This window comes from Colletotrichum graminicola (assembly GCF_000149035.1).
Source record: "Colletotrichum graminicola M1.001 genomic scaffold supercont1.5, whole genome shotgun sequence".
Classification (NCBI taxonomy): Eukaryota; Fungi; Ascomycota; class Sordariomycetes; order Glomerellales; family Glomerellaceae; genus Colletotrichum; species Colletotrichum graminicola.
Genome location: NW_007361009.1, coordinates 592773 through 647718, shown reverse-complemented (window position 1 = coordinate 647718; position 54946 = coordinate 592773). Strand labels below are relative to the sequence as shown.

The window sequence follows — 54946 nt, the reverse complement described above, 5'->3', positions numbered from 1 at the left end:
AGCGAAGCCCCGAACGCCCGACTGCGCATACCTCCATTTTCTGCCCATTTCCCAGCTGCGATTCAGAGTCCAGCCGCACGCTGGTTGTCTGCGGGCGCCCCTTTACCACGCATCATATCTATACACATGTAGAAGTCGGGAGGCCAAGCGACCGAACCCCCCCAGACTGGAGAATGAAGCTAGCGGACTGCTGGCAATAGTTGGTCTCAGCAGGCCTGGCGTAGCCGTTAAGGCAGGTGCTTGGAGAGAAACTCCACAGGGGACACCCTGCCGAGGTTGACAACGTCGGTGTGATCCTTGCTTGATCTGAGTAGTTCGCTCTAGCATAGATTGTCTTCTATATGTTGCAGTAGAACACGGACAACTCTGTGGGCAGAGGCGATCCCTGATATGGCCGACAAGCTTAAGCGGGAAGCATGTCAAGACTGTCAAGAGGTGCCTGAGTGGGCGACTATATGCGCGGGCTGTAGATTTGTTTCATGGTGCCATTTCCATGCGGCTAGGACGGGCTTGATGGAGGAGGTGTGGGATTTGGACGGGTTTATCTTCCCGTGGGTCTCTAACAGTGTCCCTCTCAGCCTCATGTTTGCTGCCCAAGGCCGGGTCGTGTGGGTGTGTTTGTATGAGTTTTTTTTTTCCCTTCCTTTTCTTTTCCTTCGTTCGCCATGCCATTGATACCGATACGCTGCCTCGCGTAGATTCGATGGCCGTCTCCTGCCGAGTAAGTCGAGGCTGTTCACGAGGCAGTGTTTCTCTGGATGCTCAAGTCGAGCACTTGACATGACAGACGAAGAAAGCTTGGCTCAGGTGATGACCACTAACACGCCTGCTTGAACGCGCATCTCAATCCCGCATGCCAAACAGACCCTAGTGCCACAGGCGCAAAGATTCGCGATCCGCCCGAGCGCCCGTGGGTACGATGCAACCCTGAGACCCATCATCACTGGGGCCCTGGCCGATGGAGCGTGGTCGCTTGCTATTTGAGGCGCGAGAGAGATGGAAAATGGACCATACTGGATCCAGTCAGCCCGGCTTTGGCCAGCGGTGGCTCGTAATGAGGCGTCGGGTTTCATGCTCCGCCGGTCATCAAAAGACAAGACTTGGAGGCCGGGGGTCCTATTGCGCGCCTTCCTCTGGCTGGCACATTCTTGGCCAATTTCTCTTCTGGGGCAGCCAAGTCACGCAAGTCTAATTTCTGGCAAGAAGCGACAGCCCACGCCTGGAACGGACCCCCTTTTGGCGATGATTGCGTCCCATGATGAACGCGCACAAGTGCTCAGCCTCAGAAGTAGCCGTTAGTGACAGGGTAACACAATACAGGTACCGTAAACTGGTTCGGTTGATCCTAGACCGCTGGCTCGCCGTGGCCCATATTTACCAGTGGCCGTCTGGTTGCCGCCTCGCGGTTGGGATTTGCCTTGTTGCGACGAGGAATGATAATTGGAGCTCGTCCGAAGGAACCAGTCAGAAGTACTGCCAGCACATAACGTCGGTGGCAGGTTGGTTGGGTTGGGCGCAGCATTGGTTGGTACCAGTAAGCAGCGGTTGGGCTGTGCAAATCATGCCTTCCTTTTTAGCCTCGTCCAGATTTGCACGGGGCAAGAGCGCAAACGGCGGAAGGAAAGGAAGAGGCTTGCAAAACGGGAAACAAAATGCCGTGCAGCGCAGACATGGAAGCCGGCGCATAGGGAGCACTAAGCGGTGCGCACGCAGACGGATTTGGATGCAGAATTTGAGGGTGGGGTTGGGTTGCTTAGTGAAGGTGAAGGGGTATGAATGATAAGTGTTTGAAGATGAAGTGAACTTGGGCTGGGTCGGATACGGATCGATTGGACCGGCGATCATCACATCGCATACCAGCCTGCCACTTCGGGGGGGGAGGAGTTTCCTCCCCTCACTTCTTCTTCACACCGAATCCTTGCCAACTTGCTGGGAGACCTGCCTTTCCTTGGAGGCACAAATAAGCGTGAAATGCTTGAGAATTTGCTGACGAAGCAAGCAGCCCGGAGTCATTCGGGGAATAGGAATAGGGGAGGTAAAGGGAGCCCTGTATTACACGAGTAGGGACAGTGCAGTGTGTGGCTGGCGGAAGGCACCTGAGTGGAATGCAACGGGAGCGGAGATAAATTGCGTACCCGGAGTTTATCACAGAAACCACCTACCGAGGGGCTTACATACCTGGGTAGGTAGTAGTAAGGTACACTACTAGGAATGCCTGCGTCTGCTTACACATAGCACACCGCGGAATACCCGGCAGAGTCACTCCAAGTTCGCGCCTCGAAGGTTGGGATTGGTTCGTGACGAGGCGGGCTTGGGCTCACTGGCGCTGGTTTGACAGTAAGACGTTGGTTGCATTGCGAGGTCTAGGGACACGGCCACGGTCCGTTCATTGCTCGTTTGGCCTGGTCTTCTCCCTGTTTGTGCTTGGTCCTGATGAACCGCGGCCGCCATCAAGTAGTTTACGGGTTGGGGTGTTGGAGCCAAATGGCAACAAAGGCAAGGGCATTGTGAGATGAAGATGACAGAGGTACTCACACCTCAACTGACTGGCCGTCGGAGTTTGGACGAGGGCCCTCTCCCTCATGCACACCTCATACTATGTACGTAGTACCTGTGTGTACGGATATACTCGTCTCCTATGTACTGTGTCAATCAACATGCAGAACTTTGGGGGAGGACAGAGCCGTTATTAATCACAACCTTGTCGCAAGCAAGGGAAATGGGAATCTCTATGGGGCCGATGCTAGTGGAAGGAGAAAACACGGGCAGAGTGCCATTGCCAAGGTCGGGGCTCCATGCTTGCTGCCCTCGAATCTCCTGTCGCTGTGGTAGCGAAAAGTGTGGGACGTGGCTTGGTGTACCTCTGTGTACAAATCGCGGGCGGGCGCGACATTGTACATCGTACACTAGGTAATCGGACAATCGGGTTGATTACCAATTGCTCGCATCCATTAGAATGACTTATCCACCAAGTGGGCCAGTACGCAATATAACTAGCCAGTAACCCTGTAGTAATGTACAGACGGGGTCGGTAGTGCTTATAAGGTCAACTACCTAGAACCACAGTAATGGTACTATAGTGGTGGGAAGCCTCCGCCTCCGAGCCCGCAGTTGACTGGTAAGGGGTTGCTAGTTGTTAACGGTTCGAAAGTTGGGATTCTACCGGCAAGTGGCTGCGTGACGGCATGGTTCACCACACCGGGCACTAAGCGGAAGGCGCTTTTCTGCTCTGGAGAACGTACTATGGAGGTATACGATGTGCTGTCCGCTACACGTACCAACATCGAAAAGGCATGTTAGCCTAGTTCAATGCACTGCAGATGATGGATATGGCAGAAGCGGACGGTAGAGTCATGTTAGCCGTCCCCGGGCCATCCGGACGGGTTTCCTTCCACCTAGTCGTACCCCCCTTGTACCTGCGGCGCATCGACTTGCGGAGTGGATGGTGTACATCGGTGACGCGAGTGACCACGCAATAGCAGAAGAGAGACCTTGACGTTTGCCGTCTGGACCGGAGCATGTGTGGAGATCCCAGCGACCGCCTTCTGTTTCGTGGTTGGTATTGGAGGTGAGCCTTGCGTGGTCTATTACATACAGCACTCCATCTGCAGGGAAAGAGAAAAAGAAGAAGAAGGGTGTGTACACTAAGAGAGGTGGAACTAGCCCGGCCGACACGGCACCACGGGCTCGCGCTTCGGTTGCATCGCAGGAGCTCCCTGCTCCTCCCTCCTCCCCTCCTTCCCTCCCTCTCTCTCGCTTGCTTTCTTCTTTATCCATCCTGCTTACCCGTCCTCGGTCCTCGTCCTTGGCCGGCGTCCGTGTTTCTTTCTCCCTCTTCTCCCGCCTTTTCTCCTCCCACTCTCCCACTTAACCCTCTGCGTCCCTGTGCTCCGTAGATTCCGCTGAGACGCAGGGCCTTGACACAAATTTGAGAGACCCTAAGCCCATATCTCCGGACCTGGTCCTTAGACTGAGTCCCCATAGATCAGACGCCGCGCAGAGAAAAAAGCATGATACAAGGGCAATCAGAGACAGTACATGAGCTGCCGCGCTCGAAATCCGTACCCGCCCATGCTATTTTTGCTATAGTTCCCTAATCTAACGGTAGGGCCAGGTACTTCCACCGCCACCCTCCCTATAGGTACCTCCAGTACGTACCGCCCAGGCTTACATTTCTTCCCCCTGCGCCATTGCACAGAGGGCGAGATGCATGCGGTACTTTATCCAACCTTGGATAACTTGTCTCTGATCCCTCAAAGGATGAAAGCACACACTCTCACTGCACCCACGACATGTCCCCATAGTATCCGTACAGTGTACTGCTGAAGGGTGACTTGAGATACCGATACTTTGCCTTCCCACCCCCAGGCAGTTCCAAGCCCCCCATCTGGTTCCTAGCACCCAGAACCCAGCGACAGGTACTCCCACCCCCTCCCAGCGGGTTTTTGGGTAACGCTGTCATCAAACACCGCGACAGCACCTCCCGGCCCCTTTAGCCAAAATAATTCTTGTCCCCTTCCGACCACTCCCTTCCAATTCTATTACTCCCTCGCACGAACCACACTCTCCCAACCAAACACCACAGCACAAACCTCAGACGGCCCTCGACGGCGACGACGACAACGAAGACAACGACAACGACAACGACGACGACGACGACGACGACGACGACGTTACGCTGAACACCCACGGTCGCTCGTTTCATCTCTACGCACCGCTCGACGATCATCCGCTTTAATTCGACTTTTTACGTTCGAGGTTGCCGACACTGGATCGCTCGACAAGCAGCGCGTCGTCCCTCTCCCATCCGGGACCACTGTTGCGGCCGGACGAGGCCATCCTGGAGGACCACTCGGGTTGATCGGGCTGCTCGCCCGCACACCAGGAGATCACGATGGCGCCCACGATCGAACAAGGGCCCAACGCCGTTCTCGATCCTGCTAATGGCCCTGCCAACGACCCTGCCAACGACCCGGAGAATCCTACCCTGCGGACAAGATGGGCCACCCGCAAAATGACGATAAAGAGCAGCAATAAGAAAAGGCTTTCTCTAATGCATCGCAACACACACAAGAAGAACAACAGCGAAAAGAGCCGTAGCTCCGGCGGCACCGAATCCCTGCAGACTGAAAACAACACCGTACAATCTGACTCTGAAGAAGGCAATGGCGGCAGGAAAGTCTTCTTCAACCTCCCTTTGCCCCCGGAACTCCTGGATGAGGAGGGCCACCCGAGCCAGCACTTTCCAAGGAACAAGATTCGGACGGCCAAGTACACACCCCTTAGCTTTGTACCCAAGAACCTGTGGTTTCAGTTCCAAAATATCGCCAACATCTTTTTCCTTTTCCTTGTTATCCTTGTGGTAAGTCGGACTCGAGGCGTGCCCCCGCCCCCCTGACCTCCTTGAACATGTTTCCAACTCTCTACAGTTCTTCCCCATCTTTGGTGGCACGAATCCAGGCCTCAATTCCGTGCCCCTGATTTTTATCGTTGTCGTCACAGCAATTAAGGACGCCGTCGAAGACTATCGCCGTACTATTCTCGATATTGAGTTGAACAATGCCCCCGTTCATCGCCTGGGAAACTGGAATAATGTCAATGTCGAGGAGGACAACGTCTCGCTCTGGAGACGCGTCAAGAAGGCTCACAGTCGCTTCTTCGGCCTCATCTGGCACGCAATCGAGAGCGTCTGGTCGAAGAAGGCGAGGCGAGAGCTTGCCATGCGCAGGAACCCCCAATCCGCAGACGCGCCGCGGCCTTCAATCGAAACCCACGCCGGCCCCCGAGACTCCTTGGCTTCGCCGCATTCTGGTCGCGACTCTTTCGTCTCCGCACGTGAAGATATCCAAATGACACCAGTCCCATCTCCATTGCCGCGCCAGAATCTGGAGGTGCCTCAGCCAGACGACCACAAGCGAGCAAGAGAGTTGATGCAGCGCAAGGGAGATGTGCTTAACCGAAACTTGCCGAGCAAGGGCGAGGCCCGGTTCCACAAAGATCACTGGAAAGACCTTAAAGTCGGTGACTTTGTGCGCATTTACAACGATGATGAGCTCCCAGCTGACATCATTGTCCTGTCCACATCCGACCCAGACGGAGCATGCTACGTCGAGACGAAGAATTTGGACGGTGAGACGAACTTGAAAGTGCGACAGGCCCTCAGGTGCGGCAGGTCTTTGAAGCACGCGAGAGATTGCGAACGAGCGCAATTCTGGATCGAAAGTGAAGCCCCCCAGCCCAACCTTTACAAATATAACGGTGCTATCAGATGGTACCAATCCTTCGACGACGAGGCGGAACCCGAACTGATGACCGAGCCTATTTCGATTGACAATATGCTCCTCCGTGGATGCAATCTTAGGAACACAGAGTGGGCCCTCGGAGTGGTCGCTTTTACCGGACACGACACCAAGATCATGATTAACTCTGGTATCACTCCCAGTAAGCGCGCTCGAATTGCTCGGGAGATGAACTGGAACGTCATCTGCAACTTTGGCTTTCTGTTCATCCTGTGTATTTTGTCGGCCATTATCAACGGTGTTGCGTGGGCGAAGACAGATGCTTCGTTGCACTTCTTCGACTTCGGGTCGATAGGAGACTCGGCACCCATGTCCGGCTTTATCACCTTTTGGGCGGCCATCATCGTCTTCCAGAACTTGATCCCAATTGCGCTTTACATCACCCTTGAAATCGTCCGACTACTTCAAGCAATCTTCATCTACAGCGATGTCGAGATGTACTACGAGCCGCTCGACCAACCTTGTATTCCGAAATCCTGGAACATCTCCGACGATCTGGGCCAGATTGAATACATCTTCTCGGACAAGACTGGCACATTGACGCAGAATGTCATGGAGTTCAAGAAAGCCACCATCAACGGGCAGCCCTACGGCGAGGCTTACACGGAGGCACAGGCTGGCATGCAAAAGCGACTGGGCGTCGATGTTGAGAAGGAGGCTGCTGAAGCTCGAGCCGAGATTGCGGATGCTAAAGTCCGTGCGGTCGATGGCCTACGAGACCTGCACAATAACCCTTATCTCCACGACGAGGATCTTACCTTCATCGCCCCTGACTTTGTTGCCGATCTGGCGGGCGACTCCGGCAAAGAGCAACAGATAGCAAACGAGCATTTCATGCTTTGTCTCGCCCTGTGCCATACAGTTATTGCAGAGAAGGTACCTGGCTCGCCGCCGAAGATGAACTTCAAGGCGCAGTCCCCTGATGAGGCGGCGCTAGTTGCGACGGCCCGTGACATGGGTTTCACGGTGCTTGGTAGCTCTCAGGAGGGTATCAACCTGAACGTCATGGGCGAGGATCGCTTTTACCCCATACTGAACACCATCGAGTTCAACTCGAGCAGAAAGCGAATGAGCGCGATTGTGCGGATGCCCGACAACCGAATCCTCCTTATCTGTAAGGGAGCAGACAGTATCATCTATTCGCGTCTCAAGCGGGGCGAGCAGCAAGAGCTCCGCAAGGCCACCGCTGAGCACCTTGAGATGTTCGCCCGTGAAGGCTTGAGAACGCTTTGCATAGCGCAACGCGAGCTTACCGAGCAGCAATACCAGGCTTGGCGCAAAGAATACGATATCGCTGCCTCAGCCTTGGAACATCGAGAGGAGAGGATGGAGGAGGTTGCCGACCATCTCGAACGCGAGCTGACTCTGCTCGGAGGTACCGCCATTGAAGACAGGCTGCAAGATGGCGTGCCGGACACCATCGCCCTCCTTGGCGACGCCGGTATCAAGCTCTGGGTTCTCACTGGCGACAAAGTTGAAACGGCTATCAACATCGGCTTTTCTTGTAACCTTTTGAACAACGATATGGAACTCATTCACCTGAAAGTTGACGAAGATGAGACCGGCGAAACTCCCGACGACCATTTCCTCAGCATTCTGGAACAGGAACTCGACAAGTACCTCCAGGAATTCGGCATGACGGGCGACGACGATGATTTGGCGAAGGCTAAGAAGAACCACGAGCCTCCCGCCCCAACACACGGCCTCGTCATCGATGGCTTCTCTCTCAAGTGGGTTCTTCACGACGCCCTAAAGCAAAAGTTTCTGCTTCTTTGCAAGCAGTGCAAGTCGGTCCTCTGCTGCCGTGTCAGCCCTGCTCAAAAGGCGGCTGTGGTGTCCATGGTGAAGAACGGCCTCGATGTCATGACCCTGTCCATTGGAGACGGTGCTAATGACGTCGCCATGATTCAAGAGGCGGATGTCGGTGTCGGCATTGCCGGCGAGGAAGGTCGACAGGCCGTCATGTCATCGGACTATGCGATCGCCCAATTCCGATTCCTCTCGCGGCTGGTCCTTGTTCATGGTCGATGGTCATACCGCCGGCTCGGGGAGACCGTCGCCAACTTCTTCTACAAAAACGTGGTCTGGGTATTTGGTATCTTCTGGTATCAAATCTACTGTGACTTTGACGTCACATATATCTACGAGTACACCTACATTCTGCTTTTCAACCTGCTCTTCACCTCGGTCCCGGTCGTAGTCATGGGGGTTTTGGATCAAGACGTTTCGGACAAGGTCTCGCTCGCAGTACCCCAGCTGTATCGCCGGGGCATCGAACGAGCGGAGTGGACGCAGACCAAGTTCTGGTAAGTTTAGTCACAGCTGTGGCCGTGGATGCGCTGCTAATTTGCCTATAGGCTATATATGATTGACGGCGTCTACCAATCCGTCATGGTTTTCTACATTCCGTACCTAACTGTGGTTAGCACGAGTTTCGTCACCAAGAACGGCTTGAACATCGAAGACAGGACGCGACTCGGCGCCTACATTGCGCACCCTGCCGTTTTCGTTATCAACGCCTACATTCTCATCAACACATACCGTTGGGACTGGATCATGATAACGATTGTCGTCCTGAGTGACGTCATGATCTTTATCGTCACCGGCATCTACACGGCTACCGAGGCATCCATGTTCTTTTACCAGGCCGCCCCGCAGGTATACGCCCAGGCATCGTTTTGGGCAGTCTTCTTCATTGTACCCGTTATTAGCCTCTTCCCCCGGTTTGCGATCAAGGCGATTCAAAAGGTGTACTTTCCTTACGACGTCGACATCATCCGCGAGCAAGAACGTCAAGGCAAATTCTCTCGTCTCGCCCAGGGCGACGAAGCGACGACGGTCGTTGGGGAGCAGGAGGCGAGCAAGACACCGTCAAACTCGTCTGACAGCTCACGCAAGGGTAAGCATATGCACTATGCCAGTGTGGATGAGGACAGAAGGCCAATCTATCCACCTTCAGTTGCTACACACACGACGCACAACCCGCGGAGCCAAAACGGCAGCGATGGCACCAATTACACAGGTCATCGCCAATCGATGGACATGGCGCAAACGCAGTCCCTCGACATGACCCCTCCAATGCGAGCCTCCTTCGAACGATCTCGCCCCTCGTACGATCGAGCCAGACCGTCTTACGACCGAATCCGCGCCTCGATGGACCGCACACGAGCCAGTTTCGAGGCCAGTAACGACTTTACGTCTGCCGCCCGACTTTCCCGTATAGAGTCGAGCCAATCCTATAGCGACCGGTTCCATCCTCGAAGACTACGAGGTCTGTCATTGACGAAGAGTGCCAACATGTAGCGCCCGCTCTGCCCCACGACCGACTCGAATTATCCTTGTATTATACCTCGCCTCGCCCTCGAGGCAGGGCATTGTTTCTTTTTGCTGTTTTGTTGATATCCCCCGATGCATCACGATCTGCATGAGCGATCTACGACATTCTCACCCTCGCGTACCAGCGACACCCGATGCCTTGTCACCCTCAACCTCCCGTCTGCTTCTCTTTCGGTTTTGCAGGTTTATTATTCACTTTTTGGTCTTTTGTTTTGATATTATCGTATAGGGGATTCCTATTGCGACGGCGTTCACGGAAGCAAAGGAATGCAAGACTCGGACGGCATTTTCCGTGCAAGTTTTGGTGTGCATCCTAGAATCGAGTGAAGAGGGGGCGCTAGGAAACAGTCCATGCTGCAGATGCTGGAACCTCTACTTGGGGGCCTCAGGGGCGTTGTGGCTTGGTGGGCTGACCAAAGTGATGGCACACGTCGTGCCGGCACTGCCTTCTTTGCACATAGGCGCGAACAGTAGCAGGAGAAATACGCGAAAGCCGAAACACATAATAACAGAGGAGCTTGGAGACGAGCAAAAGGAGATAGAAGTTAACTTTTACGTAAACTGTTAACACAGGATATTGATTCTGGTCCATGGTGACTGAATGCAAATGTATCTCTGTGTCGTTCCATTAAATCTCATCAACAAGGTCAATTCTACCGCCTATCAGTCATATGTAACACAGCCGTCGGGGTCCGTCATGATGCTGGGGTTCCCCGTCTAACACGCAGGTACCATCAACGGTGTCGCGGCCCCTGTATCAACGCTTGACCCCTACCAAAGGCTAAAGTCACAATAGGCAGTAGCCACTAGCGAAGGTAGAAGGCGGGACTCGACCGGGGCAAGCTCACCCGAGCTCCTGCTGATTTCATGCCAAGAGCAACTGAGCGACTTCAGGGATCTTCTTGGAGAGACTCTCTCCCACCCTCTCTCACTCTCCCTATCCGCAGGAACAAAATCACAATTGCGACCTCAGAGGACGACGGCCTTGCAACAACAAGCCGCCGCAACACCCGGCTCAGGTCGACTCCAAGATGGACACACAATTTTTGGACGAGGTCGCCGAGCGGATCAACTCGTACATTGAAGCCATCCCGTATGCCACTGCCTGCTGAATGGCGCCACTTCTGGCTCTCGGAAAACTAAAGCTAACTCGACGTATTGGTGGCAGACCCGGCGTTCCCCAGTACCTCTTCGCTGCGGTCGCAATTGCCTTCAGTATCTGGCTCCTACACTTGGCGCAGGCTTGGAACGAAGACAAAGCCATCACCTACACCGTCCCTCCGCCCAAGATTCCTGACGAGCATTCGATCGTTGAGGAGACCAACGTCAAGGTACGACATATCACAATACCAAGCATACGGAGTGCCCCATATGGCTGACGCAAACTCTACCCACCCAGATCTCCGGCACGACCGCAGTTCAGTGCTACGCCCCGGCTACCGGCCAGTTTCTTGGCTTCATCAACCCCTCTACCCCGGCGTCCATCGACCGTGCTGTTGATGCAGCCCACGCAGCGCAGACGAAATGGAAGAAGACGACCTTCCGCGAGCGCCGTCGCGTGCTCCGTACGATGCTACAACACGTCCTTGACAACCAGGAAGCCATCTGCCGCGCCGCTTGCCTCGACTCCGGCAAAACCATGGTCGACGCCCAGTTAGGCGAGATCCTCGTCACCGTCGAGAAGCTCACCTGGACGTTGAATCATGGCGAGAAAGCCCTCCGCCCGAGCCCGCGACCCACGAACCTCCTCATGGCATACAAGCAGAACGAGGTGCGGTATGAACCGCTTGGCGTGGTTGGAGCGCTCGTGAGCTGGAACTACCCGTTCCACAACCTCATTGGGCCCATCATTTCGAGCATATTTTCTGGGAACGGTGTTCTGGTCAAGGTCTCTGAACAGACGGCATGGAGCTCGCAGTACTTCACCAGTATCGCGAGGGGTGCCCTCATCGCCCACGGATATGACCCTGCCTTGATCCAGACGGTGGTGTGCTGGCCCCAGACAGCTAACCACATAACCTCCCACCCCAAGATATCTCACTTGACCTTTATTGGTTCCCGCTCTGTGTGCTTGAAGGTTGCCGCGTCGGCTGCCAAGTCGCTTACGCCTCTCATCGCTGAGCTTGGTGGCAAGGATCCTTCCATTGTTCTCGACTCTGCCGCCAAGGATTTGAACCGTGTTATTGATATTCTCATGCGCGGAACTTTCCAGGCTTCCGGTCAGAACTGCATCGGCATTGAGCGAATCATTGCTACGCCAAAGCTTTACGAACAGCTGGTTTCCACGCTTGCACCGAAAGTTCAGGCCCTCCGCCTGGGCCCCACTGCAGATGTGGGAGCCATGATCTCCGATGCTAACTTTGATCGGCTGGAGGCCCTCATCGAAAAGGCTCTTAAACAAGGTGCTCGTCTCCTTGCCGGTGGCAAGCGCCACATCCATCCCGAATATCCCAAGGGCCACTACTTCACCCCAACACTTCTCGTTGATGTTACTCCAGACATGGATATTGCCAACGAGGAATGCTTCGGTCCCGTCATGACCGTCATGCGCGCTCCAGGCCCGGATGCCGAGTCCGTGCTATCCGTGGCCAACGCGCCAGACTTTGGTCTTGGCGCTTCCATATTTGGCAGCGACAACGACCCCGTACTCGGCGTCGTCGTTGATGGCCTCAATACTGGAATGGTAGCCATCAATGACTTTGGCGCAACCTATGCTGTACAGCTTCCATTCGGTGGCGTCGGAGGCTCTGGCTACGGACGCTTCGCTGGCGAGGAGGGGCTTAGGGGCCTCTGCAACATCAAGAGCATTTGTGTCGACCGCTTCGGCTGGCTGGGCGTTCGCACCTCCATCCCGCCACCTGTCAGGTATCCTGTGCCGGATCAGGAGCGCAGTTGGCGGTTCACGAGAGGGGTTGTAAACGTGGGATATGCACAGGGCCTTGTAGGACAGCTCAAGGGACTTTTCGACATTACGAAGAACATTTGATTCAATGGCTGAGGAGAACGCGGGAGCTACATAATGACATGTATGAAGTATTAGAGGTGGCGGACCAGAAGCACATGTATATAGGTTAATTCACAGCATCCCGCATTGCTTCGAAGCTTTCTGAATTGCCTTCATCTAACCTGGCCGATCCATTTCCTAGATATTTGTCTCCCCACCCGAACTTTGTTTTTAGTCCGCAAATTCTCATTCTGGGTGAAGTAGGTTATAACGACAGTCTACATATTTTCTCGTCTCTCTTGTGCAACAACGCTCTCGGACGCGCCCGTCTCCACGCACACGGAGGCTGTGGACGATGTATAGCGCCGCCGGTATCGAGGCAAACGTTAACGCGCCACAGGAGCGCCCTTTACATACACAAGAGCCTGCCGAGACCAATACGTGACAGGCGTAACTCGCGCCACCTCGAAGGAAGGTGAGTGAACCTGAGAGACGACGGCGTTGTTACAGGGAGGAGTTGGTCACATTATATCTGTGGACAAGCAAGTAAATAAATCATCGGCTCACAGTTGATTATTGCGAAACGTGGCCACTCTTCCGGTTCCTCCGACAGTAACGCCCTATTCAGGCAGGCTCTCCAGGCGCCGTGCTGCAACCTCAGAGATAACACGACCTGTTCTAACACAGGGAGATAAGGGTGTAGGTTGACATACATGACAACATCAAACCCTGGGCAAGGAATTAACGGCATTGTATCAAGCAAGATGGATATGAATCATTAGCTGCAGCCCTATTCCATTTTGGCAACCTCATCAAAGCATTCTGAATAGACCGCCCCAATAATTTTCGTCACATCTGTCCCCGTATGATCGTCACCCTTCGACGTAACCCAAGGCTCGCTGGAAAATGCAGTTATATCTAATCACCAAGCATTACCGCCAGAAGAAGCGCCCCAGGCAGAAGCGGCCTCGGGCTCCTCCTTCTTGGTCTCGTTGCTGGCATCATCGCCACCGCCGTTACCACCACCACCCCACGCACCATCAGCAACATCAGCATCGTCACCGCCATAGTCCTCGTTGGACCAGCCTCCATCACCACCAGAGACGCCAAGGTGGGCAACACCAGCCTCCTCGGGGTCAAAGTCGCTCTCGGTCTCAAACTTGAGATGCTCCAGGCCCTTTCCGGTAGGCTTGTAAGGTTCGAGGAAAGGGGGGATCTCTTGTTTCGTCTCCAAGAGGGTGCGAACGAGAACACTGGTAATGGGCTCGTCACGCTCGGTGTAAAAAGAGGTAGCTATACCCCGCTGGCCCATGCGACCTGTGCGACCTTTTCTGGTTGTTAGCGCTGTGTAATAAAGACAATAAGGCTAACAGCCAGAGCGCCTTACCAATTCGGTGGGTGTACTCCTCGATGCCACCATGGTCCATGCTGGGAAGATCATAGTTGATGACATGGTTCACATTCTTCACGTCGATGCCGCGAGCGCTGATTCCAGTGGCAATCAGAATGGGGGACTTTCCGGCACGGAAAGCGCGCATGGAAGCCTCACGCTCAAGTTGAGTGCGGTCGCTGTGCATCGATGTGCAAGGAAATCCTATGTTGTACAAAAAGTCGTCGAGATCATCAGCCGTACGCTTGCTGTTGACGAAGATGATCGTGCGGCAAGCAGGCAGCGAATTGATGTGCTCCTTGAGAGCTGTCTTCTTGTCGAAGGGAGCTACCTCGAAGACTCTCTGCATAATGTTGGCATGGGTGCTGCCAATGCGGCCAATGTTGATGCGAACACTGGAAGAAGAGAGATGCTCCTTGGCAAGATCGCGAAGAGGCTTAGGGAAGGTGGCTGAGAAGAGCATGTACTTGATGTTGCCCTCCTGCTGCTCTGTAAAGAAAGTAAGGATCGGCAGCCCATGGTATAAGCGGCAAAGGGAGGAAAATGGCACTTACCACCACCAGTCATGATGACATCGAACTCCTCGCGCCAGTCATCGTGAAGCATCTCATCAGCCTCGTCGAAGACCATGTATCGCAGTCGGCGAAGCGAAAGAACATCCGGGCGCTGAATGAAGTCGCATAGGCGACCAGGGGATGCAATGAGGACATCACATCCCTTGCCGAGCTGCTGGATTTGATCGCGGATCGGACCACCGCCGTAGGCGACACAAGGACGAAGCATGGTGCGATAGCAGAACTTACGGGCTTCATTGAAGATCTGGATGGCGAGCTCGCGGGTGGGGCAAACAATGACCACCAGAGGCTCCGCGCGAACCCACAACTGACCAAGCTCGACCTCAGCAGGGTTGGGTCGAGGAGCAGCCAGTTTCTTAGCCTTGCCCATGAGTTTGTTGAGTACCGGAATGAGGTAGGCGGCGGTCTTGCCGGAACCTATTTTGCATGTTAGCCATAACGGTCAAATAATCTAAGCACAGTGTCGAGATGACTTGCCAGTCTGAGCGACGGCAACTACATCGAGGCCCTTATGGATGGCTGGCAGGGTGTACTTCTGGATGGGAGTAGGAGCGTCATATCCGGCAAGCTCCACGTTTTCCATCATGACGGGATGTAGGCCGGCATCCTTGTAGGACTGAACAGGGTGGACCCGGATGGTACCCTCCTGTGTGACTTCGATGGTGGAGATGCTAGAATTTGTGAGTCGCGTTCAGAACTTGGGGTTGGAATACTTACGCCGAGAAGTCGATGCCGGTGTGGTCGCGGCGGGTATCAGGGTCACCGAAAAGGGCCAGCTCAAGTTCCGGGAACTTAGGACCAACATCGCCGAACTCATCGTTCCACTCGTAGACGGCACCGTTGCCCTCCCAATCAGCGGTCTCAACGGGGCCCTGTTTGGAAAACTCCTCGTAATCGTAAGGAAGAGGCGTAGTCCACGCCTTGCCCTCACTGTCAAGGGCAGCGGCAGGCGCCTTCTTATCCAAACCATCGGATGGGAGAGCAGACTGCATATCGGTGGTGTCGAAGGCGGACATATCTAACCGAGGAAAGTCTGTTTGGCTCGCAACGATTAGATCATACCGAATCGCCAAATGTGATGTTTCATGCCCACTTACCAGGATCGTTTGTCCAATGCGGCATGCGATTTTGCTGATTGAAGGAAGGGCTGGACGAGGCGAAAACCTTTGGTTGGCTGTGTACTCCAGTTAGTCAAGTTGGGAAGAAAAGGAAGCAATGCTTGCAAGAGAAGAGTGGTATTGTGCGGTGGAAGCGATGTAGGAGAAGCTACGGGCAATACGAACTGCCTTTGAATTGAGGGAAGGAAGGAGTGAGTACGGTTAGAAGGCAAGAAGTGGAAGGAGAAGGGAATATCAAAGTTGGGAGAGATGTGTACCTCAGTGTCTGTGGAAAAGAAAGTGTGAAGACGAAAACTGCTGTCGATGGGGTTTGCAAGTGAAAGCTTTCCCACTACAGAGCGTCTCGGTATATGGTTATAAAGACGCGCAGGCCGAGGCGACAAAAAGTTGAAAAAACAACAATCGTAGTGATGATGGAGGTGAGAATAGGAGATGGCTTTGCGGAAGGGAAAAAACTGAAGTCTCTTACCTCTCAAAGCAGGGTTCAGAATGTCAAAGTGTGGCCTCCTGACGAGATCCTTTTCGTCAGACTGCGTTGGGGTGGAGAAAAGAAGAGGTGGGAAGAAGCAAGCAAGGTATAAATACGAATGAGGGCGGCCAGTTGACTGGAGGAAGGTGGGAAGGCAGTTCGGAATCTCCTTCTTGAGAGGAGGAGGAAGGCACAATGGACCCTTCTGCCTTGAGGTAGGAGAGTCTGGCCCGGCTGGAGATGATTGACCATCGTGATGTACCGGACCAAAGTAAACACTAAGCATAAGCTGGTACCACGCAGATATGAATATCATGTGCTCTTCGTCTATCGAGAGTTGTACATCAATCGCCCTTTGGACTAATGCAGTATTGACCAGGGCTTTGACAAGAACCCAAAGAGGCGAGGTTTTCTTTGTAGATGATTGGTTTGGAGGGTCCGGGAAACATCCTGCTCGCCATCGCTTTGATTACATGAGTGAAACCACAACGACCCTCCTTGGCATATAAGACAGTCGGATGCCGGAGGCAGACAGAACTTTCGCCGTGTCTATTCTGAGGAACTACTTCAACAATCAACAACTTGAAGCAAAGGTAAACTTTGGAGAATAAGGGTCCCACCAAAGTGAGACGGGTATCATTGTATCCATCCAACGAATGCTGTACTAGCCAATAGCCCGGAATTTCCGTGGACACCTTGCATGATGCTAGTATCGTATTCCTCGCCAGTCATTTCCCTCGTGTATATGGTATCTCTTTGATGAAGAGTGGATAAGCATGGCAATATCGAAGCCACCTCTTCTGCCCTACCAGCCGTTGTGGCGCTCAGACGGACGGCCGCTGCTGACGTCTATATGTGGCGCCGAACTCCCACTGTATGTGAGATGTTGGACCACCTGAATCATGTAGGGGAATACGCTCGGTTAACGAAGGTCACGATCGTCCATAGACAATGACATCGCCTTGCAGGGTTTCACGGCCCCGAATTTACGGATAGTTAATGAACCAGTGCGGGCTCAATGCCTCACCACAAGTCAAGGAGGTCTTGAGGCTCAACAGCGGACGTTGCCTCATATCCCCCCATGCCCTCGGTCAGGGCTAGGTCCATCTGGACCGCTGATCTTCCGATGGCACCGCCCTCCTTTTTGGCCTGCTCTACGCCACGGTTGAAGGAGTCCAAGAACCTCCTGTGGAAAACACGCTGCCGGGATTCACGGTCGTTGTACATCTCGGCTTCCTCGTCTCGGCGGGATCCGAAGAGGTTGAGATACGCAAATGGATTCGGTGTCCGAGGGACGCGGTACATGTTGTCGGCGCGAGCATAGGGATTGCTCGGCGCGGCGATCTCAGGCTTGAGCCCGGCCTGGAGGAACCTGGCCAGGACGGCGATCTGCCTTGCATGAGACTGCGCGTCCTTGGTCCGCAGACCCGTCTTGGGTGCGGTTGACCACCCGGTGCTGGTCTTGACGGTCCAGCCCATCAGCGCACAGAAGCTGTTCAGTGTCTTGACCCAGCCGCCGGGGCAGCTGACGATTTCGTTTTCGGCGACATCCAATAGCCACTCGAGGACGGATAGGGAGTCATTGCTGATGTCGGCGGAGAGGTGGGTCATGCCAGCGCGAGTGTACATGATGCACCTCTCGGCGTGATGCTTGACTTCTGCGTCGGGTAGGGCTTTGAAAAGCTTCAGCAACTGGGTGCGTACCGGCCCCGAAGCGTCGGAGACCAAGGGCAGAAGCTTGCCCAACACTGTTGCGGTTCCGACGGGGTTGTTGCCAGCCAACACTTGACTAGTCAGATGTGCCAACGACTCCTTACGCTGCTTGTCTGCTCGTGATGTCGAGGCCAAAGAGAGATTGTGCTTGAACTGGGTTGCGTTGTCAGGGGCTTCAGTCGAAAGCTTCTGATGGCCCATGGCAATGGACTTTGCTTTGAAGCTAGTGTCTGTGAAGTTGGCAGGCTTGACCTTTGTCTTTCCGACCTTGAACTTTGGTTTCTGTGGGAGAGTGTCAGATACACCGACATCAGAGGGAGCTCTTCGATGCGATTCAGCCACATCTCACTGAGATCATCTTACTGCAAAGTCCTTGGCCTTTTCCTTCTTTTTTCTCGTGCTGGAACCCATGATGGCTGTTGTTCAAATGCCTTTGATTCGAAAGGCTTTGGGAATAACACAAAATATCCGCACGCTTTGATTGTCTTAGCAAGCAGGATTTTGCGATTACGGCTGCTGCGATGGCAATAAGTTTTCACATGAGATATGGCTTGTACCGAAAGGGTCAAACCCCTGCCTGATCGGGAGCCAGAAAATTTCAGCGGTCAGCGACGGCAGAACTTTGTCAAACCCAAGCTCTCCTAGCCGCCCCCCCACCACGTTGGTAGGCTGTTACCCCGTGAATCCTAGCTCCAGTTAAGGTGTAGTACCTTGGGCACTCTGGCTTATCCAGCCTTACAGACGAGAGCCGACCCAGCCTTTTGGGAACACACACATTTGCCTAGAAGACAAAAGGGTTACATCACCCTTAACCGACGTCAAACTTCGAATCTTCAATTGCTTGACTACAAGAGACGTACGGACGAATGACACCCTGCCGTTTTTGATCTCCAGACACCGCTAGCCAGAAACCATGGCCGACACAGTAGTAACCGTGAGAGCGACTTCGAACCCCTCTACAGCGATGGCGTCATAGCTAAACAAGAATGTGCCCCCCCTTCGCAGAACAACGGACCCGACGCGCTGGACGAGACCCTCACGCGACTCTCCAAGAAGCCCGGCGTCAAGGCCACTGTCATTCTCGATCGAGTCACGGGCGCGATCCTGCGGACAAGCGGCCAGCTCTCCTCTTTCAACGCGGCAACTTTGGCAACAGGGCAGGGTTCGTTCTCTGGCGAGGGCGCCGCCGGACAGCAACAAAACGGTGAAGAACAACCGCAGGGCCTGGAGGATTTTGCTGCCAAGGTTTGGAACTGGGTTAATGCATCGGGTACTCTAGTGCTGGACCTGGACACCGAGGTAAGAGGACATGGTCCCTTTAACCGTGGTGACGTATCGAGAGCTTGGATGGAGCGCTGACCATGGGGAACAGGACGAGTTGAAGCTGCTGAGGCTACGGACAAAGAAACAGGAGCTGGTCATCGTACCTGATCCGAAATATCTCCTTATCGTGGTACACGACACACCGCCGGCCTGAGAACGGCTATTGCCAGCTCATCGTCACCGATTTGGCTACCGTTTTACGACGCCTCCAACTTGACCGTGCCAGGAGCAGGCGCTCCGTGCGAATAAATTATGACGAGCTGACTCGCACGTCTTTACATATGTGCGCGCAAGCTTTTTCTAAGGGAGAGGATGATTTTAGATGAACGGCCGAGGAGGCAGAATAATGATACCCTGAAATTACCACCACAAGCCGTTCCGTGCGTGTGCCGGGCAGCTTGAAATTAAGGCGGATTATAATGAAAAATGGACAAAGAAAAGAAAGAAAAAAAACCCCCCAAAAAAACTCAAAAGAAGAAAAGTCAGAACCTATGTCGCCCTGTATGGCAGCACTCCAAAAGCCCTCCGAGTTACTATGTAGTTCGGAAACCCTCTGACAATTCCGAGCATTGCTTGCCCCTTTGCGGCAAACGATCTGTGCGCCGTGTTGCTGGCCCCAGCTGCCACGCATTGTCTCTTTGTCTGTAACAGGTTTTGACATCAACTAAACTAGCAGCCGGGCGATCTAGTTGCTTAATGCCACACCGCGGTCTAGCGGCCCGCCGATTGGCATAAATATCATGGTGCCGGCGCCGAGATATGTATCGTCACACGCCGAACGACGGACGGGTAAGTGGGTTGCAACCAGGTCTGAATAGTGCGGGTGACTTGCTGGACGAATCACTCGCCCATGCTCGATTGTGGTGCCCCCTTACACCGCCATGGACTCAAATTAAAGGCCCCTTGCTTCCCCTTGAAGAAGAACTTCATGTCACAGCACACACAACCACGTTCGGTCGGTACGGGGATCTTGACCAGTCGGCAGCCCGAGTCCGTACGCATCTTCGGCGCAGCCGTTTCAGCAACTTATGGCGCGTTCCTGCCGCGATTGTGGGGCACGACTGCAAGTGTTTTCACGGAGTCATCGGCTTTCCTGGGCTTCTTGGCTGCGTATACTCCATCGCAAGGGGAGATTGGGGCTGGCTGCATTAGAGTTTCCTTTAACCTTTCCAATTCTGGACGAGATTGCCTCAACAGCCCATCCAGTCAAGGTCATATACGGTGTAACCTTCTATATTGAAATCGCGTCAATGGAGGAAAGGGCTTCACTATTAGTGGGCCATCTTGCTGGCTATCATCAAAATTGTTCTTGGGACGTGCGGGAACTCCGAAGACAATTCTCGTGGCCCCTTGCGATCTTGTGATGCTTATGACAGCGGCTTATGCCATTCCAAGATGATGTACGGAGCTTAGCCGAACCTATCAATTTTTATTCATTTTTTTTTTTTTTCAATAAAGGGAAAAAAGAAAGACACCCTTTCCCCTTTCGGGCTCTCAAGGATATGAGACGAAGATGTTCGAGTACGATGGAGAAAGTAAACAGCCCACGGGTTCTGATGGTTGTCACACTCGGAACCATATTAGCATGTCGTCTCATGTCAATGCAGATCAGGCCCCCAGCTGTCCGGTGCTTGTGCTTTTGGGATGGGGACCTGAGTTGACCAAGTCACAGCCGGGGGGGGGGGGGGGGGGGTTGGTTCGGTTCCGCCAATGTCGTGTGCCGTGTGTCGTTCTCGCCGAAGCAGCGAGGTAATGTATGTCGTTTGCCGCGCGCGGTTAAGCTCCCCTTTGTCGCCGGCCCTTCCGCGAGGGCCTTGGAATAATAGTCCAAGTAGGCGAAAGACACGAGACCCCATGGACTAGAGACGGGTGTCTCAACATGTGGTGCAGACTTCCCAAACTTATCGTCAGCTGAGAGGATAGAAGCTTGCCCCAACACCCACCCCGTCAGGAACCGTCAGGAACGGGTCCTTGTGAACCCACCCGTTCAGGTATTGGTGACGCCCCAGCCGAAGCTCAGCGTTCGAGAACAACGGCCGAAGCAAAGGGGGACGATGATCTTTGATGCTTGCGCCCCCGGGGGCGGCTGGCTTGGCTGAGTTGCCGAAGATGGACATGTCTCCAAGCCACACGCGGCGCCCCTTCGGGTCTACCCTAATGGTGGCACAGCGCTCGGGGGTCAGTGTGACGGGCTGGCAAAGACAGTGATGACGGCAGCTTCAAGTATGGAGAAGGAATGATCTACTGGATCACATCCATTCGCGATATTTGGCACAGCACCCCTAGATCGGTCCTTGTAATTCCACTTCTGCACTAGCTTCTGCAGACGTTAGGTATACCGGTACTTGCATCTTCTCCTAGCAGATACAGATGCGACCTCTAATGTCATTCTTGCTTCTCTCCCGACCCCCCCCCCCCCCCCCCCCCCCTCCATTTCCTTTCTTTTTCTTCTTCTTTTGCCTCGTCCTCGACTTGTATATGCTTTGCAGAGAAGTACTCGGGGAGGGGCGTGAGAATCAGAAACCAACGATTTCGGTGTGCGTTAAAAACTTATCTTGATTTATTTTTGATCCATTGCCCAGAGAAGGAAACAAACACAACCCAGATGAGCAAACACCATGCGGGAAAGCCCACCGCAGCTGCAACACGACGAATCCCTTCAGCTCATCATCCTTGAGACGGGAGCCATCACGGTGCCACACTTATGTGACATGGCATCTGACTGGCCGTGGGAGTGGAGGGAGAGTAGTTTGTGTGGGATGCGGATCATTCATTCATAACTACCTACCTAATCAGAAAAAGATGAAGAAAAAAAGTCAGAGAGACACACGCCCAGGAAGAGAGGAAGAGATACACCCCTGTTCTGGAGGATCAGCGAGGATCGTGTCTCGGAAATATTCACATGCCCGCGAGCTGGCTGGCTGGCTGGCGGCACCTGCCCTCGACATTTTCTGGTTCTGTTCCGCTATATGGGTATTTATTTCTTGCCTCATTTCCCACTCAGATTCCACAGATGGAGCCGGCCCCATCCTTCCTCGGTTTCTTCGGTTTCGTTCTTCGTTTTCCTTTTTCCAGAAGCCCCAGGCCCACCGGTGAGTTGTAGCCGGATATCCGTACACGGGACTCGAATGTCGTGTTTTGTTGCAACCTGGCGATCATGGATCCCCTTGCCTGCCGGGTCTTCTTCGCTTTCAGACTCTCTTTGCGCATCTTTCTAGCTTATCGCTGGCAACGGACCTTGCCATTAGCATGCAAATAGCCATGCGAGGCAAAAGCAAGCAGGAGGGTGAGCGCGGCAGGGCTGTAATGCACCCTCTATGCAGTCTGACATCGATGATGAAGAAAGGCGTAACTTTGGCTGGTACTGTTTCGGTGAAATGAGCTTAGCCGTCAAACCAAGAACATGACGCCCCCCCCTGTGGCTGCCCTGCGACCAACCGAAGCGACCATGGAACTTTGCTGGCCGTCATCTCTTGTTGTTTTCCTGCCCTTCCATGCTTTCCCGCTCTGCGCTAGCTCCCACGAGAAGATACGAGGCGGGAGGGCAGGAGGACAGTGTCATTTGAATCTGGGACATGGCCTATAAACTAGGTAGATAGCTAGTACGGGACGAGCGACCGATGAAATCACAACACGCAGGGTACACGACGGCCATCCATGCCTGCAAAGCGCGGAACATCCATACTTACGCACCCCGCCACCCTCCCCCGGTTCCACTGAGGCGCACAGATGACGAACGAAAGGAAGCTCCTTGATGGGCTTTTTTTTTTTTGTCGTTGTTGTTGATTTTCCCCCATGCTTTTTCTTCTCTGCCGTCTCCACGACTCTCCTAATTTCCCTACCAGCCTGCCTCACCATGGGTATCTGACGTGGACTTGCCAAGAGATCTGAGACTGCCCTGCTGCCCACCACCCCTCTTGCTATTCGGGTCACGGCCATGGCCACGGCTGCCTCCTCCTCGCGCCCTCTTTCTGCCCTGGCCGCACCTCTGGCTCCCAGGGTCGGCTGCTATATTCAGATACGTGAAGTAATCAAGTCAAGGACGCTCTCTCCCGCAGTAGGGGCTGAGCATGGAAACCCCCCCTGCCCTTGCTTGGTGTAGGTATGCGGCGTATGGCTGGAACGAGGGGTACACCAACAAAGTGGGCATGGCCATGATCCTCGCCTGTCCTATCCCGTCATGATTTGCACCAATCGTCCGTCCAGTCAGAGGGGTCACCTTTGATGTGCTGGGCTGGACTTTTGGGGGGGGGGGGGGGGGGGGCCTTTAGGCCTGCCCGCCCTCTCTAGATGAAGTCCAGTGCAGAGGAGGAAGCAAGAAGAGTGGACGATAACAAGAACGAAGTGCCACCCCCCTGCCTTGGCAGCCATCTGGCCGTGTTTCTCTTGTTGATTCGCATTCATTTCTTGTTTTAACAACCCATCGCCTAGCCGTCAACTGTCGTAGACTACATCTGTCTCTTTCTCTCTCCCTCTCTTTTTTATCTACAGGTCTTCCCCCTCCCTTCTTCATGCCTGTCTTCCTAGCTCTCCTCTCACTTGCTTGAGTGCCAACTCATTATCGTTCACTCGCATTCACCCATCTGTATCTAGCAGCAACGGCTGCTTGGCTGGAATTCGCATCCCGTCTTCCCGCTGCAACCTACGAGAGTTTAACCGCGCTGCAGGAACTTGGATTTGCACCGTTCACCGTCGTCGGCGATAAGACGTCAGCCCCTCCCTTGTCCAACGAACGACGCCACTTTTGATTAGCAACCCCAGCCAAGATTCACGCTTGGAAGGTCGCCACAAGAGAACAGGATTTCCGGCGGCAGCGAGGAGGAATTGCGGGTTGGAAAAACCAAGGCAGAAGCGTTGGAAAAGAAGAAGACGGGGACAGCACCAACGGATGAGACGAACACGGCGAGAAGCTTTTATCCCATCACGACAGCTCCAGCACCACAACAAACGACTTAACACCCAAGATGCCGTCGTTGTCGTTGCTCAGACGAGGGCACAAACATGACCAGCAACGAACGGTATCCCCGCAAAAGCAGCAACTGCAACAACAGCCGCAACTGTCGCCACGACACGAGGATGACAGAGAAGACGGCCCTGAACGACAGCTGTCGGACTCGTCCGGGCCCGAGGGAACGGGAGTGCGAGATCGCAAGTTCTCCACACGGGATCTCTTTGGGGGGCTGCTGAGTCGCAACAAAGGCCGGAGCAGCAACCGCAGCGCGTCGGCGGCAGCGTCGTCAACAAAGTCGGGGCGGGGAACAGGTGCCGAGTCGCCAACGAAGGTTCCTGTAAGTCGAACGTCTCCTTCAAGTCAATCAATTAGGTAGTGTACATCGTGCACCGCCCCTTCTTGTTCCATTTACCTTGACGCCTTCGGTTTCCGAGAACGTCGTTCACCTGTAAATCTATCTCACATCTGATTTGTGGTCGCGGTGGTTCCCTTCCTCCGTCTGCATTATCTACTCAGGCTAGGTCCCTGAAGCGGTGTCTGGTCTCGGCTCCAAGCCCCCCCTGATATTCACGATGCACCTGCCGATACAGCTGAAGATGAGGAAGTCCTCAGAATAGCAGCAAACATGTCGGGAAGATGTACGTGTAAACGGCGCTTCTGTCGCTCGGTATGCACAACCAGTACCATCCACACCTTATGTTCACTGTCACTCCTCGTTCCCTTTTCTCTCAGGACCAGGACCAGTCTGACCCCGGTGTCGGTGGGTTTGTCTTGGCTAAGGCTGGATGTTCCGTGCACTACAAGACAGACAGACTAGACGCCCCCGCACAGGGCAGCGGCTCCCAATATGTGTGGGTACCTTCTCCCCCGGCCCCTGCCCGGGCTGATGGTCTGGTGACGGGGTCCCGTCCATTTCCTAATACCCAAGTGGTGTGTTCCCCCTTCTTGCCCTTTGGCTCTAGGTACCATTCTGCCTGTGGCTTGCACCTCCTTCCCCTCCCCCACTCCACTGCCGGGCTGGACCATCATGACGCGGCCCGAACCTGACGCCCTTTGAGAGGAGACAGTATTGGCAGCCACAGCTGTAACTCTGCAGCCACCACCCACCTCATTCCTACCCTGTCACTTCCCCGCAGTCACCCTATATCCAGTCCATCAATGGGAGCTGCATCAGGCCACTTTGATCTGCCCATCTGGCCCATGCCGTGTCATCTCTCCTGCCTGTACGTAGTAGTCTGCTTGGAATCTGCTTAGCAGTGACGTCCGTTCGAGATGCTCAAACTCTGACGATCTACGTCCCATTGCTCCCTCGCATGTCCTTTTTCTTATACCGCGTGACCACCGCTTCTCGGAGCTTCAACGCCCATTGTCAACCCACCTTCTCTGCCCTTGTCCTATAGAGTGCATCTTCTTCTCCTTGTCGTTTTTCTTTACTTCTTGCAAGCTATTCTATGCTTGCTCTTGATCACCTCAGGCCTCTCAAAGCCACTCAAGACAAAGGGTCTCCTGTTTACACAGACGAAGCAGGCAGTCCTGCCAGCCAAGTGCCCTGTCGTCTCTCTACCTACCCAGGCTTTCCCCTCAATTGGCTCGATCCTCTTTGTCCGACCGTTCCAAAAACCGTTGTGTCTTACCAGCAAACCCCAGGTTTCCCCTCCGCAGAGCAGCGCCGAGTCCCGTTCTTCTCGGTCGCCGCCCCCTCTTAACCCCAACAAGCCACTCCCTTCCCCGCCTCCACTCGACAGCGAGCAGCAAGCCGATGGCCCGACGCTTAAACCAGTCTTGAAGCTGACCAAGATCATGGCGACTCTCAGCGACGATGATGTTGAGAAGCTATTCTCCGGTGCCCCCCAGTATTTTGCTCGCTCCGAGGGCCATTACACCGGTGCTCCACATCCCTCGGTCGCTTTCCCATGGGATGAATCTCTCGAGATCCGCGATCTGAACGACCATGTCCAGATCGAGGACGCCGCCTGGAGCTGCATCACTGCCTGGCCTCACGTCACGAGAGACATGAACTCGAACCCTGCCGCAATCAGATGCGCCAGAGAGAGAAAGCGAGCCCACTTCACCCCGCGATGCCGAGAACGTCCTAACATGCTGAGCATGCAAGGATTGGAGAAGGGCACCATGGGGTACCAAGCTGCTCTCGAGATGCCCGTTGGCGATGCTCTCCAGGAAGAGCAATTCGGCTTCGGCAGCCTCGGGCCCAAGGCCAATGCCATCATCGAGCAGCGCAAAGGGATGCTGGCCTCCAAAGACGGCCTTCGCCGCCTTGATGAAACGGCCATCTTGGATCAGCTCATCAAAAACAGCGAGAGGTACAAGGAGAACCAGCTTCACGGGAAGATCCACAACACCTTGTACAATGAGCTTTTCCTAGGCATCTTGCATCCCCCTACCCGTGTCGTCGACCACCAAGATCCATACAGTCTTTCTGTGCAGATCCAGGCGCTTGTCAAGGTCCTTGCAGCACCCAATGTCTGGATAGACTTCTCTCACGTTGAATGGAGGATCCGCTTGGGCCAGATCTTGTGGGGCTCTTTTGAGGGCGACGACGTCGAAACCGACATCGACATTGAGGATGCCGAAACAAACGAAGAGCGCAGGGAAGAGCGGTATTGGCTGTTGCTCCAGATCCTCCTCTCATGCGAGCTCCTCATCAGACTAGACGCAATCACGGAGGGCGAAGAGCTGGGCATCGAAAGCATTAGACCAGCCGAGATCAAGCGATTCGAAAAGGATGCGAACGCGACAGTCAAGTGGTCGTTACACCTTGCACGGGCTTGGCTCGAGAACATTGAGATAACCGAGAGGAAGGTCGATCCGGCCAACACCCAAAAGCGCAACTCGGGTGGGTGGCTCGCATCTTTGACAGGGAAAATGAGTTTGCAACCCAATAACATTCACGCTCATCCACACGATGACGTCTCTGTCTACACCATCCAGGGACGCTACAGCGAACGACAGGTCAACGGTCTGACCAACTTTGCGAGGAAGCTACGCTGGCCCGACATTGAATCAGACTCTTACGCCGAGCAGATATCGGAAACGGCCAACAAGGTCTCGGAGGCTACGCCGATTCACACACCCGCAGAAACACCAATGAGTATCGATACGACGAGGTCGTCCTATTTCGGGGGCGGCCGAACTGAAGCAAAGGTCACTCGCCATCCGTCCGGAAGGCACAGGATCTCTGCTGCGTTGCACCCGTCAGGTTGGTTGTCAAAATCTTACGTATCCGGCTTGGTGCTGCCCGGTGAAGGGTTATATCACTTGATCATGTCCACTCTGTTGGAGAACGACAAGGAGGCAATGGCCAGACTGGGCCCGATGGCCAACCTCTGCGGTGGGTTTGTGTACCGTGGAAAGAGTTTCTGGAGTACAGCATGCATCATCGGCCGCGTTCTGGCCGCTGGTAAGGGTTCTGCTCAGTGCATGGGATGGATCTCTAGCGACATTACCCCTCAAGGCCACGGGGACGGCTGGGTCAACATTGACGTGGCTGAAGTATCAGGTTTGTGCAAATGTCAAGAGGTCTCGATGACTGGTGCTGACAGCATCCCAGAGGACATGAAGAAGACTGGCAGACAGGCCAGGCTCTGGGCAAAGGCCCGTGTCGAGCGCGAGTCCAGTATCTTGGGCGACGGGGATCCCAGCTCGGTACTGCCCGCCGACTTTATCATCCCTTATGAAAACAACTATCCCGAGCCGCCCCCTAGCCTGAGCATCTCGTTGCTATCCCTCAACCTTTCCTCACCCGTGGATTCGGCCCTGTCCACTCCGACAGAAGAAACAGTGATGACGCCGTTATCCGATGTGACTAGAGCCCCCGAACTCTACACGTACCCGTCGTCTATCTCGTTCTCCGTCGGCCAACTTGGGGGCGAGGCGAAAGAGCGCGCCTTTGCGCTGACCAAAGACATACACTTCGTCACAGCCCATCCATGCCATCCGTCTTCTCATGTGAGGGTTCTGAGGTCGCCATCTAGTCCTACTATCCAGCAAATCGACGTGGACGGCAGCGGCATCAGCTGCCAGAGCTCCAAGCCGGTCACCATCACAGGTAAGATGGTTCACTCCATCTCCTGAATCTACGTAGACTAACCATCTCCAGGGCATCCTCTACACAAGTTCTTTACTTACACCGTCATCCACCTTTCGGAGCTCCTCGAGAAGCCCGACGCCTCACTGAAAGATCTCCTTCTCAACGCTTCATCCGTTCGACGGCCCTCCTACACCCCCAACGCGAACACCACACCCCGTGTTCTGGTGATTGACTGCATAACCGGCTTCAAGCGTCAGCCCCCCACGCAGGAGACCCCTACCTCTCCCATCCTCGAGCGTACCGCCAACGGCGCCAACCCCGCGACGACGAACATGCACCTCGAGTCCCGGCGTCGCCAGTTTGGCAGCGATATGGAGATTCTAGTCCGCGCCTTTTGCGCGGAGAAGGGCTGGAACGCCATCATCTCAAGGCGCAGGCGGGGCTGCCTCGCTTGCGCCATCAGAGAGGCCGGCGCACTTGCCTGGAAGGTCATCATCCGTGTTGACTAAAGTTGTATCGATTCTTTTCTTGCTGTTATTTCGTTGTGTATATTTAGAGGCGATGGATGTCATCAGTCGCTTGGGCGTCAAGGACTCGGGAAGGATTGCGCACGGGGTACACATGCCCACGTACACACTAGGCATACATAGCGTTGATTTCCACGGGAGGACTGACTAAGAGGTAAAAAATATGGACACGGGTGTATGCATTGTTACGTTCTGGGCTGTAGTGCAAGATACCCCCTCCTGATATAACACGCCGTAATGATGAGCTTCCTCCACTCGGGTTATCTTCGTCATGTAACGCGAAATGTAGAGACCCTTTGGTGTTCTTGTATGACTTTGTCTAGCGAAGGTGTGTCTCGTGCGGATATCGCATGCCAAAACCTGAATAGTAGCCTACAGCGAAAGGACCTAGTTCGCAAAGTTGGCAAAACAAACACAAATCATCTATCCATCACCAGAGGGAACCACAGGCGCACCTGGGCCGATTCTGGGCCGATGCCTCAAGAGAAGAGACCTGGAAACACTATTCGGCCCTGAACTGGTATCGTTACTCCCTCCCCAAAAAGACGCGCGCCGCCCGCTCGAAATCGACCACCCCGTGGCCAACCCAGTTGCTGTAGGCCGTGCAAGACCGAACCGCCATTGAATGTGCCCCTCGGCTAGAGATCGACGCCGTCAAACCAGCTGTCTGCGCTCCACTCCTTCCAGCCACGCCTCTCACCAGGAAGCTCGATGGATTCGTACTCCTCACGGGTGACGTTCTGCCACTCATCGAGGGGGATCCAGCCGATGTAGGCGCGGTCGCCGAAGCCACCGATCCAGTAGACGGACGTGACGACGAAGCGAACCCACTCGGACTCGTGGACGGGGCTGCCGGGGAGCCAGTACTTGGCATCCGGGTGCTTGTCGATGAAACAGTGGGCGAGCTTGAGAGAGGTGACGGGGTCGACGGGGATCTTCTCAAGGTAACCGAGCAGCGAGAAGCGCGGCAGGTTGGCGGCGGAGTAGGGAACGGTGTCGGGCGAGGCGGCAGCCGCGGCTTCGGAGGAGCCAAAGAGTTTGTTTCTAAGAGAGGAGAAGAGGGAGATGCGCTTCGCGGGCGGGTAGGGCGGGATCCAGTGCATGGAGAGGGAGATGTTGGAGCCGGCGCGGACGTTCTTGAAGGAGGTGGCGATGGTGATGGCCAGAATCGTGGGGTTGCCGCCCCCCTCGCAGTCGGCGACGTAGTCCATCAGGCCGATGGGCATGCCGGAGAGGTCGCCACCCGAGGCGGAGCGCGCGCCGGCCGGGAAGACGGTCGAGAGCTCGGCCAGTTTGGTCCGCGCGAGGATGCGGCGGCCCATGACGGCGGATTCGTACGAGGTCGGGATGCGGGCGGCGTCGGCATCGGAGGGGGAGGGGTTGGAGACGAGGTGTAGAGGCATGCCGGGCTCGAGGATGGCGGTGGCCGCGGTCGCGGCGAGGCCGACGAGGAGGGCGGAGGCCTTCATGTTTGAGATGCTCGAAGGATGTGGGCGAAGAACACTCGAGGTTTATAAGAGGACGGGAAGGGGCAGTTCGAACGTGGGTGTGTGTGCGAGGTTTTTGTAGCAAAGTCCTCGCTCGAGGTGTGCGGTCGGATAGAAACGGGGGTAGGATCGATCGTACAAGCCTTTCGGACTGCGAGGCGGTCTCGGCGAGGCTAGGAAGAGAGCCAAGACGTGCGGATTGAGCTTCCGAATGCACGCACGGCGGTGACGTCTGCTTCGGGGGCGGCTTCGTTGGTCGGGGATGATCGAAGAAGACTGAAGAAGGGGGGGGACTCTGTCGCTGGGGTCCGCCAGGGAATGCGAGAGGGGGCAGACAAGCTCGTCGGGGCCTACTCTTCAGCGAGCTTGTGGACAGTCACGACGAGTTGGGTTTCGTAGCGGCAGAGGCGGTTAGTTTGTAACAGTGGGCTGTCGAGGTTGGTCATTCAGAAGGTTACGTTAGGCTCCTCATGCTGTGTTTAGCAGCACACTTTAGCAGAGGAAAGGGGCCCATGTGATGTCTGCGATGAGACGATTGGAAAGCGGCCTGGGACCAGATCTGATAAGCCAGAAGTACCCACTCAACCGCCGGGAATGGGCGGGGTACCTAGCTACGGTACGCTGTATATGCAATATAAGAGGTCTCCGGCACCATGGCTGGGGCAAGAGTTTGTACCCTACACAATCTGGGTTGTATCATTATTTCCGCCCCGGGTATGGGAAAGGTTGGTTCGAGGAATAATCAGTGATGGCATTAGATTGGAAAATCCAGACGAACGGACGGCTTCCCGGGTACCGGTTGGCAATGTCTCGTTTGCCGAATGCCGAGTGTCACTCATCGCTGCCTATCGGCTTATTTGGTGAGGGCGGGGGGGACAGTGTGTAGGACAGTCCGTCACTGGTCAAGGCGGTGACATGCAAACTGTGTGCTGGATTTTTCAGCGGGGTGCACCAGCGCTGAGGTACTTGATAAGATGGAGGAAGTTGCTAGTTACGCTGAGGATTCTTGGAGTAGGAGGTACCGCTGCAAAAAGGGGGCCTTTCACCTTGGCAAACTCTGATTGGAGCGCAGGCATGTCTATTGACCTCAGCCGAGAGGCGCAACTCTCACTGGGCTGCGAGCCAAGGCAGATTCAGTGACAACACAGACAGCCAGTGCATTGAAAGGTGCAAGCCCTTCGCCTGTGACAGCATCGTTGACAGCGACCAAGAAGGTGCGCCCTTCCGGCACCCAAAACCCGAGCATTCATTCCCAAGGTCTTACATTCCGTTCTCTATTGTTTTGGCCGCTTTCTGAAGGACCCAGCCGGCACTTAGACACACAAAGGGCCCGGTGTCTCACTCTTTGCCCCGCTGAAAATTCACTCGAGTCTCTGAGGGACCTTGCCTTGGTTGCAGGGCAAAACGGGCCTCGATCGTCGCCCTTATCAGAAGCCGACTGCACCCTCGGCAACACCAAGTCTGCCATGGGAGACAAGACCGAGATGGCATCATGGAACGGTCTCCCCGTCGAGCTCAGGGGTCTCATTCTCGAGCATCTGGCATTCAGCGCCGTCGCAGAGAGACGCTCGAGAATCTGGAAGGCCAAGAGCAAACGCCATGATATGGGCAGCTACGCCGTAGTGTGCCGCCAGTGGCAGGGGTTTATCGAGAAGATCAACTTCAGCAATCTCGAGATCAGCACCGCCAAGGACCTCGCCAGCTTTGACGAGATACTCCAGGACCCAGCCCGCCGCTCCTACCTCCGCCGCGTCTCACTCCGCGTCGAGCTGCCGCGCTACCCCAACAAGCTCGCCAAGGTGCCCGAAACTGACATCGAGCAGAACGAGAACGAAGTCGCCTTCACACAGGGCGTCTGGAACTTCTTCGACATCCTGAGCAAGTGGGCGCCTTCGGCTTCGGACTTCGAGCTTGAGCTGAGCGCCGCCTCGCCCAGCGATAAGAACAAGTACTTTGGCGAGATGGGCCTGGACCAGGACGGCAACTCACGCTTCTTCGACCACGACCTCGACTTCTGCTTCATCACTGCCGGTTGCGACCAGATTGGACGACACGGCTTGCCCGAGGTTCCGGTCATCAGCAGCTGCCAGATCTTGCGCCGTAACCACCGCAACTTCTCATCTCGTGCGCTCCTCACCATTTTCTCAAGCCTGCCTCGGCTTCGGGAAGTTCGCTTTGAGCCGTGGCATCAAGTAGACATGGAGGCACAGTTGGAAGTCGACTCAGGTATGTCTCTTCTCTCTCCCATCTTACTGGGTGTGAGATAGATAAAGAATCAACGGATGCTTACCTCTTTTCAGATCACGCCCGGAGCCTTCCATTCTGGCCGTCTCACATCAAGCGGATCAGCATTTTTGAGCACTTCGACGCCTTTGCTGATGGTGGCGAAGGCGAATGGGAGGATGCCGATTCAGGCGAAGAAAATGAGATGGAAGCAAACCCGGACCCTGCCGCACCTGGTCCCGCCATGGCCGAGGCCGACGACCTGGGCGATGTCCCGAGAACGTCTTGCCCCAGTCTGGGTCACAACCTGGGCCATCTCAGTCTTCAAGCCGAGGAAATGGCTGTTTCAAACGTGTCCGACGCGAGCGACTTCTTCGAGGGATTGATTTCCCGTAACCGCTCGCCACCCGTGTGGAAGCACCTCCGTCGTCTTGCTCTGACGTCCAACATGATGATTGATGGTGTCGACGCCGAGCTGATCAACAATGTCCTTCGCACGGCGGCCAATGCTGCAAAACACATGCCGGCGTTGCAGATTTTGGAGATTTACAAGACGGATCAGTTTGGGGGCGCCGTCTTCCGCTACAGCGTTGACTCGCTTTCAACGACAGCCTCCTGGGAGGGCACCTGGGACTTCCGCGTGGAGAAGGACGTGAAAGCGGCGTGGGCAGAAGTGTCAAAGAGGAACACCGCCCACGACCTGGATTTCATGCCCGAGATTCACCTAGGTGACTATTGCGGACCATACGCCTTCTTTGACGAGCACCTGAAGACGAAGGACCTCGTTCTCCACCCGAGCTCGCTGGAGGACATGCTGTCGAAGAAGATGGACAAGTGCAAAGCGTGCAACGGATACTGTGCGCATCCAAAGAGTGCAGAGCAGATCTGGGGTTCGTTTGGAGACGATGCATAGACTACGGAAGCATGGCCGATGCATTCATACGAGATCATGTCATGATACCCTGTAGAGTACGCACATTGCACGGCCGGTTTAGATACAAATGGGATGATGGTTGAATAGGTTGCATGGTTGTTTGGACAGAATCCAATGCGGCAACATAACCGCAAGTGCATGTCCCCAGCCTAGTGCCATCGTTCGTCAATGAGTGAGTGCTTCAGGCTTCCTCGCCGAATGATTCATCTCGCCCGCGCCACTAGTACGCTGAGAGCCTGAGACTACCCCCCATCTGGCCAGAGCCAAGGTGTGGATTGGGTGATTGGTTGGTTGGTTGGTCAGACGATTGGTCAGTTAGCCATAGCCCCTAAGTCCGAGATTTTACCCGTGCATTTCCTCCGGGAGGCAAAAACGAGAGAAAGCGGGTTCAGCCATAAGCGGAAGGAAACCCCCCTCGCTCGCCCTGCTCCTTCTCCACAGCCAACACGTGACGTGCACACAGAAATTCACTGAGCCAAAATTGCTGGTCCCGCAATCTACTCGCACGCAACCCGACGCCCATCCGCCCGCGCAGAAGTCGACAAATCCGCTCTCGATTTCCATCGACAACCAACTCACCGAAACACCACAGCAGCAACTTGTCATACCGTCACAATGGGAAAGGTTCACGGATCGTTGGCGCGTGCCGGAAAGGTCAAGTCTCAGACGTAAGTCTTTGCCCGTTCAGACAGTCCTCAGCCCATCTCCAAGTGTTTTTCTCCCTCTTTTTTTGTGGAAGGAGAAGTGGCAACCGCCCAAAACCCGGCCATCGCGGACGAAGACGAGAGAAACAATCGGTCGGAAGAAGGAGGGAACACAACATTCGATGCCGACGGTTGACAACGGAAATGGCGGATGTAACGGACGCGATGGCCGACCGGGCGATGCTGAAGCCTGTCAGCCTGATGAACTAAACCGATCCGATCACTGACCATCACGATAGCCCCAAGGTTGAGCCCCAGGAGAAGAAGAAGACCCCCAAGGGCCGCGCGAAGAAGCGTCTCACATACACCCGCCGCTTCGTCAACGTCACCCTCACCGGTGGCAAGCGCAAGGTACGCTTTCCCTCGACCAAGGCCGTCGCCGAGCCGTCTTGAGATGAACGTGAATAATGTTTCGTGACTAACGCCACCCCGTAGATGAACCCCAACCCTACCGCTTAAGCGCCTTTTCTCTCTTACCCCACGCATTCGATACGACTCTAGGAACGTCTGGGCCACTGGCATGAGAGTGGAATCGACGGACAATCAAGTTCAAGGGTGGTTGGCGAAATATGGTGAAATTTGGGAAATTGCCGTCGTGGTCGGGGTTTATCCCACCCTCTCCCCCTCCGCCTGCTGATGGCGCGAGACTGGGTGCGGCTTGGGTGTAGATGCTTGTCCCACCCGGCCCGACGAAGCAACAAGAGACAAACGAATGCGTACAGCAGAAATACGTAAAATTATTTGGTTTTCTGGCATTCAAAATCGGAAATGGGGAATTCGCTTGTTTTACTTTTGCCTATGCCTCCAAGTCTTGAGTCCGCTGGGTGCTACCAAGGCGGCTGGGCGGCTCGCCACAGCTTGGGGAGAAATACACGATATTTCTTCGGTCATCTGCTGCCTGTCCGTCCTCTCCTCTGTTCAAGTGCTTCAACATGACGGCCGTTTGTAGAGAAGAACACATTTGAATACTGGTGGAGACTTTCGTTGACGATTGGGATCTTACACATGTTTGACCGTTTGTAACGCTTGCACACTCGTCGCCGACTCTTTGCTCACCAAAGTCCCCCTCAACAGCGGTATGTGCCAAACAGGCTTTCCACGCGGCCTCGTGGGCGTTGACATGGCGACGGGTGGTTGCATCATGCTACCAGACTCAGGTCCGAGTAGTGACTTGGCCAACATTTCGAATCTGTTATTCGTCCGCACAACATGCATTCACTACAACCGTATACCCGGTTGAAACCAGCCTCGTCAGCACTTAAAAGTGGGGGGAAATGGCTAGCAAGTTGCCTCCCCCTTCCCCCCCGCTCTCCCAGCATCCATCATTCTACCCGATTGCCGCCTCTGCCCAGGACCCCTCCTCCAAGAGACCTTGAGGCGGAGGGCGGTCTACCCGTCCGCGGAGTGGAGGAGGCATAATCGTCCGGGTACCCCGGCCACGCCCCGCGCAGCTTCCAGTAGCACTCGTTCTTGTCGCCGCCGTACGCGCCGGGGCAGTACGTCGCGGCCCGCCTCATGAGCTCCTCCATAAGATCCATCTCCTTTGGGAACTTGGCGTTCTGGCGCTCCTCCCCTCGGACGGCGAGGCGGGCGTCGGGCCGGGAGAGGGCCAGGCCGGCGGGGACACTGGCAAGGGCCGTCGAGAGGAAGGCGGCGAGCGCGGCGACACGCATTGCGGTGGTTTTGCCCCGGGTGGTATGTTTTGGCTTCGGGTAGGTATACCCAGGTTGTCTTGTTTTCTTCTCGTTTGGCGGGGTCGAACACAGTGTCAGACTGGGCTGTTGCCCGGAAAGAAGGCTACGAACGACGCAAATACGCTATCTCGATGGCAAATGTGTTTTTGCCCAGGGGTCTATCTCCGTTGTACAGTTTTGACTTTGGGAACACCGCGGCTCATGTTTTCAAGGCTCTTCTGACCGACGGCTCACATGCGAAGCTTCCAATGGTGGCGTCGCCTGGTGCAGGTACGGACATCCGGGTTGCTGCAAAGCCAAGGTAAACGGTCCTTGGTCGCATCGTATAAAAGCTCAATACCTTACGGATGGCCTGTTCGTCCTGGCGGTTCAGCTAGCCATGTTTCTTTTGCCTACAGGTGGCGGAGACGGTACGATCACGAAGCTCCTAACGAGATGCCCCGACATGTTTATTCTCTAGACACGAAGTCACGGAGAGCACCGGGAGATCTAACGACAGCCCATCACTGATCGCTTTCGGCCTGTCGATGGATTCCTTCAGCCCTTTAACCCCGCTCTCCCTCGACGAGTCGGTGCTGAATGCTGACCAACAGACACCCCGGGCCGTGCTTGCCTTCGTCTCCTTGCGCAGTTGACGTGTCACGCTGAGAATGCCTCCTCAGGCAAGACCACTACATACCTTTGGCCAAGGAAAAAGGACGGTCTCCTCTATACGGTGGACGATCCCGCCGGCCTGGAAAGACCACAACGTTCCACGGGAGACGGTTTAGGTGTCTGCCTTGTATGCTCCCGGCAAGGGGGGGGGGCAGTTCGGCCACCACACTGCAGCGGCGGTGGTGGCTGGAGAAGGAAACCTATACACAAGATGCAGACCGACAGACATCCCAGGCAGAGAAGAGCACATTCGTCTTCTCGGAACTGTCTCGCCATGGAGGTACCTGCGGCACCCTCAAACGGATCTCTCCTCCTTCCCACCCCTTTGGGCCGCCCATGACGAAAAGAAATTCAAGATAAAAGATTTAAAAAAAAAATCAGAGAGAGAGAGAGAGAGAGGGGGGGGGGGGGGGATTTCAGAACAACTTAATGCCATTCAGCTTATGATCGGAGGCTCCAGGCCAGCCAGCTGGGTTTCCCGGCTTGCCCAGAAATATGCCACCCAGAAGATTAAACGATTCATGAGAGCGTTGGGCGCGGAGCTCACGTTCGGAGCCGATGCCCCCGCTGCCAATATCAGAGGACCGCGGAATCATGAAAGCCCGTGTTCTTTACCAATGCGCAATTAACCGTCGTCCGTACATGTATGTGTGACTGGCCAGGTGACCCGGCGTCGACACCGCACTTTGCTACTACTTGCCTCAAAGAATGCCAGCCAGCCACATGCCGTCTGGACACGGACCCGAATAGATACACAGTCGGCACAGGACGAAGATTGTGATGAAGAATAAGGAGGTATCTCAATTGATGTCGGTCGGGGGCATAGCGCTAGATATAATCAATATGCAAGACACGTGGTCCTGCTTCCAGTAGACCGCCACGACATTCAAAGAAGCCGTTCAAGGACCGCTTCACAAAAGTAAATCGTCCCGCCCAAAAGTCTGATGATGCCCAGGCAAATAGAAGAAGAAAAAAACACCCCTAATACGCTCAAGGTTACCCTGACGAAAACAAATTTCCTATCATGGTCGTAAGAGGAGAAGCGGCCGCTCTTCTAAACATCGTCATAAATCTCCCAAGCTTATTCCATCTGCTTCATCAAGCCTCTCATCCCTCAGCGCATTAAGTCGTAGATCGCTGCTGACGTGGGCCGGGGATCCCGCAATAGGATGTGCACACGGAACCCCCCGCAAGTCGCTAGCCACAATTGTAGGATATCGAGAAAACAAATCAGGCCGCCCTCCAATATCTTCCCATATATAGGCGGCCCAAAAACAGAGGGCCGCCGCACAAAGGCCAACTTCGAGGTTGTGGTGGTATCAAGCAGAATTCGTAAAATATCAACCCGTGTAAATCAAACCGTTCGCCATTACGAAGACTCTCAAGTCTTTCAAAACACGCAACGAGCAAGGAGAGCATCCAGGCATCGATCTATCTTCGAAAGAAAAACGGGGCTTTGACGAAAAAAGCAAACCCAGCAGTAAGATTGCTTTTGCGACACCGCGCTGGTGTCATGAATTTGCAATCGTACCGATAATCGTGATAAGGGTGGGGGGGCGCAGAGGCCTCAAAGACTCATAGTGAGCCACTCCCATTCCTGCGGACCGGAAGCAGGGCCACCACCTGGGTTCATCAGCTGGCCATTCTGACCACCAGGCATTCCCATCATGCCCGTGCCCATCATTGGACGCTGGGTCATGCCAAATCCATTGGCCAGGCCCAATGAGCCAGCCGTTGGCATGCTAGTAAGACCGGTGGCGGATCCCAAGGATTTCACAGCCTCGTTGGGAGAGCCCGTTGACGTTTCGGGACTGTCAACGTCCATACCCGCAGTGCCCTCGCTGCCGGCACTCTTGCTGTGACGGCGCTGGCGCTTCGAGGAACCGGAGGACGAGGATGTATTGGCGTTGCGAGACAGAGCGGCAGCTCCAGGACCAGGAGTGTTCTTGGGTGGAGCGGCGGCAATCGGCACAACCCCCTTACCACCAGCGGCGGCACCGGTTGACGAACCGGTTCCGTAACTCGTCGGAGTGCTGTCAGCAGTGTTGCCTCCCGATGCAGGGCCGCTAGCAGGGCTCTCGCCCTCGTTTGCACTACCGGCCCGAGTAGCAGCAGGCGGTGTTGTGGCGTTGTTGGCCGGAGTGGAAACGACAAGCGTCGAGTTCTTCCGGGAGACAGACCCCGAAGCGCTGGCCCCAGCACTCTTCTTCGACCTTGTGCTCGTGCCACCGACGGGCAAGCTCGCGCCCGAGCCGCGATTTCTCTTCTTGATGACATCGGTCTTCAGACTCAACGGCCGAACAACGCCGTGGAGCTTCAGAAACAGACCACAGGCGTTGCAAAGAGGTTGGCCTTCGGGGTTCCGGCGCCAGAGCGGCGTTGTCTGAGTGAAGCAGTTTGTACATGTGGTAGGCGCGTTTCCTTCGCCTTGGCTGCCCGCGGCCGCTTGCAGGTTGGTCGTGGAACCCTGCTTCGAAGCAATAGGAGATGAGGGCCGGCTGGGGGCGACGGAAGAGAACCCAGACACAGCGCCGTTGTTCTCCGGTGGAGAGTTGGGCGTGGATTGTGCCATACGATCAAAGGGGTTTCCATTTCTGCCAAGATGCCCCGCGGGCGTCGAGGCCGTGCGTGGAACCTTGCCGCCCCTCCTGTCGGAACCTTGTCTGAAGGACTGCGACCGCGGCAGGTTACCGCCTTCCCAGTCATTGTTTTCAACATAATCCGTCGTGGTGCCACCGATAGTCACCTGCTTTCGGGGTGGGCCGCCAGGGTACCGCGCAGCCTGTGTACTGTACTGGCCGGGCAGCGACGGATCCCAGCCAAGCGAGTTGCTGTCATCCATAGGACCGGGCGAAAAGTCCTGAGGCATGACCATGTTACGGTCGGCAAAGGCACCGCCGTCCTCCTCGTCCGAATCTGCGCCAAATGTGAACATGCCCTCATTGGGCATAGACATGCCGGGGGACCGAACAGGGTGATCTTGCTGGAACACTTGTGTTGGGTCGATGTGCCCAAAGGGGCTGGGCGCGGTGCTGAAGGCAGATACGTTTTCGGTAGCGGGTGCCGATGCCGGGAACATGGGGTTTCCATTTTGCGGGTTGTACATGAACTGCCCGTTCATCTGGTTTCCCATGTTTTGAGGGCCTTGGCGGAAAGATTGCTGTCTTTGACTGCGCATATCCATCGACCCAAAGTAGAAGCCATCGTTATCGGGCATGGGATGCGGCGTCGATACAGTGGAATGATAAGCCGATCCTGGCGGAGAATAGAAGTCGGACGGGTTCAGGGAGGAGGACGGGACTGAAGAACCATTGTAGACGGTGGAAAATGGGCCATGAGATATCATGGGAGAAGTGGAAGGCGAGAAGGAGAAATTCTGCTGGAAGGGGCCGGCAGATGTGATGATAGGGTCGCTTTCGATGTTGTAGGTATCAAGACCGAAGGGGACACCAGTCTGATGCGAATTTTGCGACATGTTGGATCCGTTGGCGTTATCGAGAGAGTATTCGTGTAGTTCTGAGTCGGCATCCAAGTCACTCGAGGTTGTCGTGGTGCTGTTCACAGCGGGCACTTGGGGGGAGAAGTCGGCCGGACGTTTACGGGTCTAAGTGCGATCGGGGTCAGCTCAGGCGAAAGCAAAATGGGCACTAACACGATATCGGGGGGGTGCATCGGTACAGCGCCCGGGGTGTGCGCAAGATAGGAGAATTAAAAGAAACGCAGACGTCAGGGTTGGGCGGGAAGAGGGGGGGACATGCGTCTCATTTGACTGATTCGCCGCAGGATTAATAATGATTAAAAAAGATTGGCTTACCCGTCGCTCATCAATACTCGTTTTGCGATGATGGCGAGGAACATAGTTGAACTCGTCATGGGTCTTCTGGTGATGGGGAGGGAAAGGAACGGATTGCGGGACAAAGTGCTGCTGGATGACCGAGTCCTTGCGCGATTTGATAGGAATGGCTGACGGAAAAGAAGAGTGCGCTTGGTGGTGGCTCTTCTCTTCCCGCTTTTGTGGCAGAGGTGATGGGTTCGTGACAGGCGTCGCAATATTCTCGGAAAAGATGAAATCATCGAGATTCATGGGCTCTGGGTGGTTCACGTTTTGTTCCGACGACTTGCGCAACTGAGCGATACCGCTGGGGGGGTTGGCATTGAACGTTGTAGCCGGTAGTGCAGCTGCCGGCGCAGATCGAGCGAGCCTGCATCGTCCCACACAAAGGTTAGCCAAGTCCTATCCGGCGGCATGGCAGACGAAAGAAGGCCGCCAGAGAGTAAAATTCAAGGGCGAGAAAAAGAAGAAGAGGAAGGGGGGAAAATAGAGCATAAAATGAAAACAGATGGCGCATTGGAAAGGTAGGAATTCTGACCTTTCTTTCTCTTCCTCCTGCCGCTTTTTGCGCAAGTTGAACGCCATCATCCTCCATGTCAGGTTCTCCATGCGTTGCTGGTTTGGCAACATGTGCTTTGTCTTGCTGAAGAACTTCCACACCTGGGTCGCCAGAGGGTCCTCCTTCTGCATGTCTTCGGGACTCTGGTACGAGTCCATGGTTGCCTTTTGGAAGGGGGGAAAGTCTGAATTTTTCAAGAACCTGTCGTGCGCATTCGGGTACAGAGCGGCGGAGAGGTCGAGTCGTAGATCCCGAAGACCGGCGGGCAGGTCGCTCGGGCTGGGCTTGGAATGCGCTTGTGACTGTGTTGTACCGCGACAGTGGTCATCAGGCCTTCGCGGGAAGCGAAAGTCGTGCTCTGTTGTGGGATTCATCGATGTGAGGGGACTGGAAGCCGCAATGGGGGAGGGGGAGCCGGCGGCCATGTGAAAGCGAGCAATACTTTGGAAGAAAGGAATAGGTTTGTGTGGTGTGGGAGAGAGGAGGGGGGGGGAGGAAGAGCTTCCTTTGGAAAAGTGAAGGTTTCGGTTTCGGCGAGTCGAGGGTCACCAGAAGGAATTTCCCCACGTTCGCCTAGGTGCAACTCTCTCTGTCTCTGTCTCTCTCTCTCTACTGCACTGCACTGCACTTGACCTCGCTGACTGGGTGGCTTGGTCCGCCGCCTCGGTCGCTAAGGGTCGGTGGGTACCTGGGTACGCCACGAGGACAGAGAGATGGGCAGGCCGATCTAGCAAGGCGCTCGTGTGGGCAAAGCCGTGTTCCCTCTGCGGTGGGTGCTGATCAAGTCTGGCAGTGTCTTTGGCGTATTCGATATGGAAGGAGGGTTAAGAAGAGTTAAGGGGAGGAAGAGGAAGAAGAAGAAGAAGGTTTCGGTAAATGGGCTGCCGAGTCGATGGCGCTTGAGTTTTGATCAAGAGCGAGTGCAGACAGACGGCGTCGAGTGGACATCGGGAGGAAAGTCATCGCACAGGTTGCAGCGTCGGGAGGGATCTCTTGTCGCAGTAGACCCCGGCGGGATAGTGGGGAGGATTGCGTAGAGAGAGGGACGGGTCTTGTCCGTAGTTGGTGTCGCTTGCTGGGAGTACGTAGTTGTGCCGTTCCTCGTGCAGGGGCCGAGGGAGGGGAGGGGGGACGGACAGAAAAAGCCAGGGCCACAGCCAAAAAAGCACTCTGATGGCTCTCCTCTCACACCCAGCCAGCTGAGGAATGGGGGAGGTGGGTGTGGAGTTGGCCGAATAATACTCAGTAGTCCCGTTCCAGCGTCCAGTCTCGTCTCGTTCTCCTTTGCACTTGTGAGACTTCCTTCACCCGCTGTACTTACTACCTACCTACTCTACTCCGCTGCTTTACTCCTATACTACCTACCTACATACGATATGTGCTAAGGTATACCACAGTTCAGTCCCTTCCTTGCTGGAGAGCGGTCATTGATCGGCCAGTCCTGCTCCTCCACCACCACCACCACCTCCTCCTCCTCCTCCTTCTCCTCCTCTTCACCTCTCTCTTCCTATCCATTTCCGCCTCTTTTTTGTTTGTTTGTTTGTTTATTTATTTGTTTAAAATATATCGCCTTTCTTGCTTCTCCTTCTCCCCATCCCCCACCTTGGCTCTCTCTGCAACAAACAGCAAGAAGCCAGTCGTTGACATGTCCGCTCGCGCGCGCTGCTGCAGGTGTAAGTGGGCCAGCATGAAAATAGTCTAGATACAGGGAGGGCGTCTCTGTAGGGGACCTGCCCCCCCCCCCCCCCCCCCCCCCCCACCTCCCTCCTCTCGTCCGTCCGCCGTGAAGGCGCGCACGCTGGAGATGCCTGCCCCCCACTTGGCTCTCTGGCTGGCGCTTGTAAATTGTCCCACCCCTCCCCCTCCCCACCATTTCCAGAAGCGGCGGCCTGGAAACCGGGCCCTTCTCCTCCTCAGGAACCATTGGGAGGGACCACTGCCTCGAAGGGAAAGAAAGGAATAGCAGCACCTTGGACGGAACAATGGCCGATCCCAGCCTGCATTTACCTAGCTGTTGCGGCGGACTGGCCTTCCCGGCCTCCAAGGGTCAGCACATGGAAGAATGATTAGCATCACGAATCGTTGGAGAAGACGCTAAGCTGGGTATATCCCTCTACCCAATACCGCTTCTTTGGAGCATGTTACATGTCGGACGCTCCCCGCAAGACGTTGCGTCGGCCTCTTGCGAAACTCCTCATCTCACAGGTAGACAGCGAGGGCTGACAGCTGCTCCGGGTCTACTATGTATTTCCCCGAGACGGCGAGACCCCGTCGCAAGCCCTAGTCTTTGTGCTCTGGTACGGGAACCGAACCGGACGGGCCGTGGACTGGCAAGAAAATGGACTGCACAAAAAAAAAAAAAAAAAAAAAAAAAAGACGAGGATATGCTATGCGATGCGATGCGATGCGACTAGACCATTCCCTCTGGAGGTGGCAGCACCGAGCCTGACTGATCTGTATGGTTTAGTGTGCCGAACAGTGGACGTTGGACTGAATGAAATGTGGAGGCCACTAAAGTCGAATGTCGGCACACCACACCAACACCAGGCACGAATGGGGCGCGCGCCTCGAAGCCGAGCAGAGAGAGAGAGACAGAGAGAGAGAGAGAGAGAGAGAGAGAGAGAGAGAGAGAGAGGTAAACCCTCCTGCAGGCCCGACTCTGTGCTGCCTGCCGTTCGGATTGTGACCGGCCGGCATTCCTACACTAAGAAGGCTGGGACCCAAGACAGACAAGCGTCATTGGTGATGAGCCCAAGACATTCCAGAGTTCCTCATCTGCACCAGTTCCCGCCTGCACATGCTTCGAGTCGTCCCGCAGAGGGTCCGTAGAAGCTCAGTGTCGCATTGGAGAGACCGACCCGTGTCCAAGGGTTTACTGAGTCTCCTTGTCGCCCGACGCCCCAACCGCTGATTCCAAGGTTCAAGACGCTGACGACGCCGTTGAACCAGAATACCATGGCTTACATGATGCCGCGTCAGCTTGTATTCGGGTCGGATTTCAGGGTCCTGTCGGGGAAATGGGAGGAAACTTGCAACGAACAAGGCACGACCAGAAACCGCCCCCCCCTCGAGGGACGCCCCATCTCGGTGGAACTCCACTTTGGACGACTTCGACCCTCACGCTAAGCAGGCAAGAAAAAGAGGAGCGGATCGAGACACCACTGTACCAGCCGCGCCGGACGGTGATCCCCGGTCGTGGTGAAGCGCCAACTCGCGTGCCCAACGTTGTCACCGGTGGGCCATGTAACTGGCTCCAGCACAACAGTGCACGCCATCTTGTTGCGCCTGCCTGCGTCTTGATGCGCCTTCCACCCCGGCTGAAGACATGCAGGCCAAATGGGACGTCGATGAAAGAAGAAGGGCATTATCTTAGGTGCAGATACTCCGGACACTGGGCCGCGCCGCGGCCCCAGGAGCTGATTCCGTCCTTGGTTCATCAGATCTTTCTCCATCCGTTCGCCTGCTCGAGGCCCTCAAATCGCGACCCGCTCCCATCACCTACCCTGCTTCCGGGAATACGTTGTAATTGCGGTTTCTTGCGGTATTCGAACCATTGAGCAATCTAGTTTGAAGACGAATCTGCCGCCCTCGAGCCCTCGCAGGCTCCGGTACGCGTCAGAGCCTCGAGAACAAGGAGACATATACATATGCTGCTATGGTATTGGTCCAGGGCCCTAGTATTTACTTGTTGGCTCGTGCTCCTAGGAAAAGCTGGAAATCCGTTTTTTTTTTCTGGGTTTTTCTTCTTCTTATATGTATTCGTAAGGCGTATAATACTCTGTGCTATAAGGAGAGAAAGGGCATTGTGTTGTGTTGCGCGTCGGGTTGCCGTCGAAGGAGGCTTGCTGGCACACGGGCGACAGGTTAGTTTCCCCACCCCCCAAAAAAGTAATATTTCGTGTCCCAGGACAAGCTCATCCCAGGTTGTCGGTGGTTGCGCCCGTGGCGATGGGGGTTGCTTCGTTGGCGCTACAGTCACGACACCTTTTTGTTTACCTGCATGATGAGTTCCCCAAGGAAATGCACCCTGGAGCCTTCATCTCATCTTCATCGCGGATCCGTTGCTTGATTGATCCCGGTAGGGGGCATCCATAGCGAACCAAACGAGAATTCAGGCGTATTTCTGTGCCATGTCTTGTGCCCGCCTGAAAGCCCCCACGGCTTGCTGATGTTCATCTGCTTCTCCCTTCCGCTGCCGCCAATCAGAGGCGCTCGCAAGAAATATTCTCGAATGAATCCACAAAGTGCTTTGTGGCACGCAATACGTGATTGGCGCCTCTCTTCTTCTTTTGCCTCAAGGAACGTCTAGTCTAGAACCAGGGCCGAGCACGAGCTGGTATTGGCCACAATATCCCCCTCCCCGAACTATCACCCCACGCTACCTGTTTGAGGGGAGGGGTCGACCGCAGTCTGCCGCAGTCTGCCGCTGCTACTTGTTCCAAAATGCGCAGCGCCACAAATTTGTCCTAAGCAGAGGAGAAGGAGAAAAGAAAGGGGAAAAGAGGAGGAGGAGGGGATGAAGAAGATGAAAAAGCACAAGAAGGAGAAGAAGAAGAAGAAGAAGAAGAAGAAAAACGCCGGCCAAGGTAAGTGGGGCGTCTCCGGTCACTTCAATGCAGACACCTGCACGCTGCCGCATTTTCGGTCGTTCTCTGGAGAGTCGATGGAGCCTGTGTGCAACTCACGAGTGTGGCGGACAGGCCAAAGATAGTAGCAGTAGCGGCAAGGCCCCTTCCTCTCATCCCCTCTCCTCTCCGCAGAAACAGTCGCCAATTGCAGTGGGTAGGTAGGAGTCCGTAGCCGATTCTTTGTGATGGTAACGGGTCTCATCAGCCTTAGGCCTGGAGGACACGGGAATTTATCCCCAATCTGGCCCCGGACTTGCTGGCACAACGGCAGGGGAGGAGGACAACGATGGCACGGCTATGATGCGTCAGCCTGGCTTCCCGGGCATCGCTGGGTGCCGGGCACCCAGGTAGCCAAAAGGCACAGATGCGGTGACTTTGCTAAAGCAAGAACGACAGCCGACGGGCCAGACAGCGACTTTAGGCTAATGAAGGCAGCGTCTAGATATTGTGAGCTGCGTGTGTGAACTATGTACGTCGTTCCAAACCCTCTTTCGGAATGGTGGAGGAGGGGCTTAAGGCTGGTGTAAGTTTATACTCTTCCTGGTCGGAAGAAACCCGAGCTCTGGCTCGTGAGGCAAAGGCCGCGCGCAGTTGCGGCGAGAAGAGAAATCGCGGAACGGGAAAAGTGCCTCGTCAACCGGAGCAAGGTATTTGGCATTCCGACTGCTCGCCGCTGCAGGTCTGATGCAACTTGGGAGACTAGACCGGCACTCGCTGGGGGGGGGCGACAGGGAGGCACCCGCATGACAAAAAAGATGGCACACCTAAAGTACTTTCTCACACCACATCTACCCCAAGACTATTAACAAGTGTTTATTTTTATACTAACACAGCCACAAGATGCGGTTAGGATATAGGGAAAATATATTTAATAGTGGGTAGAAGATACTAGCATTAATTCTGGCTATTTTATATAGGTATATCTATATATTTAGCGTTGTGCTGTGTATTATAGTGTAGGGAGTGTTTAGGTGTGCCATCTTTTTTGTCATGCAGGTGGGAGGGTCGTCAGGATGCGCCTGGCGGAACGAGACGCAATAGCTTTTCACAAGGCACATATGCAGCCGGTTTTGATGGCGGCAAAGTCCAAGGTGAAGACAACGGACGAGATGGAGGGTGTTGTTGCATGACATGTGGTGAAGTGCAGGTGGTGGTGTAGTACGTACCTACTACCCATCCGTACATGACCCCAGTATCCAAGACCAGACCAAAAAGGCAGGGGGCCTTGTTGAGCACTTGCAGCCGGGTTTGCAGGGAAGTTGCACGAGACCCCCACACGAGGCCGTAAGTGGGCAGGCAGTACGGATATCAGTAGCCCACGGATGTATTTCTGCCTTGAACTGCTCTAGGCCTATGAAGAAGAAGGAGCAAGCAAGCCGCAGACCAATACTCGGGCAAGTACTAGTATTTGGTGATGGTGGTGCTTACCTTATGCAGACAAGACTGGAAAGAAGCACGCCAGTGAATATGTATGTGTGTGTTCCACGGCTTACTAATAAGGTAGGTACCAGGTAGGTACGCACAGACAGACGTTCGAAAGCAGGTCACGGACATTACCGACCGATGAGGCATGCTGAACAAGGTCAAATCGAAAGAAAAAAAAAACTATTTTCCCATTCTCTCGACATCTCATCATTTGACAGACAGTTGCCATGGATATCAACACCATCTCACTCATATTGATCACTCATCATCAAATCAATGGGTCTCGAAACTCCTTCGCGCGACATTCTCCAGACACTGTTCCCTTCCCGACAGGCGCGGTTCCCGCTCCCGATCTCCATTTTCCAGTCCCCCGTACGCATGGATACGCCTCCTTGCTTACTCCATAATTTATTTACTCCTCACTTTCAGGTCGCTCATGCTGGTTGCGCTCTTTCTCCCATCCAACGTTACGTGACCTATGGTTCTTGTCGACATTTCGATGCTCGTGCGTCTACCTAACCAACACTCGACCAGCATCGACTCCGCCCAACTGTCCGAGACCTGCGTCACATTCGCGGAGCCTCCCTGTCCTTCTTACCGGAATCTTTCTTGTCATCCAGCCTCTCATTCAAAACTACTCGCATGGCTACTGCCCTATTCGATATCACCCCCGTATCCACGCATCCGACACTGCAGCTATAGCGAGGCATTTCACGTCCAATACCCGTCCCGCTTGAAACTGCCCTCTTTTTTACCCCCGTCGTCCTTGCATCGTTAACGTTACCAAGAAAGCTCCGCACCAAATCCCCCATCCCTGACACAATAGAAACATACAGCTCTGCCGGCCTTTTTTTTTTTTTTTTTTTTTTGCGTCCGCGAGTCATTTTACCGGCACCCATGGCGTCCTTCGCAAGTCAGGCATGGGCGAGTTGGCCATGGCTCACACAACGCCTCGTGGCAGAGGGTCCAAGTAAGTGTGCTGCCCTGGCAGCCTGGCTTCGCCTTGGGCCTGACGGGCGCTCCTAACAAGGATTGTCTCCGTATACTTGACGCTGTGCAATTCAAGTTAAGTTGCTGGACGTTCCAGGCCCGACCCAAATTCTGCATACCAACGCCCGACAATATTGCAAAACCTCTGGGGCGGATATTGCTACTCCCTTCATGCACCACGATATCATCACTTGTCATCTTCTTTCAACACCACAGCATCCAGACCGGCATACGTCAGTCGCCCACACCGTCGAGACGTGGGGACATGGCGCCCGCAACCTTCAATGGCTCCGCGCGCGCTTCATTCTCCTCGGTTTAGCTCTTCTTGGGCCCTGTCATGCTCACTGGCATACGATACTCACTTCATCCTTGACAGTATCGATCTGCCCCATATTCTGCTCAGGTACAAGGTTCATTCACGTACAATTCCGAGGTTGCCAGGGCGTACCGGGGAGGCTGTCGCCAAATCCTATCGTGAGACTCGTCGAAATGACATCGGTACCGAGCACCGTGGTGGGCTCGTATACCCGTCTTCGGACCTTGAGATATGTGCACTCCTCTGCTCTGCGGGCTGCTTTGTACATGCTACTGCCTACATGCTACTGCCTACACTCGACTAGATTGACAGCCTTTGGCCTCGCGATACTGCAGCCACTCAAATTCATGACGAAATTCTGTCTGTCCGATGTCGACTGCGCGGTCTTCCAAGCCGCCGCTAGCCATTGAGGGCTCCGAATTCGATGCAGGGTGCGCTGTGCCGTGTTGCCCCCAACGGACCGATCCCCACAATAGCGACAGCGGTGCTCAGCGGCCTATGCATCCGACCACGCTGGTCTATTCTCAACTTGGTTCAACTCGCATCAACAGTGGAACTCCTGGTCCTGGGGCCTGCCGGAGAGCCTGCGAGGGCATCTGCAACGCGGCAACAAGACACATCGGTGCCAGGGTGAAACGCTGAGGTCAGTGTGCTTCTCGTCTCCGACTCCCGACTTCCAGATCCCCCCGCCTGCAGAGCGGATGGTCGACTCCTAGTGTAGAGCCGCCTCGGCGGATTTGTTGCGTCTTTCGCCAAATCAGCCCGACTGGGGAGAACTCCAAAGCCCAGGGTCTGACGAAAATGGAGCGGAACAGACTGTGGCTACCCAACCTCCAGCCTTCCATTATCGGAGCATGGCTGGCGTCAGGCAGCTCAGACTTGAATTCGACTCTGGGTGGGTCGTGTGGCTATGAAGGCGTTCTCAAAGCATGTCTTGACATGTTAAACGGCTTCAAAATTGCAACAAGCTTTGTCCACCGCTAATATCCGTCTGCTACGTCTCGTTCGGCCTCAGAGGGCGCCAACTTGACATGTGACTCCCCCCATGAGCGTCATGCGCGACATCGGATCTAGATCGTCCAAGTTACGGATGATGGGTGGTCCTGACGCCCAATAAAGGTGTCGGTCGGTTTTGACAATGTGCATAAACAACCTCAACACCAACAACTACAGTGCTTCCTGATGATTTGGACATTCTACGAGCAGACGTGAGTCCGCACCTACCTAGAATCGCAATGCAGTCTTCGAGAAATGGACAGCCGCGTTCCCGCAGGCTACTTTTTGGGCAGCTGCGGCGGCCTGCAATAGTTGACGGTATGCAAGATGGAAACGAGTTCAGTGCCTCGCATGTCAGCCTTCTCGAATTAAGCCGGAGCAGGTGCGAGAGTTATCCCGGTTGACACCGGCGCGTTGTACTCCGTATTTGGGTATTTGGAGAGTCATTGTGGATGGCGGTGAGTAGGAGTGGCTCCAATGCCCCCCAGCAACGCCACCCATATTGGCCTGGAGAAAGCGACACACGAGTCGACTGCGCTAGGATGATAACAACCTCCATGCCATGCTTCCCTAGGAGAAAAGTCAGCGTTTCGAACAAGGACCAGCGAGTTGTCGTCCTATTGGTCTGGCTGATGTCTCTTATCCAGGCTACCCCCACATGCGTACTTTAGAGCCTGGCAATCTCGGTCAAATGGTGTGGCCCCCCCCCCCCCCCCCACTATGGCTGTCAACCTGTAGGACTTGCTTGTTGTGTACCGGTACTGCTCCGAGCAGTAGTGCTGATCCGGGAAGCCAACCAAGTGACTATCGATTGTCATCCGGAAAGTCTCGCGGTTCTCGACCGAGGACCGATGTTGGCCGTCCTGACGGGTAATGTTGTTGCGTCGCTTGTGGGTCGGTCGTCTTCCCGCAAACGAGTTTGGGTTGTTTCTTGTGGTTCCATGGTCGGTCGGTCCACCTGACAGAGTCGGCCGACACCGCTCTCGAGACGGCTGCTGATCCCAAGAGTCGGATGTAAACCGTCGTGGATTTCGGAAGGAATGGCGCAAGGGGACGATGTGTGGTTGATCACGTCTGAAAATGGGTGCTTCCGCCGCGAAACCCTCGAACTGCGGATATGAAGGTGCCCCGCGTGGGGGTCTGCTTCTGTTCTGGCTGGGCCAAGCGCGCAGGGAGCATACCGGCTGCGACTTGGAAGCCGGTGGCGTTGCATGTGGTTGGTTGGTCTTCGGTCAGCACCAATTCACCAGTTGACTACTCCGTACTAGGTTTGCTGAATGAAGCCACAGCCTCTTGTGTTCAAGAGACCGGTTCCCTCCACCATGACGCCCTACGTGGGCTGTGCTGCTACTCGTCGGTTAAGTAGGACGGCAGTTGCCTCATGCCGCTCGAGTCCCTTTTTTTTTTCACCCTCCTCGGGGGGGCGACAATCGCTGCTACTGCCGCTGTTGTTTGCGGCCAGGCTCACGTTCGGCATTGCGAGTGGCCCGGAAAGTATCCCAAGGTGGGATGGTGCCCTACCTCGGGATGGTCGCAAGTCGTTCAAGTCCGGTTTGCTTCGATAGAAAAAAGAAGAGGAGAGTAAGGGCGCTTTATAAGTCTGCTCTTATCTCTCGTACCAAATTCATCAAGGTGTAGGGTTGCTCTCAAAGACGTGCTTGGGTAGGGTAGCTGACTCCTTTGCACCATTCTTCTAGCAAATTGCAAAAGCCATATCGCCAGCGATCGGCTCGCGTGCGCAATCATCTCCCTGTCGTAGCATCCCTACTTATCTCTATCTCTCTATCAGCCTGCTCGTCTATCTTCGATGTGTGGTTCTCTCCGGACCTGCCCAATCTGCCAGGAAAGCAGAACTAGGGGAACCGGGAAACGGCAAACGGCAAACTCTTGCTCTTCATAATTGGCTTAACCATCCGTCGTATCTTAATCGCATTGCGCATTTCACTCTTATCTACGGGACAGGTCCTTGAGCTACCCGTCTACCCACCTTTGCAACACGAAAGGTTTTGTGCGCGCGTGACTCTCGAGATAACCTCCCTGCCGCACACAAACCCTTCGTGCATCCATGCGTATGTGTGGCCAAACATGGGCACTTATGCAAGTTTTGGCATTGGCGCCGGGCAGTTTGCTGCTGCACCTACTGTAGTAGGTCAAATTCTTTATCTTTTGGCACATCGCGTGGGCATGCATCTCAAGCGACCTTCTTATCTCGTCTGAGCGGAAGTGGACGAAGCGGACCCTTATCTTTTCTCCAGGTTTCGCTTCCCCGGACATGGCTTGCCGGTGGAGTAGCATCTTTTTTGGAGATATAGATGCAATCTGCTGCTGCTCCTCTTGCAGGAAGTTCTCCTGCCGGAGGGAATCATTCCCGTACCCTTCCCAGCCTACCGACCCGAGGGCTTTCGAATCGCCTTGATACTCCCCATATTTAGACATCAGCCTCACTAGGTGGGAGAGGAACGGTTTCCATCAACGATGCGATGGAATACAACACTTGGCTTGCCTGATACGACGAAGTCGGACTGAGAACCATATGGGGGCACGAACTATGCGGATGCATTCAGCACGACGGGGTACACGCATCCTCGAAGTATCATTGTCTTTTCGATGCGGATAACGACCGCTGGCCTTTGAACTATCAACCACAACACCAGCACTACAATTTCTAACAACAATACAACTGGCTCATCGGTCAAGCGAATGCCCGATTGCAGAGAGAACACGATCAGTTCAACATCATCTAGCGTCAACGAATTTACACTCAGTACGAAAGGGATGCCTCCATCGGGTCTCCCTAGCGGCCTCGTGAAGATCCCAGGTACAGCCAGTAACCTCATGTCAGCGGCTTAGCTTTCTTGAACGCTCTGTGCCACGTCACTCAGATGATATCGATCTAGTACCTAGGCTGGGCTAGTGCGCAGCCTCACCTGCTACACATACCTACCGCCACTAATGTTACAGGGCCGCACTCGAATATCGCTGTGGATAATCACGAGAGGACAGGGCCGCCTCTCTGGCAGCCCACCGTACCGAACCGATTTCGCAAGCTTTAGCCCGATACGATCCGATCCGATATCTCGACGTTCATCGCTTCTCCTTTCCTTCAAGCCTACCTCCTGATAAGTGTCGGCGCATTATCTAAAGTGGACATCCACATCGACCGCCATCGCCGAGCTTAGCCCCCTTCGTCAAGGGCGGCGAAAGCCCGGCCTTTTACTATGGTCTTTGCAGTCTCTCTTGCGGATGGACTGCTAACCGCCTGGATATGCTGGTATCCTGGACAAGAGATTTAGGCTCCCATAAAGGACTAAGGCGGTTTGCGGTTCGAGGGTGCTTTGCCGGAGGCAACCCGTGGGGGGCGAATAACTGTTTCCGTTGCCCTTGGCTCGATCTTCGACCTTGGGTCAGCAGGAAAACCATCAAGACATTCGGTCTATGACCGCATGCTCCTTGCGGACTGCTTTGTTCCAGACACATGTCGATACCGAACCGAAAGTTGCATATCATTCATGGTGACATGAGCCATCGGGTTCAACTCGCATTGTCTTGGAGTACGCTCCGGTGACAAACTTCTATACGGCAACAACCCAGGCCGAACAGTTGAAGCCACTCGACATACAACTACCGACGCGCAAGAATGCCCAGAATTTGCAAGTTACTGATGGAAAGGGTGAGCATGGTTTTAGGGCCAGGCGCTGGGAGGCATATCCAAATAGAACAGTGGAGGTAATGGATGGCTATCTCCTCCAAACTGGAGCACATCTGCTCTTATGCGGTGTTTTATTCTACGGAGATCACACGATGCCGAATATTAGCCACATGGTGGCGGTTTGTTATAGTCCCTTGACGGAACATCACTAATCAAGATGGACAGAGGGCATCTGCCGACTGGTGTTGGCCATTGGTCTTCGGCCGCGTGCCGCTCGCAAAAGACAGGCGAGGTGTCAGTCTTCCTAGCAAGAAAATATACTCCTCAATCCTCGACCACGGAGGCAATTGGAAATGTTCAGAAGGCTTAGGGAACGGTATGGTAGGTTGTACATAATGAAACAATGAATAGAAAGGAATCTCTCGGCTCCTTTCCATATCTGTTGTAAAGAATGGGTTCTGTCGATCGTAAACAGCAAGCCCAGCACTACGCAGCACGATTCAGCCTCAGTAGAGAAGCCTTCGTTGAGCTACGAAGCAAGTCTTGCGACTCGGGAAAGCCAAGCTAGGCAGCGGCCGGTGCGGACAAAGTCTACTCTCCTGGTCCCCCGGCTCGTCTCCGTCTCTGGCATGCAAGCATCGTGTTGGCTGTGCGCAATGCAACCCTACGCCACCCATCGCGGGTTCGGTGGTCGATGTTATGTTCGCTTATCGAACTTTGCCGTGGCACCGCCGAAGTCCACTCCTTCACTCTCGAGTGGGTTGGTTCTTCATTATATTGGGGACCCGTCGCGATTCAGTGTCTGCCATCACAAACCAAATGATGTCGTTCATTGGTTGATGTGACGGGGAGAATCTTCGGGTCCGCGCAAATGTATACGAAATACTACATGCGGCCTTACCACGGCTCTGTGGGCGAACTATGTGAATCGGTACAGCAGTTCAGAACAGGAGTGTTTTGATAAGTACAAGTGGCTTGCGGGCAAGTCGAGGAACATGCTTTGTAAAGATCCACGGTGTAGCTACCGCTGGATATCTGGAACAGTCTGCTTCGTTCCTCTGGCTGGCCCAATCATCGTTTTACCGCACCTGCTGGCCTCGCAGCATGTCCCGCGTCACGCGTCAAGGGCAGCCGAACCCGCAGCGTCACCCTCCAGGAGAGCAAAAGCAAGCAATGCGGCCGATTCCGAGGAATCTGTGAGTTGTACAAAACGCCTACAACAGAGACGCAAACCGCAAGATCAACCGGATTGTCTACAAGGAAACTGCAAGGGACGCTTCACAACGAAGCCTCCTGAACTGTATTCCTAACTTGCATACGGTAAGGTGGGTACAAGATAACCCTCACACTCGTCGTCAACCCTGAACAGGCGGAAAACTCTTGCTGTTTGTTTGGCTTGGAGGTACATCTGCCCCCCCTCCCCTCCAGCCGCCAGGGGTAGTCAAGTTCGCAAAGAGGACGCCGGTATTTGAGCCGGCGGCGAGGACTAGAAACCTACAGTGATTTGGCTCTGCGATATTGTTGGTTTGTAAACTGCAGCAACATCGGGAGGACCAGAGAGTCGTTAAAAGGCACCATGCTTACCATACAGAGAGGCGATTGGTTGTGGGTTTCCGTCGACGGGCATAGTATTCTATGCAAAGAGGTGGGAAGGCTTAAGACGAGGAGAGGACAGCGAGGAGTCAACACGATAGATTAGGATTGAGATGAGAACGACGTATGAAACCTTTGATCTTTTCTTGGAGAAGCATGATCCTGAAGGGTCGACCTTGTTGCGACGACTGCTGTAACTTCACGCGCCGAGCCGGTAATGTCATTCAGCTTCTGCTCCTTCTTGTATATCAATGCGTCGAAGTAGAGCATACTAAATAGTCCAGAGAGTCTGGGTATTTCTAGGTCATGGACTGCTTGCGAGATGCCTTATGTAAGGCTTGGCCATCATCATGTAGGGAGCAGCTTTTCTGACAACCCCGGCACTAATGGAACTCGAGTTTTCATTTGATTATTGAACGATTTTTCATTTGATTGTTGAAGAAGGTTGTCTCTCTTGCGGCACTCATCTACGGTAACAGAAAAACCATACTAAGTCCAAGGTGCTTTGCGTCCGAGAGATGTCTTGTACCATTCAAGCGGTTGATTCGGCTGGACTGCCGAGGCATGCT

General features: G+C 54.7%; 13 protein-coding genes across 13 annotated transcripts; 8 read left to right on the top strand and 5 right to left on the bottom strand.

The window, feature by feature from the left end:
* Positions 1–4894: 4894 nt before the first annotated feature.
* Positions 4895–9602, top strand: GLRG_02548 (phospholipid-translocating P-type ATPase; the record flags this gene model as incomplete). The annotated part of the gene is made up of 3 exons (XM_008092557.1): positions 4895–5362; positions 5430–8605; positions 8657–9602. The coding sequence occupies 3 exons, from the start codon at positions 4895–4897 to the stop codon at positions 9600–9602; spliced, it is 4590 nt and encodes a 1529-aa protein (XP_008090748.1).
* A 1064-nt stretch (positions 9603–10666) lies between these two features.
* GLRG_02547 (aldehyde dehydrogenase) lies at positions 10667–12621 on the top strand (the record flags this gene model as incomplete). Its single annotated transcript, XM_008092556.1, has 3 exons — positions 10667–10728; positions 10804–10966; positions 11035–12621. The coding sequence occupies 3 exons, from the start codon at positions 10667–10669 to the stop codon at positions 12619–12621; spliced, it is 1812 nt and encodes a 603-aa protein (XP_008090747.1).
* An 880-nt stretch (positions 12622–13501) lies between these two features.
* GLRG_02546 (DEAD/DEAH box helicase) lies at positions 13502–15560 on the bottom strand (the record flags this gene model as incomplete). Its single annotated transcript, XM_008092555.1, has 5 exons — positions 13502–13905; positions 13967–14458; positions 14524–14961; positions 15022–15215; positions 15262–15560. The coding sequence occupies 5 exons, from the start codon at positions 15558–15560 to the stop codon at positions 13502–13504; spliced, it is 1827 nt and encodes a 608-aa protein (XP_008090746.1).
* Positions 15561–17154: 1594 nt separating this feature from the next.
* On the bottom strand, positions 17155–18255 carry GLRG_02545 (pre-rRNA-processing protein IPI1; the record flags this gene model as incomplete). Its single annotated transcript, XM_008092554.1, has 2 exons — positions 17155–18126; positions 18208–18255. 2 exons carry the CDS (start codon positions 18253–18255, stop codon positions 17155–17157), a joined length of 1020 nt encoding a protein of 339 aa, XP_008090745.1.
* Positions 18256–18757: 502 nt separating this feature from the next.
* Positions 18758–19321, top strand: GLRG_02544 (uncharacterized protein; the record flags this gene model as incomplete). Its single annotated transcript, XM_008092553.1, has 3 exons — positions 18758–18778; positions 18850–19143; positions 19217–19321. 3 exons carry the CDS (start codon positions 18758–18760, stop codon positions 19319–19321), a joined length of 420 nt encoding a protein of 139 aa, XP_008090744.1.
* A 6597-nt stretch (positions 19322–25918) lies between these two features.
* On the top strand, positions 25919–28675 carry GLRG_02543 (uncharacterized protein; the record flags this gene model as incomplete). Its single annotated transcript, XM_008092552.1, has 3 exons — positions 25919–27635; positions 27687–28184; positions 28236–28675. 3 exons carry the CDS (start codon positions 25919–25921, stop codon positions 28673–28675), a joined length of 2655 nt encoding a protein of 884 aa, XP_008090743.1.
* Positions 28676–29331: 656 nt separating this feature from the next.
* GLRG_02542 (uncharacterized protein) lies at positions 29332–30162 on the bottom strand (the record flags this gene model as incomplete). Its single annotated transcript, XM_008092551.1, has 1 exon — positions 29332–30162. The coding sequence occupies one exon, from the start codon at positions 30160–30162 to the stop codon at positions 29332–29334; it is 831 nt and encodes a 276-aa protein (XP_008090742.1).
* A 1484-nt stretch (positions 30163–31646) lies between these two features.
* On the top strand, positions 31647–33316 carry GLRG_02541 (uncharacterized protein; the record flags this gene model as incomplete). The annotated part of the gene is made up of 2 exons (XM_008092550.1): positions 31647–32406; positions 32481–33316. 2 exons carry the CDS (start codon positions 31647–31649, stop codon positions 33314–33316), a joined length of 1596 nt encoding a protein of 531 aa, XP_008090741.1.
* Positions 33317–33952: 636 nt separating this feature from the next.
* Positions 33953–34500, top strand: GLRG_02540 (ribosomal protein S30; the record flags this gene model as incomplete). Its single annotated transcript, XM_008092549.1, has 3 exons — positions 33953–34005; positions 34281–34392; positions 34477–34500. 3 exons carry the CDS (start codon positions 33953–33955, stop codon positions 34498–34500), a joined length of 189 nt encoding a protein of 62 aa, XP_008090740.1.
* An 863-nt stretch (positions 34501–35363) lies between these two features.
* On the bottom strand, positions 35364–35714 carry GLRG_02539 (uncharacterized protein; the record flags this gene model as incomplete). Its single annotated transcript, XM_008092548.1, has 1 exon — positions 35364–35714. One exon carries the CDS (start codon positions 35712–35714, stop codon positions 35364–35366), a length of 351 nt encoding a protein of 116 aa, XP_008090739.1.
* A 1844-nt stretch (positions 35715–37558) lies between these two features.
* On the top strand, positions 37559–37849 carry GLRG_02538 (uncharacterized protein; the record flags this gene model as incomplete). Its single annotated transcript, XM_008092547.1, has 1 exon — positions 37559–37849. The coding sequence occupies one exon, from the start codon at positions 37559–37561 to the stop codon at positions 37847–37849; it is 291 nt and encodes a 96-aa protein (XP_008090738.1).
* A 107-nt stretch (positions 37850–37956) lies between these two features.
* On the bottom strand, positions 37957–41205 carry GLRG_02537 (GATA zinc finger; the record flags this gene model as incomplete). Its single annotated transcript, XM_008092546.1, has 3 exons — positions 37957–39993; positions 40204–40591; positions 40760–41205. 3 exons carry the CDS (start codon positions 41203–41205, stop codon positions 37957–37959), a joined length of 2871 nt encoding a protein of 956 aa, XP_008090737.1.
* Positions 41206–45296: 4091 nt separating this feature from the next.
* GLRG_02536 (uncharacterized protein) lies at positions 45297–45491 on the top strand (the record flags this gene model as incomplete). Its single annotated transcript, XM_008092545.1, has 1 exon — positions 45297–45491. One exon carries the CDS (start codon positions 45297–45299, stop codon positions 45489–45491), a length of 195 nt encoding a protein of 64 aa, XP_008090736.1.
* Positions 45492–54946: the final 9455 nt, after the last annotated feature.